The sequence below is a fragment of the Cajanus cajan genome, chromosome 4 (genome assembly GCF_000230855.2).
Source record: "Cajanus cajan strain Asha chromosome 4, NIPB_CcT2T_4, whole genome shotgun sequence".
Classification (NCBI taxonomy): Eukaryota; Viridiplantae; Streptophyta; class Magnoliopsida; order Fabales; family Fabaceae; genus Cajanus; species Cajanus cajan.
This window is the reverse complement of record NC_138520.1, coordinates 4,732,548-4,804,636: the sequence shown is the minus strand read 5'-3', so window position 1 is coordinate 4,804,636 and position 72,089 is coordinate 4,732,548. Positions and strand designations below refer to the sequence as shown.

The 72,089-nt window shown below is 28.7% G+C and overlaps 5 protein-coding genes and 1 non-coding gene across 9 annotated transcripts; 3 read left to right on the top strand and 3 right to left on the bottom strand.

Moving 5' to 3' along the window:
- Positions 1 to 22,841: 22,841 nt before the first annotated feature.
- On the bottom strand, positions 22,842 to 22,914 carry TRNAA-AGC (transfer RNA alanine (anticodon AGC)). The gene has a single exon. It is a non-coding gene; the product is annotated as a tRNA-Ala (tRNA).
- Positions 22,915 to 30,712: 7,798 nt separating this feature from the next.
- Positions 30,713 to 35,915, top strand: LOC109802351 (beta-galactosidase 5-like). Its single transcript, XM_083073962.1, is given in 19 exon segments — positions 30,713 to 31,181; positions 31,272 to 31,367; positions 31,439 to 31,551; positions 31,631 to 31,697; positions 31,771 to 31,863; positions 31,977 to 32,120; positions 32,215 to 32,303; positions 32,389 to 32,494; positions 32,641 to 32,728; positions 33,067 to 33,185; positions 33,304 to 33,468; positions 33,613 to 33,791; positions 34,042 to 34,151; positions 34,249 to 34,358; positions 34,527 to 34,637; positions 34,737 to 34,850; positions 34,932 to 35,134; positions 35,434 to 35,544; positions 35,546 to 35,915. Coding segments are annotated over 19 exon segments (2,265 nt in total). The 5' UTR covers positions 30,713 to 31,004; the 3' UTR covers positions 35,616 to 35,915.
- A 5,786-nt stretch (positions 35,916 to 41,701) lies between these two features.
- Positions 41,702 to 43,409, bottom strand: LOC109802060 (thioredoxin H-type 1). Its single transcript, XM_020363266.3, has 3 exons — positions 43,249 to 43,409; positions 42,206 to 42,328; positions 41,702 to 42,089 (listed from the first exon to the last, which is right to left on the bottom strand). Exons 1-3 carry the CDS (start codon positions 43,333 to 43,335, stop codon positions 41,943 to 41,945), a joined length of 357 nt encoding a protein of 118 aa, XP_020218855.2. The 5' UTR covers positions 43,336 to 43,409; the 3' UTR covers positions 41,702 to 41,942.
- A 475-nt stretch (positions 43,410 to 43,884) lies between these two features.
- Positions 43,885 to 51,780, top strand: LOC109802089 (uncharacterized). Of its 3 annotated transcripts, none has more exons than XM_020363302.3 (2): positions 43,885 to 44,898; positions 51,387 to 51,780. In XM_020363302.3, exon 1 carries the CDS (start codon positions 44,009 to 44,011, stop codon positions 44,882 to 44,884), a length of 876 nt encoding a protein of 291 aa, XP_020218891.1. In that variant the 5' UTR covers positions 43,885 to 44,008; the 3' UTR covers positions 44,885 to 44,898; positions 51,387 to 51,780. The 3 variants fall into 3 exon arrangements, with proteins under 3 accessions (XP_020218891.1, XP_029128058.1, XP_020218890.1); XM_029272225.2 differs by lacking the exon at positions 51,387 to 51,780 and adding an exon at positions 45,228 to 46,600; XM_020363301.3 differs by lacking the exon at positions 51,387 to 51,780 and adding an exon at positions 47,854 to 48,037 and having other exon boundaries at positions 43,886 to 44,898.
- XBCP3 (xylem bark cysteine peptidase 3) lies at positions 50,771 to 53,907 on the bottom strand. The gene is made up of 5 exons (XM_020363300.3): positions 53,307 to 53,907; positions 52,457 to 52,692; positions 51,966 to 52,103; positions 51,408 to 51,839; positions 50,771 to 51,104 (listed from the first exon to the last, which is right to left on the bottom strand). Exons 1-5 carry the CDS (start codon positions 53,710 to 53,712, stop codon positions 51,024 to 51,026), a joined length of 1,293 nt encoding a protein of 430 aa, XP_020218889.1. The 5' UTR covers positions 53,713 to 53,907; the 3' UTR covers positions 50,771 to 51,023.
- Positions 53,908 to 62,967: 9,060 nt separating this feature from the next.
- Positions 62,968 to 66,147, top strand: LOC109802151 (LisH and RanBPM domains containing protein). 2 transcript variants are annotated; one of them, XM_020363383.3, is made up of 7 exons: positions 62,968 to 63,141; positions 63,720 to 63,861; positions 64,588 to 64,735; positions 64,814 to 64,889; positions 64,964 to 65,090; positions 65,217 to 65,308; positions 65,468 to 66,147. In XM_020363383.3, exons 1-7 carry the CDS (start codon positions 63,109 to 63,111, stop codon positions 65,510 to 65,512), a joined length of 663 nt encoding a protein of 220 aa, XP_020218972.1. In that variant the 5' UTR covers positions 62,968 to 63,108; the 3' UTR covers positions 65,513 to 66,147. The 2 variants fall into 2 exon arrangements, with proteins under 2 accessions (XP_020218972.1, XP_020218973.1); XM_020363384.3 differs by having other exon boundaries at positions 62,971 to 63,141; positions 64,979 to 65,090.
- Positions 66,148 to 72,089: the final 5,942 nt, after the last annotated feature.

Genomic DNA, 72,089 nt, shown 5'->3' with positions numbered 1-72,089 from the left:
AATATTCCATGTAAATTTCTTTTGAGAAACGTCTGCTTTAATTACTAAGATATTCTTTTAGTGTATTCAATTTCTTTTTCATATCATATATCTTATATATAAGTATATATTCCAAAACTAACTTCTTAATTTATTTTATTTTTTATTCCTCAATTTAAACAATTTATTTTGTTTATTTATCAATATGAATTAATGTTATATATATATATATATATATAATTTTAAATATTTGTTCTATATTTAAAACTAAAAATATTCATATAATTTACAGGATACTTACCGGGATGCATACGAATGATTAGTTTGTCCATAGATCCTCCAATTGATTCCCGCTTATAGTTCATGGTTATAATTTTGCCTTCACCTGTACGTCAATATAATGCTTAATCAGATTTGATTTAATTAATGATCATGTGTGACATGTTCAAATGGAAAAAAAAAAAAAACGTAGAGTTGATCAAATATGAAAAATAAATAACGGAATAAAAAAAATCATAACATAACTAGAAATTTTTACGGAAATAATATTTTTTAAAAGAAAAATTACAAAAATGACACATGTGCAACTTTATTTACAGGAATAGACATGTTTACTGTTCATACTCGGAATTCGGTTCTCGGGAACCGAATTCTGAGCTTCAAGCTTTTTTTTTTTCTCATAATTCGGTTCCCAGGGAACCGAATTCCGAGTTATTTTAATTTTTTTTTTTTTTTTTTTTTGTGTTTCTAGCCCATTTTGGGCAAATGTTGGAAGTGGAACGGCCCGTTCCGAAAGCAGAACGGGCCGTTCTGCTTAAAGACACAGAGTCTTTTTTTTTTAAAATTAAACGGGCCAAGAATAGCCCGTTCCAGAATAGAAATTTTGACATTTTTTTGAATTTGGAACGGCCCGTTCCGGAAGATGTTTCAGGAAGTAGAACGTGTTTTGGAACGAGCCGTTCTGATTTTGGAACGGCTCGTTCTGGGCAAACAGTGAAAGAAGTATTTTACCTTTTTTTTTTATACAAATTCTATTCATAATAATTATCTTGTATATTTCACGAATCCTGATTAATTGATATTATTATAATTTTTATGTTAACAATACACTAAAAATTAAAATTTACTATCAGAATTCAAAACTATAACTCCATCCCAAATTTAATCCTTTAAGGTTAAATCACTTGGATCAAGAAATATCCAATGAATGTGAGTGAGGACTAAAAATTTATTGCTTAATATCCCATTATTTTAACTTTATTATCTTTTTTTTTTGTAAAAAAACGTGAATAGTTGATGAACAGAATACTTATTAGATAGGAGTATAATTGAGTAAAAAGATATTAATTAGACTGTAAAATTCTAATGATATTTCTTTATAAATAAAAGAATGTTAAAATGGCCAAAAGTTTAAGATGAGTGAAATAATATTTAATATTAATACTTAGAAGTTAAGAAACATTTAATATCAATTATAAATAATATTTAGACAACCACTTAAGATAATATCTTACGCTTAAAACGTACAATTATCCCTGAACTATAAGGAATATATGCTCTCCAACAATATAATTATCGGATAAAATTTTAACTATTCAATCAATTTTATTAAAATAATATATTTTGTTATAAATTAAATTTAAAAAATTAAGAGTCAAATTATTACACTTCACCGTCCAAGTATTCTCTCTGATAGGAAAATTTCTCATCCGTCAAGCATAGTTTAAAATAATCTCAATTAATATTTATACTATATTTTGCGACTTGAAATTATTGAGATTTGAAATTTATAAAACATTAGTTACTTTGGAATAAAAATTAAAGACTAAAACACTAAAAGTTTTGAAAAGGAAGAAATAAGAGTAATTATAGGATTAAATTGTAGCATTTTAACTGTTTGCCCAGAACGGTCCGTTCCAAAACCAGAACGGCCCGTTCCAAACCACGTTCTACTTCCTGAAAACGTCTTCCGGAATGGGTCATTCCAAGGCCGTTCCAGATTCAAAAAAATGTTAAAATTTCTATTCTGGAACGGGTCGTTCTTGGCCCGTTTTAATTTTAAAAAAAAAAGACTCTGTCTTTAAGTAGAACGGTCCATTCTGCTTCCAGAACGGGTCGTTCCACTTCCAACATTTGCCCAAAATGGGCTAGAAATACGAAAAAAAGAAAGAAAAAAAAATAACTCGGAATTCGGTTCCTCGGGAACTGAATTCTGAGAAGAAGAAAAAAAGTTTGAAGCTCAGAATTCGGTTCCCGGATAACCGAATTCCAAACATGAACAGTAAACAGGTCTATTCCTGTAAATAAAGTTGCACAGGTGTCATTTTTGTAATTTTTCTTTTAAAAAATATTATTTACGTAAAAATTTCAACATAACTATACATATGATTTTATGCAATCCAAAGTTGGGGAAAAATTGTCAGTTGTAGTGAGGGACGAAAATTTGATCATCTTGTTTTGTAAGAAGGGATATGTTTGTAATATATGTGTCCGGATTCATCTTGTACTGATTTTGAATACTCCCAGACCCCAGTACTCAAATCTCAATAATATTTTTTTTTCCTTTCCAAGAAAAATCGGCAAAACTTTATAGAAGTAAATTAAAATATGCTATTTTAAAATATATTAAATTAAATTATTTTATTTTTTAATTTAAAATTATACAATTCCTCCCTAATAACTTATGAATATGTATTGTTTTAATCTAGCTATTTAAATATGTTACAACTTTTTTAGGCATGTATCATTTTCTTGCATGATTTTCATCATTATTATCAACGGTTAAATCTGAACTTTTATCATTAATTAATTTTGAGAATTGAGAAAATGCAACAAATGTTTTTATAGAATCTCAATAAAGTCAATAAAAATACAAGATTTTAATTAGGGGTTCATTTTTTTCTTTTAAAATATTAAAATTCATAATATGGTGTTCAAAACTAATTGTTACGAACACTCAATAAAACTGTAGAATAAATATTTTTACTATTAAGAATTTGTTTACAATAAATACGGACCAACAATTATAATATATTTCATCTCTTTAGAGTTAAAAATAAATATTTAAAATTAAAATATTGAACAGTTACGTACGTACGTCTAACTGCGTGCATGTACTGAAGGAGGCAATGATTCATTCATTTATCTATTACATATATATAATGTATATATTTTTAAAATAATTTTATCTTTAAAATTTTAAATAATAAAAAATAATTATTTATCTAATTTGATATACATTTATAGATAGATAATTTTATTTTTAAATCTTTAAATAAAAATAATATAAAAAATTATTTATTCTTACAAAAACATAAGATCTTAGAGTTTAAAAATTAGATATAGAATCAAGTTAATAAATTTTAAATACTTTTATTAAATAAAATATAAAAAAATATGAAATCTTCCCCATTCCTAAATTATTATGTTTGGATGAGGGAACTAAAATTTAAAATAATATTTTGAAATTATCAACAATTACTATTTTATTACTATTCATTAATTAAAAGAAAAACACAATTAGATAATTAAAATTAAAATTTGAATAATTTTGATTATTCACTCATCAATTTATTTATTTATAGTTATTCTAATTAAATACCAAACAAACATACAACAATATATAAATCAAGGAATTGGCCTTTTAACTTACTTGACTAATTTAAAAAAAATTCTTCTCTCTCATCCATAAAGTTGAGACTTTATCATTATCACAATTTTACTTTACTTACTCATTCATCAGAGCTTTAATAATAATAATATTTGACAAATTAGAAAGAAAAAAAAAACTATGTGAATAAGATGAAATAACAAAGTGTATAGGAAACAGTATATTTTCTACAGCTGGGACAATTTTAAGTTTTCTGCATTGGATGAATTGTAGGAAATGACTGATATAAATTAAAAAATGACCGAATATAGCAAAGAAAAATAAAGAAGATGATCATGAAACGTGTATTACTCACAGGAATTGCTCAATAAGTGAAGGTAAATTAATTAAGACTCACTATTACAAATAGGATGGATAAAGAGGTTGATGTACCTACAAACTCTATTATGTGTTCTCCCTTCTCACCTTCATCCTTTTTATGCATGCATACCCTCTCTTCAAATATTTGTCTCAGCTCAAGACATTTATAGACCACACCTATCAATTATTTTTTAGGTCGTCATTGTTTGTCGATCAATATTAGATTATTCTATTATATAAATTATATACATTCTAAGTTATACATCTTAAGTTGTTCTAGAACTGTCTATACAAATTTACCACCATCATGTAATCAACAAAATATCCTCCAGTTCCTATGCTACTAGGTGACCTCCATAGCAACACTCTAATCCTATCTCTATCCTATTTTTATATCACGTATGATCATTATAGTCTACATCACATGAAAATATGCATGGGTAAGTTAAAGTAAAAAAGAAACAATATATATACAACATAAGAACATCACATCATCATCTCATATTTAACAACACAACAACAGGGCATTAAAATATGCAACACAAATCAACACAACAACGTAAATTCAATATAACAATACATTTCATCATGGTTTAACACATCATACGATCAACACAATTAACTCAACACATCATATGCTCAACACAATAATTATATGTGTTATCACACATTTTAACTAAAAGATCTCCTATAACGTAGAGTAAGTAGTTTAAGAGATTTTGGCTTAGCCACACTAGGTGTCAAATTAAAAACATAAAACAATAAGAGATAATATAACATTATCACAACTTACAGTGTTACACTCGTGTAATGCACAATTTATTTTAGTAAGTTTGGTGAAATGATATTTAATTAATTTTATAAATAAAAATCAACAACAAAAATACACGCACGCATGCACAAAGTAAATTTTATAATTATTTTTGCTTTGAAATTACAATAATTTAAAATTAATGTAATTAATGAATTTTTAGAAAAATATTTGTGAAAGAAGTTATTTCTTTTATATATACTAATTTTATATTTTATATGTAAATTTTTATATAAATTTATTTTAGAACTAAAATAATTAATAATTAATGTAATTAATATATTAATTAAGATGTTGTCACAATTTACAATATTAATGCATTCTTATTAGCTACATTTCTTATATTAACATAATACTAATGTGTTAATTTTTTTTTGCTAATATTTATTATTTTTAGTATATAATTTAATTATTTTTTATTAATTATTTCTTATATAAATTTTATAATTATTTTTACTTTAAAATATAATAATTTAAAATTAATGTAATTAATGAATTTTTGAGAAAAATAATTGTGAAAGAAGTTATTTCTTTTATATATACTAATTTTATATTTTATATGTAATTTTTTATTTAAATATATTTTAAATCTGAAATAATTAAAATTTATGTAATTAATATATTAAGATGTCGTTGTAGTTTACAATATCAATGTATTATGTTTATTTTATAAGAATATTATTTTAATTTAGATGAAAATCTTCTAGATTAGAAATTTTAAATATTTTACTTTAAAAATATTTACATAAAAATATTAATACTTTTTATGTAAATTTATGTTTAAGTACATTTCTTATATTAACATAATAAATAATAACTTTTATAATTATTATTTATATTTTTTTAAGAAAAAAATTGTTGCAAAAACTGCTCATTACATTAATGTTTTTTTTTTTACTAATATTCATTATTTTTTTACATATAATCATAATTATTTTGATGCAAATTTTATTATTACCTTTTCTTAAAATTATAACAATTTAAAATTAATGTGATTAATATTTTAAGATACCGTTACAATTTCTTATATTGGATTATTCTATTATATAATTATATAAATAATAAAGTTCTAAGTTTATTTTATAAAATTTTTATATAAAATTTTGAAGGAAAATTATTTTTATATTATTAATAGATTTGATTTGATTTGACTGTATCAAATTATCAGCACGCGTATTTACCTTTAAAATTGCTTTTTTTTATATATAATAATTATAAGCTATAACCTTATTAATTCTATCTGATTTCTTATTTTTACTTTTTTATTGACCAGCCTTTTGGAGAAGAGAAAATTTAAAATTTAACTATAATATATTGACAGTATAATTTTTTTTATTAGTTAAAATTTGTTAATAACTATAAAATCATAAATAAAATTTATTAAATAAGAAGTGTAACATACAAAATTTTATAATTTCTAAAAAATTCTGGTAAACAATAAATTTGAAAGATGTTATTAGCATTTCTCATCCCATACATTTTGTTTTGTGTTTTTCCAAAAGGAAAAAAAGCATGAGTATAAACTTTTTATAATTATTAAAAGTTGAAAAGTAGATGCTGGGACAACGTGCTGCATGAGGTTAATTATTGAGGAGATATGTATGCATATAATAGACTCCTCAGGAGCAGTGTTTGTCCAGAAAATAGCAAACACAAAATTGGCATTTTCCTTCACTTTCTCTTCTTAAAACATACAACGAGTCTTGTCATGTCCGTAGGAAATATATCCAACGATCTTTCATACGATACAAATACAATATGTTGCTGCATTTGGTCCTCTGGTCAATGCAGCAACAACATTTCCTTAGTATACAGTTTTATGACAAAGATACAAGAAACCAATCCCATCAGAGATGTGGATCAATAATTGAATCATGTTTCACAATTGGAATTTGTATATCAGATGGGTGATTCAGTTGATTTTTCTGATATCATATCTCTTCAAATGCTCACTTATATATACCGCTACTGCTGCTAGTTATTACTATATGTTTACCAAAGGGCAACATGTTTCCCATCCAATTTCATCTTAACCATTGGTCACAAATAAACAACGGTAAAATCTATCCCCAAATCTTTCTTAAAGATCTTGTGACCTTTTAGCCTTGAAAGGAACAACCAGATCTTGTTATACACTTTATGCAAGTGGCAAGTTTGCAGGTTTTATGTCTCCATAATTGTTTTCCTTTCCTAACTAAACATAACATGTGTTAAGCTAAATAATTAGATTAATATCTTTTCACTAAGCTTTGAAATTTTTTTTAATAACTATTATTATTATTAAGTATTCACTAATTTGGTTATAATTAATCTTTGTTAATAAAACTATTTAGTCGTTTTTTGTAAAAATGAAATTCTCCTCTTTTTTTTCATTTATATACAAGACTTATTTATATAGAAGACTTGAGCTTTTTATTTAAATTCTTATATTTCATAATATGAACACTAATGTTATAAGTTTGATGATGAAATTTCATAAATTTTATCGATGAAAAATATTATGATAAACTGAAAAACTATTTTTATGGATTCAAATCAACTATATTATAATTTCTTCTAAATGGCTCGTTAGTTTATAAATAAAAATCATTTTAAAAGTTAAGTTGTAAGGAGAAAGTAAATGAATGTGTTTTAATTTATACAAAAATTTATATATAATTCTTATACCATACTTAAACACGATTCTTTCTATATTAATTTTCAAGGATAAAAATTATTTTTGTCCCTGTTTTTTTTTAAAGGTTTTCTCAATTAATTAAATATTTAATTATTGAAGTATAAATAAAGTCTTATATTATTAAATTATGAAAAAAAATATTCCAACGCCAAAAAAAAAAAACCACCAAAAAAAATTATGAAAAAAATATTTACAAAATATATGTGGTTTTTATTGGTTAAAGACATTTGAATGATGTTCAAAAATAAAATCGAAATTAAGTCTAAAATGAACAATTTTTCATATCATGTTATATTAATATACTTATTAATTTATATTTTTCACTATTTATTTTTTTCTCTTTCTAGGTGTTGTATATAATTTTTTTTGCTATTTCATTTTCTTTTTAATTAGAGAAATGGATAGGAACATAGAAAGACAAGAGTTGAGTCATATGCTCCACAAGCCCAAAGAAAATACACAAAATGTTATAGTTTTCCAAAACTATTATTTATTTATTTTACGTCTTCGGTTTATTTTAAATATGATTATGGGTTCACGTATTTTCATATCAAATTCAAACTGAAGAGAATAACAAAGATAGTTCATATATTTGTGTAAATCAATTAAATTGTATAAAATCCACTGTATATATTAATAATCAATTAAATTTAAAAAGTTTTCTTTAACAAAAGTTATTTTTAGGAAATTTTTTCGACCTCTTATTTCTTTCAATTTATTATTTTTATTTTATTTTTACATTAAATTTTAATATATTTTAAAAATCATCAATGATTTAAAATATTTTATATGAAGTATTTATTATAAATTTAAAACATAATTAGTATTTAAAAATATAATTTATTGCAATTTTTAATTATATTATAATATATATTAAAAAAATTATTATAAATTCTTTAATTATATAGAATTGATAATTATCATGTTAAAATGCTATTATTCAGTAAATGTGGATCGTTACATCTACTTAACTACTGGTAGAATGACACAAATCATACAATAATGAAAAATAGCTATAGGTCAGCTAATTAAATTATTACAGGTAAATAAATGCTCTATTATTTCGTTGGTACTTTTGGAATATGATATTATTAATTTCTAGGTAAAGTAATCAACAGTATCCTATATAGTCTTCATTCGAAGTAGAAAATACTATGATATATCAACAATATTAAAAAAAAAAATAGTGAAGATCTAAATCAAAATCGACTTTATTTTATTTATTTCGTATAGTTGAATCATTCGACTACAGAGAAGTAGAACACTGTTGTCTATTTGCGATCTGAAAGCTCAGAATTGCAATTCATACTGTTTATTAATTGTGCAATCTAAAATATATTTATGGCTCTATAATATATTTTTATAATAAAAAAATATTGCGATTTTTTTTTGCCATTAAGTAAAAAACAACAATTATTTTTTCAATTTCCTTTTATTCTATAAATCATTCTCATTTTTTAAACATATTTCATGGACTAAACTAATTAAACTATTTTAATTTCTCTACCACACAGAGTCCAACGAGTTAAAACATAATATTTTTCCTAAAATTAAAAAAATCTCCTTTTGTTTTTTCTCTATTTCAAAACCTAGTGCTCAAGTTTCGTTAATTTTTTTTTTTTACTATCAAATCAGCTCTCATACTTTTTTTTCTTAAACCCTCAATTATTTAAGTGTAAAATAAGGATCTGAGAAATAAAAATATTGAAGAAAACTATAACATTTAACATTTTTAGTAATGTTTGTCTATTTATATTTATTAAAATATTAAAAAAATATTACAATAGATAGAGTAATATTTTTTTATCTTAATATTGTTATTTTTAATTGTTTTCCCAAATTAAGTTTTATATTGAGTAAAAAAAATGAGACTTCTTCAATATTTAATTATTTATCAAAATTAAAGTTTCACACCGAGTAAAATAATGAGACATAAAGAGTATATATATATATATAATATATAGAGCGAAACATAAAATTAAGTGGTATATAATTAATATTAAGACTAATTATCATTTTATAAAATTTACAAAAAATTTAACACCACATAAAGAGTATATATATATATATAATATATAGAGCGAAACATAAAATTAAGTGGTATATAATTAATATTAAGACTAATTATCATTTTATAAAATTTACAAAAAATTTAACACCATTATTATTAGAATGTTACAAAATATCACTTTGGTAACATTTTTAAAATATTATCATTAATATGTAAAAATATTGTTAAAAGTCTTTAAAAATATGGTCTTTATCTTACATTTAATAAAATGTGGCAAAAATATATTAATAAAATTTACTCGTAATTTAATAACACTTTCTAAAATCGCTAAAAAATATTGTTGGAGTGTGTGTGTATGTGAGTGTGTGTGTGAGAGAGAGTAGGGTTCAAACAACACCAATATAACTTTTACTAAGTATTATACCGCTCAATAACTTTATATTAAATGTGAGTTTTTTATAAATCCAACCATTGAATTATAACTTCATATCACTTTATATGTTTACATTAAATTTTGTTAAAATTGAACACCAACTTGAAGGTAATCAAAGTGTTCATATTTTCATATTTTGAAATGTATATATTATGTCAACTTTGGTCTATAAGAATGAAGTATCAAATCATTTTGGATTAATATAAATTTTTTTATCTATGATCTAAGAATAAATAACTTTCAATCTAACAGTTAAATTTATAAAATTCATATTTAATATAAATTTATTGAACGGTATAATACTTATTAAAAGTTACACCGATGTCGTTTGAATCGTCATATATATATATATATATATATATATATATATATATATATATATATATATATATATATATATATATATATGAGGTGGGTTATATAATAACACTGATGTAATTTTTACTAAGTATTACATTGTTCAATAACTTTATATTAAATGTGAATTTTGAAAATTTAATCGTTAGATTAAAAGTTCATATCTCTTATATCATATATAAAACCTTTTATATTAATCCAAGATGATTTGATACTTCATTCTTATAAAACAAAATTGACGTAATATATTCATTTCAAAATATAGTAAAATATGAATACTTTGATTATCTTCAAGTTGTTGTTCAATTTTAACAAAATTTGATATAGACATATAAAGTGATATGAACTTTCAATCTAACAATTAGGTTTACAAAATTCATAATTAATATAAAGTTATGAAACGGTGTAATACTTAGTAAAAGTTACATCGGTATTATTATAACCCTCCTCTATATATATGTGTGTGGGGAAAAGAAATAAAGAGTGAAGAAAGGGAAAGTGATATATATTTATGTGAAGAAAAAGAAAGAAAAATGGAGAAATAGGTAAAAGAAAAAATGGGAACCACCAAATTGGTAGGAGTGGAAACAGATGTCTTCCATTATTAAAGTCTCAAATTTGAGTTTTATAGATAAAAAAAATGTGATTGAAAGAAAAAAAAAACTTCATTAAAGATGGTGAATTAAATTTTCTAACAAAAATTAATTATCAATAAATCCAATAAATTATTTGCACTAATATTATGAAGAAGAAAAAATGGGAACATGAAAAATTCACAATTGTTTCCTTTATTAACTACTGGCGTATAAAAAATACTTTATATCTTTATGTATTTTGTTTTCAAAAATGATAAGAAAAATAATTAAAGTTAAATGCCGGAGGATGGTTAATAGTGAGCTTAAGTAGTTTTGGATAGTTAATTAGAAGATGTGATAAAAGTTAAATAAAAAAATGTTTTGAAAGTTATAAAAGTAAAATGGTCAACAAAAATATACACTAAAAAGACATTATTTTTATTAATAGTATAGATGTAATAGTAAGTTGTAACTTATAAGTGTGTGTTTGAATATGTGCTCATATAATTGATTTAAAATCAATGTGATTTTACAAATTTAATTTTGAGTAAGCATGAACATTACGTAATATGGTTTTTGTTTGAATAATATGGATATAGACTTTATTTTCATGTTAAATATTGTTTAAATATTTATTATTAAAATTAACTTTATTGTATAATTATAATATTAGATAGATAAAACTTTAAAATTAATTTTACTTGATGGAAAAACTACTATAATATTTATAAGTAGATGAAAATTTAAACATCTTAAAATCAATTTTAATAATAATAAAAATACAATAAATCGCAACAAAATTGATTCTAAACATTATGCCCGAGTTAAATCAATCGATTTTTCCATGATACTTGTTAATTAGAATGTCTTTGCTTTTAGTGATATATATATATGACTGTACTCTCTCTGTCATTCTTGAGTTAAAGCATTTGCCCTCACTCTATGGGAAAATGCCCCTCAAAGCAAGAAAGGCCATGCAACAACTTATTAACGTGCGCCCAAAGTACAAAGAAGAATCAGCTTTTTTTCTTCCCTTAACGCCAATTATTATTCCTCACTGAGTTAGGTTATTCCACTTTTTACATTTTACTTTTTATTTGTTTATTAAGGTAGGCCTGCTTTCTCTAAAGTCTCGGTGAATTGTGAGTCAAGAGATCTGGCCACATATAAGCTTTGGAAAGTTTTGAAAAAGAAAGCTCTAATGCAGACGGAATATAAAGAGAAAGCTAAGAAATAATAGTTTTATATATGCTTTCATAACTTTTACAGCTCATCAGTTCCAAATACCTAAGAAGAATCCTTTTGTGTGTGATTTGTGTCCACATTTATATGTAAAATTCATTATACATCCTCCACACATTATCACTATGTCCACCGTATGTGTTGTTATGTTTGGTGTTACCTTTTTCTCGGGGAAAAAAAATTATCGTTACTTTTTTCTTACTTTAACATTTGTATAAAGATTCATTTTTGTGTACAAGATCAATATGAATATACGAAATCATCCTAACTATTTTTTTAATCTTTACTTATTAATTTTCTTTACAGAATTACTTACTGAATTAATTTTAAAAAGTATTAGCTTTTAGATTTAACATAATGGATTGGCTAAAAGGAGGAATAAAATTCTATTTGAAATGGAAAGGTGTATGTCGAAAGGAAAGAGAATGGCTTATTGCTATTGGAGAGAGGCAATATCTTTTGTAGCATATGTGTTGAGCATGTCCTACAAGGAGAATGAGGACACTGACTCCCGAGGAAGCATGGAGTGAGCATAAATCAAATGTTAATTATTTGAGAAATTTTGGTTCCTTATGTTACAAGCACATTCTGGATTAGAAAAGGGGAAAATTGGATGACAGAAGTGAAACACGTATGTTAATTAGCTATCACTTAACAGAAGCGTACAAGTTGTACAATCCAAGTTAGAATAAGGTTGTTATTAGCCGAGATGCTACTGTGAATAAGACAACATCATAGAGTTGGGAGAATAAATTAGATTCAGGCACCAATGTTCAACTTGAACTTAAAGGGGATGAACAAGTTGAATCCAATACTTCAATTCCTATTGTGCAACAGCAAGAGAGAAGATCATAGAGGTTGAGATTTCCATCAAGTAGACTTGTAGATCATGAAGTATTTCCAAACGATGTTGTTTTGTTTGATGGTGAGCTAGAGCATTTGGATTTCATGGCAGACTCAAAACCAATAAATTAAGAGAAAACTCTTAAATAATTGGGGTGGAAGGATGTTATGAAATAAGAAATTAATGTTATAGAAAGGAATTATACATGGGAGCTTATAGATCCTCTAACTACAAAGCAACCAATTGATATGAAGTGGGTGTTTAAGTTGAAGTTGAAAATAGATGGTTCAATTGAAAAGCATAAGGAAAGACTAGTTGCTAAAGGCTTTTGTCAACAGGTTGGAGTGGATTAAACTAAGATATTTGCTCCAGTTGCAAGAATTGAAACTATTAGGCTAGTAATTACTATTGCTAGTTCTAAAGGTTGTCCTTTGTTTCAATTAGATGTGAAATATGCATTTCTCAATGTTTCACTGGAGGAAGAGGTGTATATGTTGTAGCCACAAGGATTTGAGATAAAGGGAAGAGAACATGCAATATGCAAGTTGAGGAAAGCTTTGTATGGTTTGAAATAAGCCCCTTAAGCTTGGAACAAGAGATTAGATACTTTCTTGCACCAACATGGGTTCTCGAAATGTTCAGTGAAGATGAATAATGATGTTGATTTGATTATGGTATGTTTATATGCAGATGATCTTCTTGCTACATGTTATAATAGTTTTGAAATTGAGGAATTCAAGGGGAGAATGAAGTCAAAATTTGATATGACTGACTTAGGAATTCTTAATTACTTCCTTGGTCTAGAGGTTGTTGATACCAATAAGGGTGTTTTTCTACATTAGAAAAAATATATTCAGGAGGTGTTGAAGAGATTTCAAATGAAGAATTGCAATGAAGTTGTGACCCTAGTTAAGACAAATGTGAAGTTGGTAAAAGGAGAAACAAAGAAGTGTGTTGATGGCACATTGCACAAGTAAATTGCGGGATTAATGAGATTTATGTGTAATAACAAATTTAACATCAATTTTGCAATTGGGTTGATTAGAAGGTTTATGAGTGATCCAAGAGTCTCACACATGGCTGCTACCAAACGTATTCTGAGATACCTAAACGGAACACAGGAGTATGGGCTGTTATTTTTTAAGAGAAAGGAGTAGTGTGTGGCAAAAATTAAAGCATTTTCAAATTCTAATTGGTGTAAAGATAAGGTGGACAAAAATAGTACTTCTAGTTACTTGTTTCCTTTTCTGAATGCACCAATTTCTTGATGTTTGAAGAAGTTAATTGTGGCTACTTTATCTTTTTGTGAGGTAGAGTATATAACTTCTTCACAAGAAGTGAGTCAAATTAATTTTATGGTTGGAATCACTACTTGAAGAGTTGAAGGTGTCAAATTAATTTTATGGTTGGAATCACTACTTGAAGAGTTGAAGGTTGAGTACAAGAAACTAGTACAATTGTTTATTGACAAGTCATCTATAAGCTTGGTCAAGAATCCAATTGCATATGGAAGAAGTAAGCATATAGAGACTAAGTTTCATTTCTTAAGAGACCAAGTGAGCAAAGGAAATTTGGAGTTGGTCTATTGTTGTATTGAGTTATAGGTTACAGATGTTTTTACTAAGCCATTGAAGTCAGATAGATTCAAGGAGTTAAGAAAGATGCTAGGAGTTGTGTCCTTAAAACATTTGAGTTAAAGGGGAGTGTTGAGTATTGTAATTCAAATGTATAGTATACATGTATCGTCTGTAGGTATAGTATGTGTGTTTAGTTTGTACATATATTTTGAAGGTTTAGTCTGTACATGTACCATCTGATGATATATTCTGATGGCATCATCTAATAGTATAGTTTGTAAGTATACCTTAGTATCTTAGTGTTATATATTTGTATCATCTGTCAATGTACTCTATAAATACATGTTTGTATTATTATTCATTGAGAAGAGAGATGAGTAGTCATGTATAAGACACAAGTAGAGTTGTCAAAGTAGGTAACCTGGCCCGACCTGACTCACCAAGGGTTGAGCTATAAGTGGGTCAACCCGGCTTGACTCACCACAAGTTGGTGGGTTAAACAGTTTAACTCACTTAAATTAAAAAATTTTTAAAAAAATTATGGAACTTTATAAAAAAAATATTATTATAATCTTATATTTTAAAATTACAACTATGTTAACAAATAAAACAAATAAAATGTCAAAAAAGAATTAGATATCATTCAAAATCAACTTATAAAATCAAAGTTGTTACATAAAATATTGACAAATAATATCAAATTGACAATAATTTTCATAATTCACAACTAGTATGTACAAAATTTAGTCAATGGTATAAATACATAATCACATAAATTAACATTTGGAAACATAAAAAGTAAAATAAAAAAATATATATTAGGTGAGTCAACCCGTGAATCAATCCGGCTCACCTTGGCTTGACTCGTTTAAAAAAAATATATTAGGTGAGTCGAGTTATAAGTGAGTTACGCCAAATTTTCCTTATAACTGAAACGGGCCAAAAAAAATTTGTCCCAACCCAGTTCAAACTTGTGGTGGGCCGAGTTGGCTCATGGGTTTTAACCTACTTTGACAACTCTATATACAAGTGTGCAAATAAAGTTTTTCTCTACTCAATTTTCACTTTCTATTCTCTATTATGAGTGTATCCATTTCTGTACTTGTCATTGCCAACACATAACATATCAAATGAGCAATTATTTATCTAATAATAATAAGAAGAAAATAATGATAATAATAATAATAATGCACATTAATCTAAAAATTTAAAATCATAAAATATTTTTTTTATTTTTTAAATATAAATAAATATAGTTATTTAACCTGTCTAAAAGATATATATTTTAAGTTTATAATTTATGAAAACATATTATTGCTCTATGTAATTAATATGCATTAAACTATGTTGAAAAAAGAGTGTCTATTTTGTACGTGCTACAGGCCCCAGTAGAAAATGACCATAGATACTTTATAGTTTATATTAATATTATGATTATGTAAATAAAATTTTTAAAAAGATATGCATTAATAGTTTGATAATTAACGTGAGAGAGGTGAAACTTTTACCCGAATGTAGCACGTGATAGTTAAGTGAAATAATACGAGTAAGTAGATATAACATAAATGTGTTTTTAAAGTACTTTTCTATTAAAAAAAATTATAACTATTTTTGTCGAAATTTTGTTAAAAATTCTCCTGACTTAAATTGAAACCGACTTTAACTCATTTTTAAAGTGTCATTCATATCTATTAATATTAATATGACAATTTGACCAAAAAAAAAACTTACTAATAATATTTTTCTAAAATTTTTTGGTAAATTATATTTTTTTAAAAATATTTGTTTGCTTAAATGGCGGTGGGTGGATATCACAATCCTTAAATAAGTGTTCACATGGGACAGACACCATAATAAGCGACAAACAAAACATGGGTAATGGGTTCCTTGGCAATGAATGAATTACATTTCATGTACATGTCATTCAAGTGAAAAAAGAAATCCATGTCATAATTATGAGAGTTTAATGGTAAACATTGTTAATATAAAACAGTTTCGTTTGGTTATTTAATATAAAATTATTATATACTAATATATTTCCAATAATTAATATATAACTATTGGTGTCACTAACAAAATCACGACCCCAGCTGAATTATATAGCACTAATTATTTGTCTATATATAACCGAATAAAAACTAGTTAGAGTCTCACAGAAGAGTGCATCGTGCTTTCTCTGTTTGTTCATTTGTTTTCACTGCCGGTGTCAAAAAAGAAAATATTAAATGTCATTTTTTTATTATAATTTTATCTTTCAGGAATTAAAATATTAATGTAAATATTTTAATTTTAGATTAATAAATTAATGTGTATTATGCTAATATTATATATATATATATATATATATATATATATATATATATATATATATATATATCAACAAGTTATCTATTAATGCATTGTATGATGTTGTTAAAATAAATGCTAATGATTTAATTTCCACGATAAGAAGTCTATATCGATCACTAAAATTAATTCAATATGAAACTGTTATAATATACATACTAGTAGTTTTTTTTTCCCTTTTACTGAGTAAAGCCATGAGAAAGATCTAACCCGAATTATGGCTCCAGTAAGAACCAAAAGAAAATTGAATTCGTTCGAATCCTTCAGCTGCAAATAGATATGAGAACAATAGAAACACATATAGTGACATATATATAATAATAACAACATCACACATAATTATAATAGTGAGACTTTATTGTTACATGATATAATAATGATATCTAACATTTTTTTTATATCTTATATTTATATTTATATTATTAATAAAGGAGGTTACCTATTCTGTTGTACATATTTTTAGATCATCATTTTATTTTTATATCTATCTCTTAAACTACTCTTTCTCTTTATACTTTTCTTAAAAAACTATCCTTACTATTATACTTACTCAAAAACTTATTATTAATTACTTATTTTTATATATATTTTTAAAATATATAAAGACACAAAGTGTGCTAATAATATGATAAAGATATTCACCAATCTTTTTTACGACACCTTATGTATAATGCTTTATTCTTAAAATATGATAATAGTGATATATACATTACAACAAAAAGGATTTTTAATAGCATTCTATATATTTTTAGTAGCAGTAAAAATAATTATAAAATGTTTTATCAACATTTTCACATTAGTCATTGTATGACGTGCAAATAAAATATTTATCGATAATTATTTTGTATGTTGGTAAAAACTCTTATAATGATAAAAAAAAATATACAATTTTTTATGAAATTTTTTTATTGCTATTTATAATGGTCACTAATATTAGTTTTTAAATATTTAACCTATTTACTGACTTTTTTACTAATGTCATTAAAAATTTAAGAAAGGGTTCATAGTTTTTATACCATTCACTTATATTCTTTTTAATTATCTTATCTCTTGTTGATGAGAGACTTAGATTATTTTTTCCAATATATCATTTCATATCAACTCTTTTTAGACTAGATTTAGAATAATTATAATATTATATTAGAATAATAGATTATGAACCTAACTCAATCCTACACACGAGTTTTTTCTAATAAAATGAATTAAAAATTACCCTTACTTTTTATTGATTATTTTCAATAACTACTATTATAAATTATTTTTAGTGACTATTATATATTAACAATTAATATTTTTATTAGATAATAAAATAGAGATAATTACTTTATTGATGTTAAATAATTGTTGTTAATAGTAAGTTTTAGTATAATGATAACAATAACTTCTGCCTAACATTATCTACACTCCATAATAACAAATTTAATACTTGAGATTTCTGCCTGTTGTAAAGACATAATTGTTACTTTAGTTTGATCTATATTTTTTTTCAACATATTTATTTTAATTGATTAAAATTTAGTCAATTTATTAAAAATTAGAAAACCATAAGAAAAAAGTTATTAAATAGATGTGTTAGGTTGACTAAATTTTATATATATTTTTTTATAAATTTTAACTAATTAAAACATATAAAGAGTGGGTTAAAACTCAATGTATTGATAACATTTCTCATTGATACTGTAGCTCTCTCAAATTAAAGAATGGCATAATTATACTCAGCAAATGTAATGTCATTTGTGATATGGAATTCAACGCCTACTATATTCACTATCATCTAGGTTAGGCTTACCAAATTATGTTATAGGAGCTTTATCTGTTTCTTTGTTCTTGAACGTTTCATCAACTTGCTCTCTTAAAGTACAATTATCCATGTGACTACATAAGGATTACTAATGAATTCCAAAACATAGTGGGCAACTCTGCCTAATTTTGATGAGAACAACAAAGTGATTGATCAGACTAGTGTTTGTCTTTATAAAGAAAAGAAAGAAACACTTATTCAAATCGTGCAAACTTATTTATTATTTCCACCAAAAAATTGTGACCTAATTAATTCATGAACATGTACTTGCAGTTGGCAAACCCTTTTGAACTTGTGTTCTGGTTTATTTGGACTCATTCGCTCCACTAATACTCTCCACACAAAAATAAATATTGCTAATGCTTGGAACTGCTTCTGTGCCAATAATTTTGGACTTATGTGCTCCACTAATAATACTCTCAACAAAAAATTAAAGAAATATTGCTAATGCTCGGAACTTTTCAGTGTTCTCACTGTTGAAGGTCCTTGAGTTACAAGTTTCTTTAAACAAATCGCGTAACAATAAAGGGGGCAATTTGTCTTTGGCTATCTTGTCATCATATAAGCCTCTAAGACTTGTAATTTTTATTGAATTAACATGTAGTGTGTCACTCGACAAACCACATCATCTTCATGTCAATCAGATAATTGATTTATTTACTCTAATAATACTCTTGGTTTACCTCATATGTGAACATGACAAAAGAGTAAGGCTTAAGGAAATCAATGCAATTGCAATCACTATCCTCAATTCGTTGTCCTGTATATGTCATTTTTATATATATATAATTAAGAGATATGGATATTTTAAAAATAAAGTAATATTTTTAGTTGAGACTTTATATTAAGGATATATTTAGTTGAGATTTTATAAATTAGTCACGAATGCAGCATGACATAACCTTTTACTTTATGTGCGATACACTTCGGAACATAATTTACGCATGCAAGCTAAGATAAAGTTATAATTATGAAACGAATTATCTTATTTAGAAAATTTTAATATATTCATTACATCACCCATTTTGTTGTCCATGCAATATATTTTTCTCATGTTCGTGCCAAGAATGATAGAACAATAGCAAGTTGGCCCATATAGCCAATGTTATAAGTAAAAACAATAAAACCCTCAATTCTTCGTTTAACATCAGTTGATTCCATCACAAAGTGTTTGTGTTCTAATGTTAAGTAGAATTGATTTTAAATTATTGAATATTATTAAGATGTGTGTTGAAATAAACCTTATGCATAATATGAAAAATTGATTCCTGATGTGCAGGCCCAAAGTCAGCATGTCCAATGTAAGCCTACTTTGATTTAGTTATCCATTGCTAAGCCTTTTTTGTTTATCGTCAATTTTTTGTCGTGGCCCAGATAACATTATCCATATACATTTGTAGTATATGATTTTTGTTGAATAGTATCTTATACTGGCCTCATCTTCCTTAGCAATTAACTTTGTAGGTTATGGGCTCTGCCTCTAGGTAACGTTGTGCTATATACAGAAAATCATACTGCTCATGATGATATACCTCTTTTTTTTTCTTTTTTTTTTCTTCTAATAATACACCTTTTTTCTTTCCTTTTTTTTTAGAAAATAAATTCTTGAAATATTGTGGAAGAAAATATGCATAAAGTTTTGATGATGCCAAAGCATTGAAGAAAATAAAAGTCAAGTTAAAACAAGTTGATCAAGAAGCAAGATCTCAAGTAATAACTAGATAAGTCTTGACTGCTTAGCTTAGTATGTAAAATGAACTTTTAGAATTTGCAAATTTGACTTGGCCATTAAAATAAGAATTTCAAGAAAACCTAAACTTAATACTTTTGAATATAAGAATAAGTTGTTTGAAAAGAAAGCAAAAAGAGTATTCAAAAGATTAAATAAAAATATTTTTAACTGGAAAATAGAAGCTCTTTATATCTTAGGTTTTCATAAGCCAAAACAAGTGACATGTTTCTGGTAATCGATTACCAGAGAAAGAAAACCTTTCAAAATGTTAAAATGCTCTCTAGTAATCGATTACCACTGACTGTAATCGATTACCAGAAGAGAAATTTCAAAATTCAAATTTGAACTATACAACGTTTCAAACATTTTGAACTTAAACCGTTGTAATCGATTACCAAGAATTGTAATCGATTACCAGAGCCTATTTTCTGAAAAATTATAGAGAATTACAACTCTTCATGAAAAGACATAACTCAAGATACAATTGTCTATAAATACCTATAATTTTTCAGAGAAAGGTGACGAACTCAATTGTGAAAAATTATCTTTACAAATCACTTGGCCAAAATCATTTGCAAAATCTCTAAAGAGTTCATCAAAGATCATGAAAGTGTAATATCCACTCTTCAAGAGAGTCATTCTGTATTACTTAATAGATCATTGGATCTGTAAAGGAGAAAGGGTTTTTCTCCTTGTTGGTGTTTGAATCTCAACACAAGGAAAGGGAGTTCCGAGGTGTTGGAGGATTCATTTTCTTGTAAGGTTTACAAGAGTAGTGGAATTCTCAAGTGGGAGACTTGAGGACTGGATGTAGGCAGGATTGGCCGAACCAGTATAAAATCAAGTTTGCAATTCTTCTTCCCTACACTTTTATTTATTTGTTATTTAATTGTGTTTGAGTTGTTCTTCATCATCATTCTTTAAATGTAATTTGTCTAAGGAAATAAAGTGATAAGAAAGTAATTGGAAAAGTTTTTATAAGAGGAAAATTTAGAAAACTTAATTCACCCCCCCTCTTAAGTTATACGAGGCTAAGGGACTAACAAATATATTTAATTATTTTTTTTATTCTCTAAATTTTTAATTACATATTCAATGTTCAATTTAACGTTTTTTTTTCACACACCATCTTCCTCTCTTTCAATTTTCACATGCACTTTTTTGCCTCCTCTCTCTCCCTACCTATTTTAATAGGTATTTTTAATTATTTCGGTTTTCAAGTTTTTCTCTTCTTCCTTTTTCTTCTAGTTTTTACATTGTTACCTCCTCCCTCTACTATTTCAATTTGCACACATGATGAAGAACTCATGTGCGACAATGTTGTAGGTGTGTACAACTTATTTGACAATTGAGTTAATCGTGCATTTTTGTTTTGGGCACTTTCTCCCCTTTCACACTTCCAAAAAGTGCAAGATTGAATTTAGTGTTTCTGAAAATAATTTTTGAAAACATTAATTTTAGTGTTTTGAAAAATTACTTTTCAAAGTAGTAAAATTAGCGATCTAGAAAATATTTTACAAAATTATGGTTTTTTATATACTTCAAAAAGGTACTTTTGGAAACCTTAAAATTACTATTTCATAAAGTTTTTTTGAAATAGTAAATTTAGGGTTTCAGAAAGTACTTTTCAAAAATATATAAAAAAACATAATTTTAGCAAATACTTTCTGGAACACTAATTTCACTATTTTAAAAAGTTTTTTCCGAAATACTAAATTAATGTTTCCTTTCCTAAAGTATTTTTTAGAAGACTAAATTTAATGTTAAAGTTTCTAAAAGAGCCAAAAAGGAAAAAGTGTTGCAAGAAAAAATACATGTATGCCTTGGCACTTCCGACATTGTCGAAGAAGTCTTTGTGTCTACTACGTCGTTGCATACTAGTTCCATGACTCAGATGCATGTGAAAATTTAAAAAGGGGAGAAAGAGAATAATGTAAAAATTGGAAGAATTAAAACTAGTTACTAAAATATGTGAGAAAGCGAAAAAAAATATAAACAAGTAGATGTGAAAATTGAAAGAAAAAAAAAGTATATAAAAAAAAGTTAAATTGCTAGTTGAAAATATAAAATATAAAATAGGGAAAAAATTAAAGATATTTTAGAATATATATATATATATATATATATATATATATATTAAAAAGAAGATGTACTTATTAAAAAAAAAAAAGTATATGTGTGGAATCATAATATGAAATTTAAAAAATAAAATGGAGATTTAAAAAGGGGGAGGAAGAGAATAATGTAAAAAATAGAAGAATTAAAACTAGTTACAAAGCAAAAAAAATATAAGCGAATACATGTAAAAATTTTAAAAAAAAAAATTATGTAAAAAAATGTTAAATTGCAAGTTAAAAATATAAAATATAAAATTAGAAGAAAAAAAATTTAAAGATATTTTAGAATATATATTAAAAAAAAGATGTACTTATTAAGAAAAAAGGAAGTATATGTGTGGAATCATAATATAAAATTTAAAAATAAAATGGAGATGCGGGGTATCGATCCCCGTACCTCTCGCATGCTAAGCGAGCGCTCTACCATCTGAGCTACATCCCCAAGCGATTTTATTTGTAATATGTAGGTATAAATTTTGTATAATATTTTGCCGCAGTTAAAGCCACCTCAATTTAACAAGTTAATTGACCAAATTGAGTCTATTTTAAAAGTTATTTACCAAATTGAGACTTTTTTCAAAAGTATTTATGAATGGATGTGATTTAGCTAACATTAAAAAGCGCTAATCAAATTATCATATTATAATAGACATTAATGTTTTGTTTTATTAAAGTCAATTGCCTCCACGTTTACAACATATAAAGGTTGAATTGCAACTTACATTTTCTAAAAATTGTTAATAATGCATATAAATTTTTTCCTTTAACAAAGTCAATACATAAATAAGTTGTTCTAGACTAGAAAACGCTAGTATTGACAAATTATATAGGTAAATACTTTCAAAACAATGTCATTTAGATAAAAAAAAATTTTAAATATCATTGAAAAACAACAATAATAATAATAATTAACAAACTCATAATTTAAAATATAATTAAATATACTGAAAAAAAGTTAATTGAATATATATATATATATATATATATATAATATAAGTATTAAATATTTTGTAACGATCTATTGTGATTACTACATTTATAACGAAAAAGACAACTATCAAAAGCTAAACATATAACATTTAGACAAAACATATAAAAATATAAACTAATCTTGCATAACAGAATATGTCAGAGGTAAACAACTTAAAAGAAAATCTGAACATAAATTTTACACAACTCAAGTCCAAAGACTAGAAGTAAGACTAGACTTTTGGTCAAAGTCTAACAAAAAAAAATATGCCCTCTAACGGGGTCAACAAAAACATACTACCTCCAACAACTCAACAAAGCTCTAAACAACATATCTAATCTTGTTTTATTCCAACCATAAGGAAAAAGAAGGGTAAGCTTACGAAAGAAAATACATATAAATATCAATAATAGATAATCAACATACAACTTAAAAGTATAATTCATAACTTAACCATCAAACAACTTTCAACAATAACAACTTAGCAGTGTGTCCAACATTCAACATAGCAATATAGTTCTCTTAATCAACTAAAATAGCTAAACAACTTAACAATAGAGTTAACATCAATCTCAACTTTCAACAACTAGTACAACTTACAACATGTATGACAATATGAACATAATGACTTCAACTGCAACATAACAACTTTAAATAACTAATGCATCGTCGTGCATATCAACTACGAAGATCTCTTGCAATTGAGATGAACAGTTTAAGTAGTTTGACCCTACCAAATTATAGCAATTGGTATAAAACCAGAAACAACAGTCCACACTAAGGCCAAAAATAACGGCTAACACTATGGTCAGAAATAGTGGTTGACATTGGCCATAAACAACGACTAGCATAAAGATATAAACAATGACTAACATAAGGTAGATTGATTTCTTAAGTTTTGTCACTTAAACTAGGAAGTATGGTACTATGTCAAGGTAGAACAATTTGGGTATGAGTTTACCAAGACATTAACTAGCTTAACTAAGTCACCCATGGAATTAGTCCACCGAATATCCTCTAAATACCACAATTCTCTAATACTAGGTTAGGAATTTTAACCCCTGACTTCGTACTTTACTTGATTAATCATTCAACTAAGATATGGTTCAATTATTTCCATACCAAAATCACAATGACCCTCAAGGGAAGCAACTTTTAAAATAACTTAATTCACCTCTAGCATCCATGTATCTTAACTTAGACATGTATCTCAACCATATGTCCACAACTTTACCACTTTATACAACATACAACTTTACAACTTTCAACTTTCATCAAATTAATAAAAAATATACAATTCAACATCAACAATACTCATCAGGAACAATGCATTATATTCAACATTTAATATCTCAACACATCATATATTATCATATGTTATAAGAGAAGTAACATTTAACATTTTCAACATATAATCATCAACTAGCATACAACAACACTTTTGCATAACACAATACAACTAAAGTCCTACCAACCAAAACAAACTCATTTTTATCTCATACGAAAGACAAAAAGATTATTTAAAACTCTTATGAAGATTTCAAGCTCTAATTCTATCATCTATTATGCTAAAAACCTATAAAAAAAAGAGAGTCATATATTGAGTTCTAAACCTTCATTTTTGTTGAATTTTGTGTCATTGGAAAGTTGAAATTCAAGGCTACAACTTTCATGAAGACCACAAAAATTTCTTCCAACTTCATCGTGCCTAACACGACATTTTTCAACCGACACAGGTGTAGGGTCTACACTTCGTGAAACTCATAAATTTTGAATTTTCCAAACCACCAAAATCCATCCTTAACTCATCTATTAACTCCAAACTCAATTCTAAACCAACAAAACTCATATAATCATCATTACATGATATCAACCATAAAAATAACATGTAAACAAGAAAATTCTAGAAATCAACCAACTCATCAAGCCACAACCATGCTCAACAAAAATGCAATAAAATCCATTCCACTTCATCTAACTCAACCAAGCATTCAACATGAATTTTAACAATCAATATAGTGTATTTCAGACCCCATTTCAACATGCAAAATACATAGAAGACAAAGTAAGCCACCCTTATCTCTCTTAAGTTTAAACAACCAAGAAACATAGAAGACTAAAGACTCCATACAAACACACTCTCTACTCAAAAACCCTTAGCCATTCAACTAGCCACACAACCAACAACCAAATAAGATAATCAACTTCAAGAGCACCCAAGGATTTTAGGAGCTAGGGCCAGCTTCACGAGTAAGGAAAAAATGGGGAGAGGAAGGTTCAATCAAGGCAAGGGAATTCTGTTACATAAGCTCTTTCTCTCTTTTGTTTCCTCTTCAAAAAATAAGTTATGAGTTCCTAAGATGAGAACTCCCTCTTGACTCCTTATAACAATTCAGCCAACCCCTCTTTTCTCTAAAACCAACCCAAAAGACTCAACTCACACTAAGTAATCCCAAAAGAACAAAAACCACTAAAAACAATTCAACAATGACAATAGATAAATTACCACAATAAAATAAATTCATTTGAAACCAAATAACAATAACTAATTAAATTAAAACACAATAACACCAATAATTTAATTAACAAACCATCAATAAATTAAATTCAACTTAGCAAACAATTTACATTAAACACGAACATCACACATCTAATTTACATACTTTAACCACTATAGTTTATATTTATATCATATGTTTTTTATTAACTTTCTTATAGGATATTAGAGCTGTCAAAACGGGTCAGCCGGCCTATGTGGGCCGGTCCACCTTGACCCACTTTAAAAACGAGCCAATCCAACCCGACCCACTTTTAATTTTTTTAAAAAAATTTGGCCCAGCCTGGCCCACCACGGGTTGGTAGATTATACGGGCCAGCCCACCAGCCCACCAAAAATTAAAAAAAAAATATCAACAAAATTCAAAAATTTAAATTAATTATAAATTAATATAATAGTCATAAAATTAGCATCATTAATAGTCATAAGTCATAGCTCGTTATACAAAATTAAATAAAAATCATGATAAAAGTCCAAAATAAATTTTTTTAATATCCCATCATACAAAATTAACTACGAATCATACTTAAATTTTTATTGCAAAAAAAAATTGGTGAGTTGGTGAGCTACCCGGCCCACCACGGGTTCAGCTCGAGTGGGCCGGGTCAAAGTGGACCAGGTTGAGATATACCCATCTACTATAAAATTTTAATTTTTTTTGGCCCAGCCCGACCCATTTTCAAGTTTGGGCCGGGTTGGCCCACGGGCCCCAGCCCACTTTAACGACTAGGGATATATATATTAATCTAATATATGATCCAAAAAATAAATGTTACTTGAAGTCTTTTCATAACAAACAAGTGATAGTGTATTTACACTCTAACTTGTTTTTTATTTTTTTAATTTTATAAAAAGATAAAAATAATATCATATTTAATATATTTATATATACTAAAGTACAATTATTTTACATATAAGTATATTAATAATATTATTAATATAGCAATAATATTGTTAATATTGATATTTTTCAATAATAAAATAATAATATTTTATCTTGTATATTACATAGACAAAATATTTATTATATATAACTAAAATTTATAATAAATTATATATACAAATAAATATCATGTTTAAATATATAAATCATATTTAAAATTTATATAAATAGATATTTATAAACATATAAATTATATTTTAAATTTATAATAAATATTTTATATTATAGCATAATATTCTTTATTTGTTGATAATTTATTTAAAAATATTAAAATTTAATTCATAAAGAATTATGATAAATAAAAGATGAATTAGATAAGAAGTTAAAAAATTCTTAAAAACTCTTTCACTGAATAAAAACACTATCATTTAAGATAAAAATTTGTGTTTAATATATAAGAGTTGATATATTTAATTTTGGTCCTATTTATGTTAAAATTAGAAATTGTAAATATATATTCTTTAATGTATGAATAAAATTGTTATATATATATATACAATAATTTATAATTTTAAAATATTGTAAAAATAATACTATTTTAACATATTAATATACTAATAATAATAATATTAATTTATTAATAATGTTATCAATACAAATAATATAAACTATAATATAATATACAACCTTTTTATTTAGTATTGACAAATATGTGCAATTTTGGTTTCTGCTATATATATATATTATTAATTTTATTTTGTATATTAAAAAAAATTATTAATTTTGTAGTTAAGTGTTATTATTAGAGTTAAGACAACAAAATTTAAATATCACTTTTAATATAGTATTTTGATAATTTTTATTTTATTTTACATGTCACATAATTTTGTCACATTTTTAAGTATATCATTGTTATGTTATCTTTAAATACTGCGTTAGTAAAATTGGTTAAATTTGTAGTGAAAAATAGACATAAAAAAATACTTATTCAATTGAGATGATTAAGATGCTTAAATCGTAATGCTGTAATACTTAGCAAGTTAAAAATGAATTTAAACTTAAAAATCCTTTAAATTAATTTACATCATAACTAATATTTTTTAATATATATAACTAGAAGAATATTAGAAAAATGCTATCTATATTGAACTCATTCTTCTTTATGGATTAAATTCTATTGAAAATTATAAAATTATACTAATCTCATATTTTATTTAATAATTTTAGTTCTTAATATTTGTATTTTGAATAAATTATAAGTAACGCTCATTTTTTTAATTTAAAAATAAAAAGAAAACATTTGCTTAATATCTTCGCTGTAATCATTTATTATTAAAAGTTGAAAGACCTAACCTAACGGTAGTGTCGTCCACAAGACAGGTGTAGTTGGCGGCTTCGAGCACAAGGCGTACCAGTGGCAGTCCATAATCACTCCGACATAAATATGTTACCACTTTTTCGCTGAAAGAGAGAGAAACGAAACACTTTTCACATTCGTACGAAAAAAGAATAGAGACATAATTATTATTTCATCCATTATATATTTAGTGTTGAATAAAAAATTATAAAATATATATCATTTTAGTTTTCAATATGATATTAATTACTTTTTTTAATAAATTAATAAATAATTTTTTTTCTTATTTCTCATCAAATAATTTTGATATTTTTTATTACACCATATTTTATTTTTATCCAATAATAAATTTATATTAGATATCAATGTATGAATTAATTAAAAATTATGTGAAATATATAAGTATAATTGACAAAGAAGCACTCTCTCCTTTCATTTTTAATTGTGGATTTTCTAGTGAAATTTTATTTTTATTTATCTGTCATTTTCAAAGTTTAAAATTAAATTAATTATTATTTTGTCACTTATTTCTTGCATAACTTTAAATTAATGTATACTTACAATTAATATATATTTAATATGAAACAAATATGAAAAATGATATAATAAAAAACATCAAAATCATTATGTAGAAAAAAGAAAATTTTATTATCTTTTATTATTTGTATATAACAACTTTAAACAATTATTAAAAAATAGAAACAGTAATTTAATATTATCTTTAACTTTGAAAATGAAATATGAATAAAAGCAAAACTTCCACTAAAATACTGTTAATTAAAAAGAAACATACAGAGTAATTTTTTTTTCTAATGGTTAAATTATAGTTTTAATTTTTATTTATTTTTAAATTAATTATTATCTTTTATCTTTGGAAATGTTTATTTTAGTTAGTTTCTAAAATTCAAGTCATTTTTATTCTTACAAAACAATGATTATTTTCAAGTTTAGGATATGATTTTGAGTCTTTTTAGATTGAAAAAGATGTGAAATTTGTCTTACTAAATTTAGCTACATAACAATAATGAAATAAAATTAATATTCTAATACAAGAGTTATAAATAATTAAATATTAAAAAAATAATACGAATAATAAATCTCACAAACAACAAAAAATTAATATAATATTAGAATTTTTTTTCTACCCCTTGTTAGAATTTTTTTTTAATAATTTAATGATTTGTATATTCAAACATCATTTGAACTCAATAGTTTTAATGTAAATAAATCTAATGAGATAAATTTTACATTTTGAATAAGTTAAAATTGTGTCTCAAAATTAAAAATAATTCTTGTTTTTATATTAACCAAAATTTAAAAAGATAAATAATCAAAGTGAACATTTTGAAAGATAAATGACCAAATGATTTATAAAACTAAGATAAAAGGTTAAAACTATATTTTGACCTAGTTAATAATACTTTATATTTAAAAAAATGTTATTATATTGCATTATTACCGCAAAAGAAGATTATTAACAAGGTTATTTTTATAAAATTATTATTATTTGTTTATTAACTTCTTTTTTACGTGTGTAAGAAAATTTAAAATGCCACCTGTTATAAGAGCGGACAAGTAATATATTTTTATTATCAGAAAATACCTTTTATATATATATAATATCCTTAACATATTAAATAATTTAAAAACTTTCTTAAAATCAGCACTAAGTTGACTTCCATCGAAGTAAATCAATTTTATTCATAATATATTTCTTTTTCTCTTAAATGATTCTTAGAGTGAAAAAAAAATACTCTAGTAATCTTAAAAGTATTAAAATTCATGTTATATAATTATTTGAATATTATTTCTTAAATTAGTATTTAAATTTTATTAAAATATATCAACTTAAAAATCAAAGCTATGAATATTCAATTGTTTAAGAATTACTTAAATAATTTTGAGGAAAATGATGTATACTCTGACATAGTTTTAGTTAAAATATTGGAAATAACTTTTATATTATCATCTAACCATGATTCTATATATAAAATAAATTTATTGATTTTTATATTAATTATCTTAAAAATTATATAAACCATACTTTTTAAATGGTTTACGATGTAATTTTTTATTTATATTATGATAATATACTGGAAGATGAAATTAATGCTTAATTCTTAAACTATTTTGATAATAATTTATTCTTAATCTTGTTAAATGTGAGTTTGTCTTTGTCAAAAAAATAAATAAATAAAAAATTGATTGCAATTGTTTAGATTCTCTAAATAAATTAAATAATATTTGAAAGATTTAGGAAAAAGAAAATGAGTGTTGAACTAAAAGAAAGTGTATTCAAGTTAATCAGTGATATAAAAGACACGAACTTGTTCTAACTTGATGATTGATATCGAGTTATAAATAAAAACGACTCTTGTGTATTATTGTATTAAATATTGAAGGGAGAGTTTTACTATTAATAGTGATGCTATTAGCTCAAACAATATTATGCTTAGTGTAAGGTACTCGTATTCTATAATAAGAAATCAAAAGAAAAGTGTAATGTGAAGGGGATTGGTATCGTAGTGATCGATGTAAATTAGTAGCAATGTCAATGAGAAACAAGAACAGATAAAAAAAGCATTTTGAAAAAGAATACAGTTCCCGAAACTGACACAGATAATTAATATACTAGCAGAGAGCAAAAGGGGTCAAGTGTTGAAGTGGAACCTGTTACCAGTAGCAGCATAATGGTCGCTGCTGGTGGAGAGTTCTTGAGATCATAGTTCATAGACAACACAACACCGAAGAGAACCTTTTGAAACATGGCAACCATTACCAATTCAGTTTCCAAGCTACTAACATTGTTTTTCACGGTCTTGTTTGTGGGTTCTAAGCTGATACACTGCAATGTCACATACGACAGAAAGGCTCTTCTCATCAATGGCCAAAGGAGAGTACTCATCTCTGGCTCCATTCACTATCCCAGAAGCACCCCTGATGTATATCTCGAATTTTCTTCACTCTTTACTCTCTCTCTCTCTCTTACCGTGTGTTGTTTGCTTCAATTAACTTCAAATGTGTGGTTTCAGATGTGGGAGGATCTAATGCAGAAGGCCAAACACGGGGGTCTTGATGTCATAGACACTTATGTGTTTTGGGATGTCCATGAACCATCTCCTGGCAATGTACTACTCTCGATCTTCCTTTAAAAAAAAAAAATTTGGTTCTTTGTAATTTTTGTGATGTTGGGTTGCAGTACAATTTTGAAGGAAGGTATGATCTAGTCCGGTTCATTAAGACGGTGCAGAAGGTGGGGCTTTATGCCAATCTTCGGATTGGACCTTATGTATGCGCTGAGTGGAACTTTGGGTACATTTTCCTTCCACAATCCATGTTTCTTTCTGAAATTTGTTGTTGTGATTCATAATTGTATTCTTTAATGGTGTAGAGGAATTCCTGTATGGTTGAAGTATGTTCCTGGCATAAGCTTCAGAACGGATAATGGGCCTTTCAAGGTTGGACTTACATTCAATTGACACGGTTTGTTTCTCTCTGTTTATAATCTGACATTGCTGTTTTCATTCTCAGGCGGCAATGCAAGGTTTCACGCAGAAAATTGTTAGGATGATGCAGAGTGAGAAGTTGTTTCAATCTCAGGGTGGTCCAATCATTCTCTCTCAGGTATTGTATGGCAAAACTTAAAAAATACTCAAAAACCAAGGAATGAATGACTACTTTAAGAGGAAATCTTAAGCTTTATTTTTTTCCTCCACTTCTCTTGTGTTGTTTTCTAGATTGAGAATGAGTACGGACCAGAGAGCAGGGCAATGGGAGGTGCTGGTCGTGCATATGTAAACTGGGCTGCAAGAATCGCTGTGGGGTTGGGTACAGGAGTTCCCTGGGTGATGTGTAAGGAAAATGATGCCCCAGATCCTGTGGTCAGCCCTATCATTCTCTTGCTTCTCTCATTTGCTTCCTTGTATTTTTATTTAAGGTTGAAATGAATATGATCTATCCAATTCTCCATTACAGATAAATTCATGTAATGGTTTTTACTGTGATGATTTCTCACCAAATAAACCATACAAGCCTAGCATGTGGACCGAGTCTTGGAGTGGCTGGTATTATATTTGAAATTGGTTTTGTAACTTTCAGATATATTTGTTCTTTATTTGATCTATTTTTCCTATTCCCCATGATCTCAAGGTTTACAGAATTTGGTGGCCCAATTCACCAGCGACCAGTTCAGGATCTAGCATTTGCAGTTGCTCGTTTCATACAAAAGGGTGGCTCTTATGTGAATTATTACATGGTTGGTCACCTTCTATGGTTTATTTCATGATGTTACAAAAAATGAAGCAACTCAATTACTAGGATAAGGCTTCTTGTTAAGAAACATATTTTGCCTTGCTTTAAAATCTGAATTTCACCTGTGTTGCTTAATGAAAAAAATGATAGTACCATGGAGGAACAAACTTTGGACGATCAGCAGGAGGCCCATTCATAACTACAAGCTATGACTATGATGCTCCAATTGATGAATATGGTGAGAAAACCATGCTTCTTTGATTATTTTGTTTGCTCCACGATTCACTGCCATCTATATATATTGTCTACTGGGCTGTGAATTCATGTTTTTGCTGACAACATAGCCTAGGAAATAATGTATCATAATTCTTCAGTTAAAGTATTGATACATATGACCTTAAAGTAAAATTAACTGTTGTACTACTTTAGTATTTCCTTCTCTCGTAGACATATAATATGCACCATCGGCACTGGATTATGTTTCCATCAATTGCGGCCTTAAAGATAGTTTAATATATATTGTTCCATTCTCACCCAATATTATCCTTTTGTAATTGAGGACCTTGTTGTGTTTAGGTTTGATCAGGCAACCAAAATATAGTCATTTGAAGGAGCTTCATAAAGCTATCAAGCGATGTGAACATGCTTTAGTTTCTTCGGATCCTACTGTTGCCTCATTAGGAACTCTACAGCAGGTAAGTTGTGTCTGAGATGAGGCAATTCCCCTCCTCACGTCATGTGATTGTTTATGATAAATTGATCTTTATGGAAACTATTATTACCCTTATCTCTCTGTTCTTGGCGATTTTCCAGGCTCATGTATTCTCTTCAGGGGCTGGAGCATGTGCAGCTTTTCTAGCAAACTATAATGCACAGTCTGCTGCTAGGGTGACATTCAATAATAAGCATTTTGATTTACCTCCTTGGTCTATAAGCATCCTTCCTGATTGCAAAACTGATGTATTTAATACAGCAAAAGTAAGAATGCTTCACGAGACCTTTTAATGCTATTGCTATGCCTATTAAGTGTGATGGAAACTTTTGTTGCCCTTCAGTATTTATTTCTTGTCAGCCTTGCCCTTTGCATCAAGTAATTGAGTGGATTGTTTTGTCTTCATGAAGGTGAGAGTTCAAACATCACAGGTGAAAATGCTTCCTGTCAATACTAAGATGTTCTCATGGACGAGCTATGATGAAGATCTATCTTCCCTGGCTGAAAGTTCAAGGATTACATCTCCTGGACTTCTAGAACAGCTGAACGTTACTAGAGACACCAGCGACTATCTATGGTACATAACCAGGTAAGTTTCTTGATGCCTTTTGATTTTAATATAGCTATCAAATGAATTGAATTTTTTGTAGTTTGCATGATGAAAAAAAATAAATTCTGCTTGCATCAGTATGCAGATTCAAGCAGAAGAAATGTGCTTGTTTTAGTTTTCGAAAAGTTCCTGAACTTTTCCAAATTTCAGTTCTTTTCTTGGATAGGTTTTATCTTACATTGTCAGTTCTCAGCATTTGATCTTTTGTTTTCTGGTTGGCATGCTGCAGTGTTGACATAAGTTCATCAGAATCATTTCTTCGAGGAGGACAAAAGCCCAGCATTAATGTGCAGTCTGCAGGACATGCTGTTCATGTGTTTGTTAATGGGAAATTTTCAGGTTGGCAGAATCGCAGTTAAACATGTAGTTCTTTTGTTTGCAACCTTGCACATGATTGAGTCTGAGTTAAACCAAAGATGAATTATTTGTTTTACAGGGTCGGCTTTTGGGACAAGGGAACGGAGAAGTTGCACATTTAATGGACCAGTCAACCTCCACCCTGGAACAAATAAAATTGCACTTCTCAGTGTAACTGTTGGATTACCGGTTAGTATTTAGCACCTTGCTTGTAGTAAATCCAACTTTAACCGGACCATTATGCTTCTATTAGCCAGTTAGTATTTAGTACCTTGCTTTGCTTTTTTTGACATTTATGTTGCTAGTCATTGATTGATTTTCCTTTTTTTTTTTTTTTTTTTTTTTTTTCATTGGAAGAATGTTGGTCGGCATTATGAAACATGGGACACAGGGATCACTGGTCCAGTTTTGCTCCATGGTCTTGACCACGGACAGAAAGATTTGACGTGGAACAAGTGGTCATACAAGGTATGATTGATACGCACACTAATCTAACATATGTATTCATGCTAGTTCGAATTAATGGGGCCATTAAGTGTTTTCTAATTACAATATGATCTCCAATAGGTTGGTCTAAGAGGAGAGGCTATAAATTTGGTGTCTCCCAATGGGGTCTCGTCTGTTGATTGGGTCCAAGAGTCACTAGCTTCTCAAAGCCGGTCGCAATTGAAATGGTACAAGGTGAGAGAGAAGAAACATTATATAATAAGATATACTTTTAGTTTTCAACTAGAAAGATTGCTAATAACTTGGAACGTGCAGGCTTATTTTGACGCACCCGGGGGAAACGAACCACTGGCTTTGGACTTGGAAAGCATGGGTAAGGGTCAAGTATGGATCAATGAACAGAGCATAGGAAGATATTGGATGGCTTATGCAAAGGGTGACTGTAACTCTTGCCCTTACTCTGGGACCTTCCGTCCTGTAAAGTGCCAACTTGGTTGTGGACAACCCACTCAACGATGGTACTGCTTTTAGTTTTAACTTACTTTATCATGTCTTTAGGAAACATGTTACTACTATTTAGAGCCGTTGAACATGTGGAGTCTGACATTGATATGTCACGTGCTGAGTGAGTCAAAGAATAGTGCGCGGAGGGACATCTGGCTTTATCATTACAATCTATATATGAGTAATGATAATGCCACGACCTTCTTTTGTGTAGTGTTCCCGATCCGATGCTACTAAATATTAGTATTTTATATAAGAAGCCAAAGATGGAAAAATAGACATATTAACCCGTTATGTGTTTGGAATTTCGCAGGTATCACATTCCAAGGTCATGGCTAAAGCCAACAAAGAACTTGATAGTAGTGTTTGAAGAATTAGGCGGAAATCCTTGGAAAATATCATTGGTAAAGAGAATGGTACATACTCGTGGGTAGTGAACCCAATTTAGAGAACCGAGAAACGAAGAAGCTGAATAAGAATGTGCCCACTTTGTGAATGTCTCTGGCTTGCGTTGGGGTTTGGCTAAAATGAAGGTAGCTTTGCAATAAATCAGCTTCAGTTGGTAGTTGCTTGGTTCAACGCTTCATGGTTAAATATGTTTATCGCTAGTTTTATGGTTCCTTACACTGATCTTGCATTGAAACGGACCACCGTGATTAATACAAAATGTAGATTTGTAATTTTTATATTTCGACATGTCAGCCTAGCAATTGTGACCCAAGTGATTGTATTTCACAAGCCCCCAACCCCTATTTCAATAACAAAAAATTAAAACGCAAAAACTTTGGATTACAACTGCGCCATATATTAACATGTAATATATAACTATCATCGTATTACAGTACTATCGCTTAGCTCCATAATTTGCGTCGAACTACTTGCTTTTCTGCTATAATATAATGCCAACGTGCTGCCTAGCATCGATTGCGAAGGCATTTTCATTTCTGTTTTGCTAACCCTCTGATCATATCGTATATCCGTCGTGACCATCAAATTTCGTTAAGCTCTGTTAAGTATCCACTCAATAGGCGAATAAAAATTCGAGGGCCCTATGTTGGTATCAATTATTAAATACTTAGAGACATTATTGTTATGCAAAATATTTTTATTTCTATAAAAATCTTTAAGAAATTCTTGTTTTTTTATATTTGATAGTTATTTAAAAAAATTCAATAAAAATGAAAATTTACTTCCTCAAATTATAAGGAAAGTTATATATATATATATATATATATATATATATATATATATATATATATATATATATATATATATATATATATATATATATATATGAGGAGGGTTCAAACGATACTGGTGTAACTTTTACTAAGTGTTACACCGTTTAATAATTTTATATTAAATGTGAATTTTAAAAATCCAACCGTTAGATTGAAAGTTCATATCTCTTAGATCATATATATCAAATTTTATATTAATCTAAAATGATTTGATACTTCATTCTCATAAAACAAAATTGACGTAATATATACATTTCAAAATATACTAAAATATGAACATTTTGATTACCTTCAAGTTGTTCAATTTTAACAAAATTTGACATATATGATCTAAGAGATATGAACTTTCAATCTAACGGTTGGATTTTCAAAATTCACATTTGATATAAAGTTATTAAGCGATGTAACACTTAGTAAAAGTTACACCAGTGTCGTTTGAACCCTCCTATATATATATATATATATATATATATATATATATATATATATATATATATATATAATCATAATCTCTCTATTTAAAACAATAAATATCTTTCTCTTTTTCTCTCTTTCACTCTCACTCTCCCTCTCTTTCTCTTTCTCTCACTCCCTCTCTCTCTCCCACTCTCACTCCCTTCCTCTTCCTCTCCCTTTCTCTCTCTCTCATATTTCTATTTCTCTCTTTTTTATATTTTATTAATTCTTCTTATCAATTATAATAGTATTATTAATTTTTTTATAACTTAATAATATTTATTAACCCTTAATTTATTTATTTATTTGAATAAAATAACTTAATATACTTTTATATTTTTTAATTATAATATAACATTTTTTTTTACTTTTTTAAAATTCTATATAATTAAATTTTAACTATAAATTTTTAACCTTTTAAAATATATTATTGTCATAATAAGATTCAAGTAAATAAATATATTTAATAAATTTATTTTAATAAAAGAATTTTATAAAAAAATATTTATATATCAAAATATATATTATTATAATTAAATATAAAAACCTTTAATACCCAACATACTATATAAATATTATCAGGACCTTTATAAATAATCAATTATATTTTAATTATTATAATTTTCAAGATTTGTAATTTCAAAAAAAATTCGGATAGATTTCTAGGAGGGACGATGGGTTCTTTTCCATCATATAATTCTAAAGTATGTTTGGTTTACACGAGCAAAAGATTCAAATTTCAAATAATTGTACGGAAATCATATTTAATAACCGATCACCAATATTAAAAAACCAAAATGGTACTAGGCTACGATTTTTTTTAATATATTGTTTTTTTAAAATATTTAAATAACATGTGTCCATTTTTATTTATCAAAATAACTCATTTTTAGGCACAGGTGTGGGTAACCGATTTCTTAAAAGAATTTTTAATTTTTTTCTTCAAAATCTCTTTAAGAAATTGGTTACTTCTCACTTGGTTTTTTTTTTTCGTTATTTATTTTTTGATTTTTAGATTTAAAAAATTCATTTTTTTATTTTGAGATTTTAAAAAATTATAATTTAATTTAATTTTTAAATTTATGTATAATATTTTAAATTTATGTTTAAAATAAAGACAATGTTAAAACTTATTTATTTAATTAAAAAAGAAATTTATTTAAAAAAATATAGATAATTTAATTTAAAATTCACAACTTTAAATAAGAACAATTTTAATTGAGATCAACAACTTTAAATAAGAACAAAATAACAACAATAAAATAGGAGATCGAATAAATAAGAATAACAACACAATTACAATCCACCAAATTACAATCCAACTTTAATGATGCCTATGCCCACTAGTTTCAACTTGTTCCTCATCATGTTCTATATGAACAGTATCAGTGGCTGGATTCGACGAAGCACTTCCACTGACCGCAGAGCGATAAGAAGAAAATGAAGGAAAATTCATTTTTTGCATGTAATCATATGCACTTTGTGGCGTGTGTACGTCGACGCCGAAAAGATTGCTCATGAAGTCCCCTATTGGAGTTGTTGATGGTGGGATGTACATGAATTGTTCATGGTGCATATGAAATGGTGGATTCATTGAAAGAGACTGGGGATGTTACTCCACACTATAAGGTGGGTGGTTATCTCCAACTACTAGGGTTTGTGATGGTGTTGGAAAATGTTGTTGAAATCCTATAATTGTTGAGAGTTGTATACTAGAAGTGGATGCACGAGATGAAGAATATTGACTACAAAGAAATAATTTTGAATTAGCACGAAACCATTGCAAATACTTAGGAGTGTATTGGAGAGGCCCTTGAAGTGGTTCCCAAAAAATAACATGTTTGCATCTTTCTTTCTAAATGGAAATCCAGTCTGCATGTTGTTCAACCTAGTGGTGTCGTTATGTCCTCTCATGTCTATTTTGTGCATTTTATCAAGATTATGAGCTTCATTAGGGATTGGTTACCACAAGCCAAATTACAATTAGACTCTGTCACTTTGATGCCAGACTACAACTGCAAATGAAGTTAAAGCAGTATAATAAGTCCATATTATAGAATCCTTATAAGCACGTGTTGGCAGTGAGGACTAAAATTCCCTATATGGCATCCATAGAAATTGAAAAAGAAAAAGGTTTAGGATATACATTAATTGAATAAAAGAGAGTATGTGTGGGAGAATTTGACATCGTATTACCTCGTTATGATTCATGTTGTCATATCTTAATCTATAGCCAAGTAAGTCTCCATGGGACGTGCCTGTAAATCTTAGCCCTCTTCCTAACCACCTAAATAATTTGTACATTGATAAAATTTTAAGAAGGTTTTAGTTGTTTGATGTATTAAAGTGGTATAAAAATTAATTCATACCTTGATGCTAGCGGAAATGTAATATCCCGTTGGACTCTTGGTTGGATAAAAGGGCATGTGATACCAAGCCCAAGACTACAAAAGCAAAGAACATCCACCATTTTCTTTGACGATGGATAGATTGCCCTACACATTTCTCTGTACAAATGTGCCAAACAAGCAAAACCACAACTATATCGTCCTGCATGTTCCAAGTCAGCCAACAGTGGTAAATACATGAAGTGAAGTCTGTTGCCTGACTTGTCTAGCATAATGACACCACCAATCAACCCTAAGATATATGCCCTACAATGTTGGTGCAATTATTGTTTAGTGGGTTCATCTAGTAGTGCAATTGTATGGTCTCTTAATCATTTTAGTTTTATGATTGAGCCAACTAGAGCTTCCCCTTTTGGAGGTACAAAACCTAACAACTCATAACACAATTCATCCCAGTCAAAGAAACTTGGTCCTGTGACTGGTTTGCCGTTGATCCTCAAACCAGTTGTAGTGCCACATCTTCCAAAGTAACCGTGCTCTCACCAACTGGGAGGTGAAAAGTATGTGTTTCAGGTCTCCACCTCTTCATCAAAGACGTTATGCAATATATATTAACTTACTATAAGATGAGTTTCATTTGACCTATGGAGGTGTTATTTCCATAACATAGTTGAAGATGAAGAAGACATTCTTGAAAAACAATAGCAACGAAATTGAAGAGTGCAATAGCCGAAGAGAATTGATCTTTTGTTGTGTGTTTGGGGTTGGAACGTATGTAGTGTATATATATTGCAAAAAATTTGAATTAGTTTGTCTCATTGCATCTGGAATCTAAAGACTTTGTGGAGAGTGTCATCAATTGCTTTGTCCCAGAGAGTCATAAATTTAATGCTTTACGCAGAGTATCATTGCCTTGGTCCCAGAGCGTTAAGAATCCAATGACTTTGTGCAATGTCATCAATTGCTTTGTCCTAGAGTGTCAAAATTAATGTTTTACGCAAAGTGTCATTACCTTGGTCTGAGAGCGTCAGGAATCCAATGACTTTGTGTAGTGTCATCAATTGCTATGTCCTAGAGCGTCAGAAAATTAATGCTTTACGCAGAGTCTCATTACCTTGGTCCCATAGTGTCAGAAATCCAATTACTTTGCGTTTGTCCACATTAGCTTGCAAGCATGTTGCTTTAGTTCTATATAATGTTCTGTAACAAAGGCTAAAATGCATCAAATTGAAACATCTAATCAATAGAGCCATTAATTGATCCGGCCACTATTTATTATGATGGACAAATTGTCTCCATTGATCATGGAGATACGTTTGTTAGCAACGAGGTTAGAACCCTATTGGTAAGCAACATGATGACTTATCAACAACTTAAGCAAGTTATTAATAACAACCTTAATCTTCTTCGTTACAAAGTTGTCATAGATATCCACTATCGATATCCAATTTCATGTATCGTTGGTGTATATAAATATACATGTTGTCTTAAGGATAATGAAGATGTAAATGGTATGTTTTCATTGTTCATAGAACTCCACGGCCTAACAAGTCTCGAATTATATGCTACGACAATGTATATTGGATTATTGCATAGGATAGAAGCAATCGAAAGATACCTTGATTAAACAATGAAATTAAACAACTAATGTTATATGATTTAGGGTTTATATTATTCATCTACTATATTTAAAATTTGTCTAAATTATTTTTTTAATTTATTTTCATTTTAATATGTAATCGTTATAATTATTATATTTAATATATAATAACATTAATATTTAATAAAATAGTATTATCATTTATTTAATAATAAATTTAATTAACTATAATTATTAATATAAAATTAATATATTTATTATTATATTATATTATTCAATTTTCTATATTTAATAAATTTAATTTAATTAATAAAATCAAATTTAAAATTCTAAAATTTATTAAAATAAATAAGTTTTAACATTATCTTTATTTTTCACATAAATTTAAAATATTATACACAATTTTCAAATTTTATATATAATTTTGAAAATTAAAATTAATTATAATTTTTAAAAAAATTCAAAATCAGAAATATTATAATTTAAAAATAAATATAATAATAATTTTATTATTAAATATTATTCTTTAGAAATTATTTAATTTAAATATTAAATATATTTTTAATTTCTGAAAATTTAATTAAATTATTTTTTTAATTTTTTAAAAACAAAAAATAAAAAACAAAAAAAATTACTAGATATCCGATTTCTTAAGAGACTTCTTAAAATAGATTATTTTGATAAATAAAAATGAATCCATGTTATTAAAATAATTATAAAAAAAACAATATATTAAAAAAAAAGTCACGAGGCTACCATTTTGTGTAAAGAAAAGAAGAATGTGTTCTGTAACAAGATTTGCAGCTTAAATAACAAACTTCAAAATTTGTTTGACCAATATCAAACTGTTTAATAGTAAAATGAGTTTATTTTTAAGAGTTTTCAACAGTTTTCCTTGTCCGCGAAAAACATTCTAGTTTACGGCAATGATAAACATATCGCACTAAGCAAAATATTTTCATAAATACCATTAACTTGATAGTTTGTAGATTGCTCATCCTCATTAGCAAGAATGACTTTATGCACCACATAGCAACAATTTCTTTACACGTACCACAAACCATGTTTTACAAACTCCAAAGTCATGAAGAAACCATGCAAACAGAGTAAAGAAAAGCAAAAGCAAACTGACTCGAAGAAAAATAGTTTATTGTTCTCCACATTTTAACATAGCACATCAAGCAGCAGCGGTAATGGTAGCATGTTTGGTTATTGCATTTTGCAGATCCTCTTTCTTGGCACCGACAACCCTGTCCACTTCCCTGCCCCCTTTCAAGAACAGGAAGGTTGGCATAGCCTCAACACGCCACTCCTCGGAAATAGGCTGAAGAAACCAAAGTGATTGCCAGATTCTTAGTTAAGGAAATAATCTTCATAGCGCTTTAGGAATGAAAATAAAAAAATAAAATAATGTGATGTAATAGATTCAGATAAACTCACATTCAATTCATCCACATCCACCTTGAGGAAGGTGACTTCAGGCATCTTTTTAGCAATCTCAGCCAGAATTGGAGCAATGAAACGGCATGGGCCGCACCAAGAAGCAGTAAAATCCACCACAATCTATGAATGTAACTTTTTTTCAGTATATTATAATTTTTGTTTAAAATCAACTGATGAAAAGTTAAGCAATTTTAAAGAATGATAAATCATGCTAACAACATATTAAGCAAGAGACTAAATCACAAAAGGAACCAAAATATTTCAACAACAAAAAAGTAACTCGGACCAACATGCTCTGCAATTACAATTTTAATAGCAAGCATCCCGGGTACCCAGTCTCACAGAATATTTTCTTTCTGTATTGAATTTGAAGATATCAAAACGGCATTACTAAATAGAACACTTCAAATGTCAAATTAAATTCTGTAACTTGAGGTCAAATAGCCAAAAAACACAGTCTGTTCAAAGGTTGCAATTAGGTTTGAAACTAGTATGTAGCAAAATGTGATCATATTTCAAAATTCAAAAAAGCAAACACAAATAAATATCAAAGGGGCTGTTTTGCAGAAGGGGAACAATGTAACAGAGGGTAATGATCTCTAACCAACCAACAGCAATATCTCAGGAATAGATAATCCAGGGATTATATTATCCACGAAGGAACATAGTCACCATACCATTAGAGAAGTCCTACTCTTTCACCTAGAAAGAATTCGAAGGGACTACAGCCCCATCCAAACTACCAAAAGAAAATAGTACGAAGCAATCCAGCACTTGTCCACAATTTATACAAGGCAATAACATTTTTTTTATACAATGTATAATTTCAAGTTCATCCATTCCAGAGATGCAAAATCAACAAATATGTGTTATAAAAGAATCTAGAGTTGACATTGATCACAAAAAAACCTCTTTCTGGAAGGCAATAAACAATGAAGGAATTTCCGAATTAGAAAACCCTAGGGCGGTTATACTTGTGCAAATCAAGACGCAACAAAGCAAAAAGAAATGAAAGAGCAAGTTTTAGGGCAATAAATAACCAGTTTGCCGGTTTGAACTCCCTTCTCGAGTTGTTCCTTCCACGCATCGATGCTGTGGATACCGATCACTTGTCCCTCTTCCGCCATTCTTCTCTTTCTTTCTCTCTTCAAAGCTAGCTTAACTATTACGCGTTCCCTGTCTTCGCTGTTAACCCCCCCGCCTCTTTTATAATAAGGTGTCACGTGATCTGTCATCATAAACAAAAATTGTGCCACACGCTTCCACATTTGTATATTATTTAATTTAATACAGTGACAAAGCATCACGCATGACGTGACACGACAAGGTCAGGCGCGTCATGTCATGTGTCAACACCAAACACTCACGTGTCCAATTCTTATTTCCTAATTACTAGTATTATTTTATTGAAAGGTCGGTGAGATTTTCAATCCAAAGATTGGGCCGTTAGGCCCAAGAGGATAGTATGAGGCCTGATCCAGCATTCTCACGTGGACAAACCAAAACTTCTCCTTAATCCTCTTTTATAATTATCTCATCCACATAAACCTGCCTTTATTCTAAACCACCAAATGTAAGAAAATTTAAATCCATCCACGTCTGTCGGATATTTTACATATTTGATTTGGGCAGTGTGAAGTTCGCAAATCAAAGCTGAAAAATAATAATAATAATAATAATAATAGCGCGGGAGGTAGTAAGTGAGAACTAGGAACCAATAGTAACCACACAACAAAACCTTGTCTCTCGGATTCACTACTTGTATTATCTTTCTTTCTTTTCTAAAATTCGTATTGGGAAATGGAAATGGCATTCGCGCAGCTCATCCCTACGCCTTCTTCCTCGTCTTCCTTGCCACACAACCCCTCCTTAAACCCTATTTCACTCTCTCTAAACCCTAAATTCCCAACCTCGCCGCCGCAGCACCATCTTAATCTCCGGCACCGGCGCCGTAGGCCGAACTCCACTCTGCGGTGCTCCGCCTCCTCATTCTCGGAGAAGCACCACACGAACTCGTCGAACTCGGACGACGTGGTGGAGCTCCCTCTGTTCCCTCTCCCGCTGGTCCTCTTCCCCGGCGCCATCCTCCCGCTGCAGATCTTCGAGTTCCGGTACCGCATCATGATGCACACGCTCCTCCACACGGACCTCCGGTTCGGCGTGATCTACACCGACGCCGTTTCGGGGAGCGCCGACGTGGGGTGCGTGGGCGAAGTGATAAAGCACGAGCGTCTGGTGGACGACCGATTCTTCCTGATCTGCAAGGGCCAGGAGCGGTTCCGCGTGACGAGCGTGGTCCGCACGAAGCCGTACCTGGTCGCGCAGGTGACGTGGCTGGAGGACCGGCCTGCTCCCTCGGCCGACCTGGACCTGGAGGGGCTGGCCGGCGAGGTCGAGACCTACATGAAGGACGTTATCCGGCTGTCGAACCGGTTGGGAGGGAAACCGGAGAAGGAGGTTGGGGATTTGAGGAGAAACTTGTTCCCTACGCCGTTTTCCTTCTTCGTAGGGAGCACCTTCGAGGGCGCGCCTAGGGAGCAACAAGCGCTGCTTGAATTGGAGGACACTGCCGCCAGATTGCAGAGGGAGAAGGAAACCTTGAAGAACACGCTTAATTACCTCACTGCTGCCTCTGCTGTCAAAGACGTCTTTCCCTCTTCTTCCAATTCTTCTTGATTCCATTTCCCAAGGTATTCTTGCTTCTAAGTGTAACTTTATCCCTCCAACATATTCAGAATATAGTTGTAAATTCTTTTCCTGTTCTCTTTGCTTTCTCCTGATGCCTTTTATATATTTATATATATACTCTGCTGCTCTACTTCATAGATAAATACGGTATATATGATTTGCGGTTAGTAGCAGCATATATTCTGTTTGAATAAATGCATACATCAGACACATGCTTTTGATTCCCTTGTAGAACCTGTTTCACATCGCTGCCTCATGATTTCCATTTTCACATTTCATGTCGCCAATGTGAATTGTTATGAATGCTAAATTGGCTTTCCCTTCGGAACAGAACACGGCTGGAGAGGATTTTAATAGAGAACAGAGAGGGTTTAGAAATCTTGTTTGCTTCAAACTAGGGGAAGAATTTTAATAGATAGGATGGGAGAGATGATAGCTCTTTTTGGTCTAGCTGATAAAGAGAGAGGAGAGATTTTAATATTTTTAATTATATAATTTTAAAATTAAAAATATATGTAAGGATATTTTAAAAATTATATTAAAAATATTTTAAAATTCCTCTTTCTCTCTAAACCTTAAACTCAATATGGGAGTGAATTTAAAATTAGATGAGGAGGGATTTTATCCCATCTATTTCCCTCATTTATCAAAAACTGAACTCTATAAAAAAATATATATATCCTCTTTTTCTTTCCAACCAATCACATCTTAACTTGTGCCAATTTTATTTGGATTGATGTGTTTGCTGTTATTAGACAATTTTTAGTTCAAGGATTTAATGGGAAAATAATTTGGTTCACAGTTTGAGGAATATAATCATGTACTTTTTTTTTTCTTCAAAAGTTGAGGTACACCAAATCATTCAGGATGAGAACAAAAATAAATTTTGTTTCGGTTTGCTGGCTGAATAGAGCAAGTGTTTATTTAACTATGGGATCAATTACCATTGAGACCATCAGATAACATACCAATGTGGCTATGTGGCTTTCTGGTTGCCTTCACCACATTTTAGTAGTCTCCTATCTCTGATACCCGCTAGCCAGTTATTATATAAGGATTTAGATTGTTTCTATAATTTTTGTGACAACTGAGGCAAGTTTGTAAAAGCTAGTATCAATTTTAGGCAAACATAGGCAGATAGTTTCTGTAAGTATTGACATCATCAAAAAGGCAAAAAAGTTTTTTTTTTTTTTTTTTTTATAGTTTAATTATCCTTTTGACAAAAAAAAAAATGATTGGGGTAAAAACTCATCATCGGAGATCAGATAAGTTTCTAAACAAAATTGGTAATATATCACACAAATAATTTTTATATAAAAAAACACAACCACTACTTGAGACCAAGTCAAAAGACAGGGAAGACAGAAGTTAAAAAACAAAATAAATCAAATCAAGGCTAAGTAAAATATGTTTAATATTTGTCTACATTAATTAATCATATACATTAACCTTTTAAAATATCGATCAGAATAAGTATTTCCGTGAAAAACATATTCAAGAAAGCTCTTAGTCCAACATGTTTCTCCTCATTTACAATGAGTAAACAAATTATATTTACAGGACCAGGAGAGTTCGGAAAAGAGAATTATTCTTGGCCTTTTGTAGGATATAAACCTAATGTGTTGATTTTACACATTTCCTTTTGGATTTGTTTATATTTAGTATCAATTGTTTGTATCTATTCATTCTCCAGTCTTTTCTCCATGAGTTCTTTACAATCCAATAATTACATTTGTTGAACCAATACTTCATGATTTAAAAAAAATGTACATGGACAACAAGAGCCTTTGATTTTTGTATTGAGAACAATGTTATCCATTCCGAAAATAGATGGCACGAATCACATGAACTTAAATAAGAACCAATGATCTTCTTTCAAATAAATATTGATTAAAAATTAACAAAATATATAAATAGATTTTGACTAAAATTTATACATTTGTGATATACTTTGAGTATGAAAACCGATTTTGTCAAAAAGAAAAATAATAGAATGAAAATGTTTTTTTTACTAAATATATTTTCTTTTTTATTTAAGACAAAGGGATAATATTATTTTCCCTTTCCTTATTTTTTTTATACATATTTTCTCTTTTCTAATTTATTTACTAAAGGAGGATTAGAGATACACTTACATAATTACATTTGATCATTATTTATTTATTTATTTTATCGAAACTAAAACCAAATGTTTGTGCATCTGACATCTGGTACTCTTTTCATAAAAATAGAAAATATATTTAGTTCAAATATTATTTATGTTCTACCTGTTAGCCTTGATTGATTTCATAGAAGAAGAAAAAATAATGATATGTAGTTCAAATATTATTTAATGAATCCATGGAAAGTAAACTGACATAATAAAATAATAAAATAAAATAGAAATGAAAATCTCAGTCAGTGAGGAAATGGAACGGAACATTTTGCAAAGAAAAGGTTTTATACTTCCAATAAGAATATTCGTGCAAAATTCTCTATTTGACTTCGTTACAGGAGGTGAAATAAAAAGTACTGTTCATAGAAATATTATTGTAACATTAATTTATTAGCATGTTTTATTCATGCAAATTATAGTTTAATTGTTAAAATTGAACCAATAACAGATCATACATGCAGTTTAAAAGGCCATGAAACAGAAATTTATAATTCCAGACTTGAGTCAATAAAACTTGTGTTCTTAATCATAGATACAGAAAAACCTGTTGTTCACAGTTATAACCCATCATGTAAGCTAATTTTTTAATTGTGCAATAGTTTACTTGCACGCCTTAATCTATTTTATGTGTGACTCAATAATAGAAAGAAGTTATTCAATAATTTACTTTAAAATTGTAGTACAGATCAATTGTACTTGTTACATATCCAATGTGGACCTCAAACACTTCTAGTTTATAAAAAAGCGTTCACTTTTCAAAAGTTACCGATATGGGATTTCATCAATTTATTGTATAATGCAGCAATTCAGTATCTGAGGCCTTCAAATGCAATTCTATCTGATGTGGGCTTTAACAAGATATGGTGACAAGCGCTTTTTTATTTTATAACTCAGGAAGAGTTTGTTGCAAGGATTTAAAATGACGTTCGAATACGAGAATGTAATATTTTTATGTTTCTTACAAGTTTTTAAAAATTATTCTTAAATGTTGTGTATCATTGAAAATGTTTTCCTATCGTTTTTTTTTCCTTCTTATTTCTATGCTGAAGGCATGAGAATGTGGTATTCTCATGACAATCCTAACACACTTATAACTATTTTTCTAATTACTTTATTTAAAATTTAAAAAATATTTTAAAAAATATTAAAATATAACTAAACATGTTTTCTAAAGATACTCAAAAATAGCATATCAGTCAAAATATTTATGAGAATATGATTTTTGAGGGTGTCTTATAATATCTTAAAATAAGCGTTGTCTTACCAATTCATTTACACTCGATTAATCAATGTGGTACTTTATCAATAAAAAATAGGTTGACAGCTCATGGAGGGAAAAGTTTTCTTTTATGCTTTGTTTGGTAGATAGAGATTAGAGAGAAAAGAGGAGAGAGAATAGAATGGAGAAATTGTTTATTAAGACAGAAGTAGAAAAGAAGTGAAAAAAAAGATTTAAAGAATTATTTCATATAAAAATAATAAATAAAATTAATTATCACTATTAATATTTTATCTTAATATCCCTTGTATTATTGTTTATTAATTATTTTTTATAATTGATTATGTTGCATTTGTAACCTTATTTTTTTGGGAAAAAAAAATCCATAAAAATAACACAATTTTTTTTGGGAGGCTATGATATTCTTTCGAGTTTTTTTTGTTTGATGTTTAAGGTTATGCATAAAAATTAAAAAAATGATTGATATTATAATTTTTTAAAATATTTATTACTTATTTTTCTGTTATACTTTTTAGGTGGTTAGAGAAAAAATATATACATTAAAAAAATAAATAAATATATTATTTAATAAACACATATTAATTATTAAAAAAAATGAAAAAAAAATAATAAGTTATTAATTTTAGAAAAGTGACAATAAAAAAATAATATCAAAATAATTATAAATAAAAAACGGATGGAATACTTTTTTTGCTCGATTCTTCACTTCTACGGTCCTTAATTATGTATCTATAATAAGGATTTACACATTTTGTTTCTCTTTTGGGTGCTGTCAAACAAGTAAAAGTGTAATGAATGAATACTATTATATTTATTTTATGCATCCAATAATTCCATTATAATAAATTATTTTGTTGAATATAGTAACATACGGTGGATGAAAAAAGAATTTTGCATGTATGAAGAAAAAAAATACCTTATGTTTAGTGTTAAAAATGCAAAAAAAAAAAAAAAAGAGTAAAATTTAGAAATATAAATTGATAAAATTAATTTAATTTAATATTTTTTTATCTTTTATAACTTTCTATTTTCATTTTTTTTTTAAATTGTCTTAAGGGGCTACACCTATTTTTTATGGGGACAAAAAGATCATTTAAGTAAAAGAAAAATATTGTGGAGGGAAAATTACCCGTATCTATCTACCTGCTTCCACCATTCAGCATGACCAAAATTTAGCTAATATTGTTTAATATATATACCAATCTCTTGAAAAATATTATTTAATTATTATTAATTCAATCACCATTAAACCTTCTTGAATAAGTATTTTTACTGGTTCAATAACCAAGTCAGTTTTCAAAGTACTGGTATGATTTTTTTTAAAAATAATTTTTTTAATATTTTTTATCAATTTTTTTTATGGTTTGAGAGACAAAATCATTTTCTAACAAAATAAATAATAAACCTCAAAATTCACCCTTATTTTGTCTGTCCAACATCCACCTTAAAATGTGAGAAGTCCATCTTAACATGTGAAAAATTATATGTATAAATATGATTAATTTTATCTCATAAATAGTTTAAAAAAAATGTAATTATATATTGTTATTGACATAGAATTAATATTAATCAACTTGACTACTTCAAATACAAAGTTAATTATCACTAAACATTTCAATAATTGTATGATATTATTAACATATATGAAAAATTGTATACTCACTTTTAATCAATTGAGAGGCCAAATAATTACATTTACACATGCAAAATTAATCACTATAGAACATTTCAATAACTCATTGAAACTATTAATCAGTATTTATAATTATATATAATTACATTCATTTACTTTTAATCACTTATGAATTAAAATTATAATTTCTTTTATAATTCTATTATTGGTGCTAAGTACTACCAACTTTATTGATAACAAATTTCAACTAAGAAACCTAATTATCTTTTGTGAGATCTTTCTTCTCAACTACATTTTTTCATTTACAAGACTTAAATTCAGAACCTTATTTAAGAAGATAGAGTCTAATTTCACTTGAATTAACAACTTATTGATAATGTAAGTGTAATTTTGTTAAAAAACATTTAATGAAAATTTCAAGTTACTATATGCAAACAGAGGTTTGAGATGTGCAAACTAATATCCAAGCATGTCATTAATAATCCAAATGAATTTAGCTGTATCATCCCATTTTCACCTGTCATGTTAACCAAAACAGACATCTACATGGACAGAACAGGCTCTAATGGAAGGATTGAGGGTTGTTTCCTTTGGCAATATCTGTGACCTTGTCTTAACACCTTTCGTTTTGGCGTTAAAAAAACAATTCTTCCATTTTTAAAAGAAAAAAGATGTTTTAATGTAACTTTATGACTGAATTTAACACATTTCAACTATGTTATGGTTCATAATCAAGCATTGGAAAATCAATTTCATTGAGCCTTTTAAAATAGATAATCCCTTAATTTTAGTTCCACAAACTTAAAAAACAAATGATTATGGTATATATGCTAATAGGGGACTACATAACAAAAAAAGAAACTAACATCTTTACTCTATAGTATATATATTGGTATTACATTCGGGTAGTACATTCATTCCCTATTGGCTTATCCTATCAATACCCCCTACCATAACAAATATAATCCATTTTGCCAAAACTTGAATCCTTTTGAACCCTAATCAGCTATTAGTAATGAAATACCTCAGTAATACAATAGGATAGCAACGCAACTAGAATGACTCGATCATACAAATGGATGGCGTTGAACATAAATCCTTAATGAGATGTCCAACCTCTTGGCTGGTGGGAAAAATCCTGGTTCTCAGATGCGATTGTTGTTGTCCCATTTGCAATCATCTGCAAGTGTATAGACAGTCAGTAAGCATATTTTTTTTACTAAAAATGCAATGCTAACTACACGTATTTTTTCAATATATGAAATATTATTAGGATGAATTAAGTACGTTGCTAGTATTTCTTAGTGAAAATTTGCAGCCAGCAGCATGGTTATCAACTTAAAATCGTTGAAGTGAAGTGAAAATTCATGCATAATGAAATATATTTTATTAGAACATATATGTTGAAAAATTCATCACCCAATTTGTGGGCACCAATTGATCATTTACGTGATAAGCACAGGTCGGAAGCAGTCATACAAACCTTTAAACATTGGCCCTTTCCTGTATCACAAATTGGATAATCTTGGGGGCAACAGTGGCGCTTGTCTTTACAACAGACTGCAGAAGTTAATCCACAGCATTTCCAAGAAAAGCATATTCCAAGAAAGCTCCTAGCACAGCAACATGTTTCTCCTTGTGAACAATGAGTAAACAGATTACATCTTACAGGACCTGGGGGAGGAGGGATAGGGGGATTAGGCTTGGTCTTGATAGGATATGAAGCTAATGTGTTGATTCCACATATCCCTTTGGAATCTCCACTGTTTCGTATCATGTGTATGTAACCATTCATTCCCCAATATTTTCCCCATGAGTTCTTTACGATCCAATAATCAACTCCATTTTCTGAACCATATCCTACTATCAATACTGCATGATCCAAAGCAGTTGAACATGGACCGGTGAAGATACCCTAATACAGAAATAAGATCAACGTTTTATTGCATTGTTAATTGAATGGAAGATAGATAATAAAAATATGAGTTTATACTAATACAGAAATAAGTTAGGACTAATATTGACAACTGGGACCACCAACCTCTGAGTACAACTGGAATGCTCTTTCACTCCCACATATCCCTACACTTACAGGCTGTGTTGCAACAGCCTTTAGTAACTCTTCCTCATTCAGAGGCACATCAACATAGTCATCAATTGTAACAACACGCCTTCTTAACTGTATATTAGATGCAAGAAAAAGGGGTGAATACATATAAACATACTAATATCAACAAAACAAGTAAACACTAGAGAAAAGGAAAAACAAGATATTTCGCAGGTCTTTTTTTTTTGCTTAGACCCTTGGTCAAAAGTCACATTAAAACTTGATTAATTTGAGTCAAACTAGGTGAACTGATTAACAACTTTTTCTTTTCTTTTCTTTTTACTTGAACTCAAGACCTAGTTTAAGAGAAACCATGCTCTTTGGTGCTTGGACTAACACGTGTAGGTAATTTACAAGCTTTTTCATAGACTCCAAAACTTAACAATTCAACATTTTGGAGGGAAAGTAACAAGTGAAGCACATACCTTGTCCTTATTGCAAGTCCGTTCCCGAACTTGATATGGATAATCATCCTCGGTGTCAATCCCACCGTTGTCAATGATAAATTGGTAAGCATAATCCATGAGTCCACCTTCACAACCGCTGTTGTAGGATCTATCACAATCTATCAGCTCTTGTTCAGAAAGGCTTTCAAGAGACCCTGTGACAATCTTATTTATACCTTCAATAGCACCGGTAGCTGAGAACGCCCAACAGGCACCTAGATAACACACATCTCATGCTGTCACTGAACTACATCATGTAAACACATATATTTACTCTCTACCACTACAGATTAAAACGATAACTTAAGTGGAAGAAATCCAAATTCAAAATCAACCAAGAAACTTTTTGCATAAACCATCCAGTACCAACCTTTAGTAACTTTTTATATCAAAAGTTTTCGTACTAAACCAGCTTTTCCTTTAAAGCGTAATCCACCAATTGGAAAAATCGTAAAATAGCAGACCAGACTATAGTTGTTGGTCACATTAGAGGCCAACTAAACGCTCCCTCTGTCTCCCATTAACATATAACATTTGTCTATTTATGCACAATCAATTTCAAAAAAAGACATTAGTTTCTCAAGAACTCTCTTGAGAAGTGTTGTAGGTCCCGCATTGACAAGTGATGCAAAATAATACATATAATTGAAGCTAAAAAGACAATCTTCACCTCATAAACTGTTTCAGTTAAGCTTAAATTCAAATTTTAACATAATACCAAAATGATTATGATTAAGCTGGTCACTATTTTATCTATAAATATTAAGGAAGTAGAATTATTTTATTTGTAAAAAAAAAAGGAGTAAACAGAAGAAAAGTAGTAGCATACCACAGCTTCCTTGGTCCTTGACGGGTGTAACTGCCCCACTCTTTCTCCAATCGATCTCGGAAGGAACTTGAAGAAGGTGAGGGGGTTGTTGATTCCGGGGACGTTTGAATCGCAGCAAGGAAGGGGGAAGGGCGAGACCAAGACGAGAGGTTTTGAATTCATGGTGAGTGAGATCGGCGAAAGCGTTGAGGGAGAGGGTGTAGGTGGAAGTATTGGCGTTTCGGTTGTGTTCGGCGACAAAGGCATAGTTGTCCTCGAACACTTTGAGCCTGTACCGTTTCTGTTCCTCGGAAGAGTAGGTTTTGCCGTGTTCCTTGCACCACCTTTCGAAGACTTGGGAGGCAGTGGCCAGAGACAAAAGTGCGAAAAGGAGAATCAGAGAGAGGAATTGTAAAGGACGAGTCATGGTCGTGGCTTTGTTGTTTGTTCGGATTCCTATTCCTATAAAATAGGAACGAGTGAGGTTTCAGAACTCAGATACCTGCCCTTTTCTAGATGGATCTGGATTCTGGACAATTAACCTTAATACTCCCACAAGGCCACACTCATTATGGTTTCAATAACCGTATCCACTCTAAATTACTAGGAATAAATAAATGAGTTTGTCTCTGAATTGAACAATGAACACCTATACTCCTCTTATCATTTGCATTAAAGACACTCTATACTGATATTTTAATATGTGGCAATATTTAATAATCTTGTTAAAAATATTTCATAACTAATATATATATAGGAGAGTTTAAATACTAGTGTAACTTTTGACGATTATTAATCATTTAATAATTTTTAATTAAATATGAATATTATCGATTTAATTATTAAATTATAATTTTATATTATCTTATATGTTTATGTTAAATTTTATTAAAATTGAATAATAATTTAAAAATAATTAAAATATTTATAATATAGTGTGTGTAAAAGTAAATACTTAGACATGCTCTATTTTGTAACTCGTATTTTATATCAAATTTTAGGGATGGCAAAACGGGCCAGCCCGGCCCGTTTTGGCCCGGCCCGCCATTGGCCCACCAAAAACGGGGCGGGCTAGCCCGGCCCGCCAATGTAAAATGGGCTGGAGATGCTGGCCCGCCCCGCCTAAGGGCTGGCTGGCGGGCTGGCGGGCCAGCCCGCTTATAAAAATAAAAAATAAAAAAAAATGGAAAAAAAATATTTTATGGTCAAATAAAAAAAAAAATTGCTACAAATAAATAAATATAATCATATGAAATTAAAAATGCATACATATTGTACTTAATATATGTTCAACAAAAACAAATTACAAACTTAAAACAAAATCAAATAGAAATTAATCCATTTACACCAAAATCAAAACCAAATTATAAACTTACAAATTATTTATAAACTAAATTTTTTGATAGTCCACAAAACAAATTTAAATACAATTAATTAACTTTAAATTTTTATTTTAAGAATATTAGAAGCTCTCTTGAAAGAAGTTATCTCTACTTTTTTTCTTAATCATCTTCATCCTCATCTTCTACATCAAAATAAAATAAACATAAAAATAATTAAATTAAAAAAAAAAATATGCGGGCTGGTGGGTTGTGGCGGGCCGACCCGCTATTTGGCCCGGCGGGTTGGCGGGCTTGGCAGGTTGAAATGATTGGCCCGGCCCGCCAATTTTTGGCGGGCCAACGGGCCGGCCCGCGGGCCATGGCCCACTTTGCCATCCCTATCAAATTTTAATGATTAAATTATTGAATTAAAAATTCTTAATACATAAATTAATTTTACAAATTTTTTAAAAAAAATATATAAAAACTATTTAATATTTTATTATATAAATTTAAATCAATGTATAAAATATTCTTATGATTATCCATCAATTTGAATTAATGAAATAAAATACCAAATAATTTTCAAAAATTTTAAAGATTTGTATATTTGATCTATGTATTAAAATATTTTAATTTAACAGTTCAATCGTAAAAATTTAACATAAAATATAAGTTATTGAATGGAGTAAGTCTAGATAGATTTACTCTTGAAAATAATGAATCCATCCTTTCTCTTTCTCTCTCTATATAATAATAAGTATATTGTGTGATAATGTTCTTAAGAATTTATCTTTGACAAGAATTTTTATACACTTTTCTTCAATGAGAGTTTTTAGATATTTTTAAACTTTTTATCCATTTCAATTTTTTTTCCTATCATATTTATATATTATTAATACAAATGTAATATTTCTAAAACAAATTATGAATAATTAAAAATAATTTTGTATCATTATATAATTTATCTACCATAAATTTCAAATATAATTATATGTTCAAAATTTTTATTTATACAATTTTTAAGCATAATATAATTTATATATCTAAACATAATATTTATTTTTATATAATTTATTATAAAATTTAATTATATATATATATAAATATTTTGTTCAATACACAAATTAAAATACTAATAACATTACAAATTAAAAAACTTTACCTAAATTAAATTGTCATTAATGTTTATAAATTTAAACAAAAGTATTTTTAAAGATATTTGTTTACAAGAGCACTAGTTTTTCTTTATAAGAACACTTGAAGAATTTTTTTTACCATTTTTTTTTAATTTATCATTGTAACGATCTACTTGATCGCTGTATTTACTACAATCCAACAACAACTAAGTGAAAATACAAGTATCAAATATTTGCTTAGGATATCATGTAACAAGTAGGTAAATCTCATATAAATAGTCATATATATGTAAGAAATAAAATAATTGTTCCTAAACATATATACACACTTCATACGAAGTAAATAACTACTATATATAAATAAACTTAGTCATTGGTCAAACATTTGTACAATATCTAGTTACCTCGGGGTAGCAACATCCAAAAGACAACTACCTCTTGCGTGACTCGCCACAAAACAACATAACTTAGCCTGTTATCATGTCCTACTTTCATATCAAGTATGATCATAACAAAATCTCAAACCATAAGAAAAAACATAGGATAAACTTGTGAAACAGGAATAACGTCAAAGCAACAACAATTCAACATACAACTTATCATCGTACATTATTACAACTTAAACATCATTCAACTTACATCTTAACCACCCAACAACATAACATTATGTTAGCTTACATCTTTACAACTTAACCATTTATCAATATGTATACAAACTTTCAACTTAACAACAATAATAAACATAATATCCAGCATATACATCATCACATACAACATCAAATTACACCTATCTATATTGTTAACCTATCATTTCATCACACATTTCCAGCAACTTAGCATCATAAAATTCTTATAACTTACACGTCAACCAACTTACACCATTCAACTTTTAACACTTTATAATATATGCAACATATTCATAAAACTTTCTTTCACGATGACAATATAACTATTATCATACATCATCCATCATATAGTTCATATATCTTTATTTGAACTATAAGACAACTTAAAACATCATACAATATGTATCAGCATACAACTTATCAAAATCAACTATCATATAATGACAACCTTCACATAACATAACACAATTGAGGTTTTAATAATCCAATCAAACTCACCATTATCTCATATGAAAGCTAAAAATGTTATTTATAACTCTTTTGATGACTTCAAATTCTAGACCTCCTTTTGCCTAAATTTTGATAGCTTGACCTTTACTCACTAAAAAGGTCATAACTAAAGTTCTATAACTCTTTTTAGGTGATTTTGTAACACCCCGAATTTTTCTACTAATACAATGAATAATTATTATTTATTTTTGTATTTATGAAGATTATTTTCTTATAATTATTTTGATTAATTAAATGGGTTTGATTGAAGTTTTAAAGGATTTTAATAATAATCATTTATGAAAATTATTTTGTATAATATTATTAATTATGATATTTTGTTATAATTATTATTTGAAGAAAATCATGTTTTAAATTGTTTTGATATTTTATTTTAATTTGACATATATATATATATATATATATGTTATTTATTTATTTATTAATTAACAATCCTGGATTTTTGTAGCTCTGGAACGGGCCGTTCCACTTTGGGAACGGGCCGTTCCAAATCAAGCATGCATGGGTAAAATTTTAACCCAGAACGGGCCGTTCCACTTTGGGAACGGGCCGTGCCGGATGTGTTTTTAAAGGACAAAGTCTTGATTCAGAACAGGCCGTTCTGGTTTAGAACGGGCCGTTCTGGGAGAGATTTTTGTACATGTTCTATGTGCTCAGAACGGGCCGTTCCACCTTGAAACGGGCCGTTCTGGTTTTGGAACGGGCCGTTCTTGAAGAGGTTTTTAGACATGTTTTATTTGTCCAGAACGGGCCGTTCTAGGTTCGGAACAGGCCGTTCTGGCCGCGACCTGATGCTTATAAATAGAACGTTTTTCACTCTCTAAAACTCATTTTTCATTTTCTAATCTTCTTCCTCCTTTCTCTCTGAAGACGAAGGGGAACCTAGAGGGGGCGTCCAACAAGATTCGGCTCCTGCTTATCGAGGTAAGGGGGGAGTGAGAAACCTCGTTCTGGGTGTGGGATTGTATGCTGGGTAGTGGGATTGACCCCCAATCCTGTGTTTGTTGCATTTTTTGTATGCTTATGTATGAGGAGTTTTTTCCAATTGTATCTGTTTTGCCTATTGTTTTCTTATATGTAATTAATCGTATGAATTGAGATTTCTATGGGTTCTTATGGGAAACCCTAAGGGAATGCATTGATAATTGTAAGAGGCAAATTTTAAATGTTTTCTGTTTTACCTTCTGAGTTTTCTGTTGTGTTTCTTGATATTTGTTGAGTGTAAATATGTATATAATCTTGAAAATAAACAAGTTTTGATATGAATTAGAGTGCTCTGTGGGTTCCTGTGGGAACCCTATGAGAAACAGACAAAATATGAATGTTTTCTGTTTTGCTTTCTGATTGTTCTGATGTATTCCTTGTTGAATGAGATGTATAAATATGTGTTTATTTTTGAAAATAGATCAGTTTTGATATGATTTTGAGTGCTCTGTAGACACTATGTGAATATGATGAGATGATGTGAAAAATGATGATTATGTGAATATGATGAGATGATGTGAAAAGTGATGACTATGTGAATATGATGAGATGATGTGAAAAGTGATGATGAGACATGATAATGTGATATGGGAATGAGAAATGATAATGAGATATGAGAATGCATAGAGTCTTGAATGACATGCATCATTTGCATAAGTGTTTTAAGGGTACGATATGGAATACACCGCCAGAGAAGGCCCCCTAGTGTAAAAGCTTTGAGGATTAGTCCTTGGGGATAGCTCGGTTTGGAAGTCCCAGTCTCACCCATTGTGTGCATGGGATGTATCTTGCGCGACTTAGCTATCCCGACGAGACTCTGGTAGTATATCCTTCTAGTGAGAGTGCGCAGAGGGTGTGACCCCGCATGTACTCCTAGACTACTCTTCGTGTATTGCTAGCGGCAATATGCCATGTGATGTTTTACTGGTGCCACATGCATGATAATATGTAGTCCGTGTCCATGCATATGCATTCTTAATGTTATATGATAAAGTGATGGTTTATTTCTTGGATGAGTGTGATGTTATTATTAATTTATCTATGTTATACTTATTTTGTTTGTGTTTGGCTATTCGACATATATTTCTACACTGTGAGCCAGAGTGAGATGTTTCTCACTCCCTTTTCTCGTGTTGTTCTGTTTTGACTGTTATACAGGTGATCATCAGCGTGAGGCTGAGGATGTTGGTGATGAAGCTTAGGCTTCTATGTTGGGTTTTTCTCTGATAGGACATGTGACATCGGGACATAGATAGAATTAGTTTAAAGATGTTCTTATTAAATTATTTTACAAAATTCAGTTTTATTTCTTTGTAATTTTACCGGCATGTTATTTGGATTAAGTTTATGAATGTGAACTCTTTACCCTTACGTAGCTGGAAATTTGATTTTTAATGATGAAAATTTTTATATTTTTTATAATTACGGTATATGTATGTTGGGGTAGAGGGTGTCACAGATTTTGAAGCCATTGACAAGCTAACATCTAGGGTTACAACTTTCATGAAAATCACAAAAGCAAATTTGGCCATCTACTTACTTAAACGAGTCAATCTTTTGATTAAGCGAGGTCAGCTTAATTACTAAAAGCAATCAACAACTCACTTTGAGTGATCAAAATTCGCTCAAAGCACTTAAAACTTGCTTGGAGAGACCCAAGTTAAAAAGCATCTCTAACTAACTACCTAGGCTCGCTTGGAGCAACCCCACGGGCGTTCTAAGCGACTTAAACTCAAAAAACAAGCACGATTTTGAGAAAAACCAGCAATCTCAAGAACAACTTCAAACTATCTCAACCCAAACCCAAAACATGCATGCAACTCTGAGTCTTACAGTTATAACAACATGCAACTCATAAAATTAAAGAAACTGAGACATGCATCAACAATACATCAATTTGTCATCATCAAACCTCCTATTCTTCACCAAGAACACAACACCCACCCCAAGAAAAATCAAGCATACCGACAACACAATTTCACCATTAAAAACAACGTGCATTTCAATCAAGACAATCACAAAGCTTCCCTTACCTCTTGCTTATCCACACGAAAAGAAGAGTGGAGAAGTTGCGAGCTCCAACCGACTTTACATCACTTCTCACTTGGGATTATTGGCTTTGGGCCTTGAATCATAAGTCCCACAAGATGAATCAATTGTTAGAAGTAGAGAAAGAAAAATTTCAAGAGGATAGGGAAAGAAGAATCTAACTTCCCCTTCTAAAAACTTTTCTCAAGATATAAGTCTCCCCTCAAGAAATCTTAGAAAAATAATTCTTCTAAGACTAAACTCACTTGTCCACATAGAACTTCAACATACATCTAAACTAGTACTTGAAAACATGAGTATTACAATTATCAATTATTTGTCATCAAAGATTTTTCTCATCGTGCTTTTGTTTTAGCGCATTTGATCCGATTTTTATTTTTGTTGTATCGGACAACATCTAGTTACTCTTCTATTTACTTGGGCTAAACGACCATTTTAGAGCACTTTTACAAACTATTTATCAAAATGGGGTTGTTTTGAAACATATTACACCTTTGGGGCTGTTTTCTACGGTGTCGCTATGGCCCATAGCGACACCTATGACACGTGGCAATTTTGTAACTCCAGCGAAGCCATGAAAGCCATATTGATAATGTCGCTATAGCCTATAGCGACACAAAACAGCTCCACTAAAGTCGCTATAGCCTACAGCGCCAAATATTTAATATAAAAAAAATAATTTTACTATAAGTAAATAATTTTTAAAAAAATAATTTGTGAAAGTGGCGCTATGGCCTATAGCGACACTGTGTCGCTATGGGCCATAGCGCCACCCAGTTAAAAATTAAAAATGATAAAAAGAGAAAAAAAAAATATAACATAAAGAAAAAAATAGAAAAGATAATTATATAAATATAGATTTATATGAAAATCAGAAAATAAATTAAAATCTGGAAAAAATTAATTAAGTTAATAATTTAAAAAAATAAAAAATAAAAAATTCAAAAGAAGTGGCAGTGTCCATAGCGACATTGTTTTTAATTTTTTTTTTAACTTTTTTTAATTACGCATTTTTCGTTTAATATTTTTTAATTAATATATAAAAAAATTATTAATACACTTAAACAATAAAAAGAAATAAAATTACCTGAATCATAAATATATAAAATAAAATTTATATTAAACAAATATATATAAATAAAAAAAGTTAAAAAAAGTGGCGTTGTGGCCTATAGCGACACTGTGTCGCTATAGGCCATAGCGCCACCCAATTAAAAATTAAAAATAATAAAAAGAGAAAAAAAATATATATATATATATAACATAAAGAAAAAAATAGAAAAGATAATTATATAAATATAAATTTATATGAAAATCAGAAAATAAATTAAAATCTAGAAAAAATTAATTAAGTTAATAATTTAAAAAAATAAAAAATAAAAAATAAAAAATTCAAAAGAAGTGGCAGTGTCCATAGCGACACTACTTTTAATTTTTTTTTCATTTTTTTTAATTACGCATTTTTCGTTTAATATTTTTTAATTAACATATAAAGAAATTATTAAATATTTAAATATATATTTAATTCGTAATATAAATATTTAAAGGAAAAAAAAATATAAAATAAACAAATTATAGAAAAAATAAGTTTATAAATAGAAATTAATATTAATTGATTATATAAAAGAAATTATTTTTAAAATTAATTTAGTTAATATTTAAAAAAATAAAAAAATAAAAAACCTACAAACATAGTGGTGTGGTTGCCCATAGCGACACCACTTTTTGATTTTTTTTAATTTTTTTTAATTACGTTTTTTAAAGGAAAAAATATATATTACGTTTAATTACGTTTTTGTAGCCCAGTTTATTTTAAAATTTAATTATATTATATTAAACGAATTATATATAAATACTGAAAATGCAAGGCGCTATGGCCCATAGCGACACAGTGTCGCTATGGGCCGTAGCGCCTCTCTTAAAAATTACATAAAAATTTATTTTATAATTACATTTTTAAAAAACTTAATTTTATTTTTATAAATATATAATAAATAACTCAGTTTATTATTTTTATTTTACATTTCTATTATTTTCATTTTTTTTTCTTAGAGGGTGTCGCTATGGGCTACATCATTTTTGTTAGTCCATCAACTGTGTTGGCCCAGCCTATAGCGACACTGATGTGGCTCATTCCAGCCCACCCTAGACCAAAAAAAAATTTGTCACGTGTCATAGGTGTCGCTATGGGTCATAGCGACACCGTAGAAAACAGCCCCAAATGTGTAATATGTTTCAAAACAACCCTATTTTGATAAATAATTTGTAAAAATGCTCTAAAATGGTCGTTTAGCCATTTACTTGCATATTCTTCTACCTTGTCTTACACTTATTTTGTTTAACTTTGTTACTCCCATTTTGTTTAACTTTGTTACTCCTATGGGAGTAAGAAATAAGAATATTTATGTTGGTTTGTTTGTTTTGTGCTATTTCTTACCTGAAAAAGTCGTGGTTGTGAATTTTTCATCAATTTTGGCAAAAACACAATGGTGTATAAATGCAATGGAACGTATATAAGGTCATTTGAGTTCAATTTTTATGCATATATTTGTTCGCTCATGGTAAACCAATTCATGATTTTATTCCTAATCAATTCCACATACATGATATTACTAATATTGTAACTAAATCTTTCCGACATCATTTTTTTTTATGTTAGCAATATGAAGCACGAAAAAAATATATAAGAAGGAGGATTGATTGATGTTTAAAATAAAAAAACCAAAAAAATATGAAGATTTATGGGACCAAAAGTAAATGTGAATTATATATTATAATAAAAACTAAAAGATTATTTGAACCTTTTATTTAATTTATATTCATTATAAAAGAGATAAATTTCAGTAGTCACTTTTTTTAGTTTCTATTTTTTATTAGATAATTATATTTTTAAAATTTCAAATTATTCTATATAATTATTTATTTTCAAAATTTAATTTTTTATAACTATTTTAATATATAAAAATAATAAATATAAAGAGTCATGAAATATTTATTTTTTTTACTGGTTAAAAATTAGACTAGTTTTCTCTGCATAATGGTATTTGTTTGTTGACTCACGGGAATAGGCAATAGCGAAGACGAGCACGTGACGTGGTTCAGTTGAGAAAACATCACGGTGGTGTGTGAATTCGAATTGGATCCACCGCAGCGCAACCTCATAACTTCTGCTTATCGCATCTTCCACTAAACCATGGACCTCGATCCTCGTCAATACGAAAACGTTGTATGTCTCCATTTCTCTTCTTACTGTTACCACCCCACTGTCTGCTTTTATATTTTTGTGTTTTCATGAATTTCTTTTCTGCCATGTTTATAGATAGTGCTATTGCGTTGTCAATTTTTCGTATCCTCATCCTATCTTAGGCCACTAATATCTCTGCTCCTTTCCTTTCTTAACTAATTTTCGTCATAGTGTTATTTCCCTCTCGAACACGTAGCTCTTCTTGATTGAGGACTTGACTAGAATGGAGACCCTAATTGGCCACTGGATATTAACAATATTGTTGTTGCGATTAAAAATTTCTTACTCTTAGCCAAACCCTTGAACCGTGTTGCAAATATTTCAATTATTTCTTTTCTGAAAGATATTTCCCACCCAACCCTAATTTCCGATGCCAAAATATTGAACAGAATTACAATTTCCCCCCTTCATTTTTATTTTTGAAAGAGTACATAATTGAGTTGATAATCGAGATTGAACCCTTGTTAGTACACTCTGTTTGGTTTCTTCTAATTGTATTGATTATCTTGCCATAATTAATGAGGTTAACAATATTTTTTTTTGGCCACTTGAATTTACAGGCTATAAATGATAATGACATCCACAATATTGTTCTGTCATATCTTATACATAATTGCTATAAAGAATCAGTGGAATCATTCATTGCTTGCACTGGGACGAAGCAGCCCGTGGATTATTTGGAGGACATGGACAAAAGGAAAAGTAGGTTTGTGGTTATTTTTAGGTGTACAAGATGAACTCAATTCCTTTTGTTGCTTCCTAATTCTTAGATAAGCGAATTTGGACCTAATTCAATCCTAGAAAACTAGCTTGTAAGGTGAAGATTGCTTTCACCACTTGTATACTCTATTTTAGTCATATCTCACTAGTCAATATGAGATTTAGGTTTTTTCTAGGAGTTCTGATACCGTCTTAGATAAGTGAGTTTGAGTCTAATTCAATCTTATAAAGTTAATTTTGTAAGGTTGAGTTAGGACAAAACTCACGTACTAAGATTGGTTGTATTTTATTTGCTTGCTTAGTCTAGGAAGTTTAGCATACACCTAATGATTGTTCATAACCATTCTTGAAAATTACATACTCTAAAAATGCACGTTGGAATACTCAACCCTGACTTGAAGGATGCTGAACCATTGCTTGCTTTAATAGTACTTGAAATATCTGCTGCTCTTTGAAATGACAGCAGACTTTTCTCTTAAAACACATTTCAGTTGTGGTTATACTTTTTTCTTTCGAATCATTTTTACTTTGTTAAGAATCAACTGGGCTTCTCTTGATATTTTAATATTTCCTCCCCCACAGTCTGTGGGGCAGAGCTGCCGAGGGTGTTGGGAAATGCTCCGGACACCTATGAAGTTAATATCCTTTTTATTGATCCTATTATAATTAGTGAAGACCTTCTTGATGGTAAGTATCATTTGTCTGTAGGAATCTTTCACTTTGCACTAGAGGGTAATGCACTCAAGGCAATTGAGCTTACTGAACAGCTGGCACAGGATATTCTAGAGAACAATAAGGATTTGCAGTTTGATCTACTAAGCCTTCATTTTGTTGAACTTGTCTGCTCTAGGAAATGGTGAGCTGATATTATTTTTTTCTCTGAGAGAAAATGTTGTAAACTTCCTGCTTTCATAGAATCTCGTTTTATTGGCAGCACAGAAGCTTTGGAGTTTGCTCAGACCAAGTTGAGCCCTTTCGGAAAGGAGCACAAATATATGGAAAAGCTTGAAGTATGTATTTTTGCATAGGTTTTTTATGATGTGTTTGTTTGTTTGTGCATGCTTAAGATTGAATAAATATGAAGCTGCCAATGTTGCAGGACTTTATGGCCCTTCTTGCTTATAAGGAGCCAGAAAAATCCCCAATGTTTCATCTCCTTAGCTTAGAGTATCGGCAACAGGTTGCAGATAGTTTGAATCGAGCTATTCTTGGTTGGTTAACTTGATATCTTCATGTTTCTTTTTAAGTTCAATATATTGGTTGCAAATCATTATGCTTTTTCCTATCCAAGTTAAATATATAATTTTTTTCCCCTGTGGATGATGGGTAATTGCCAGCACACTTGAGTCTTCCCAGTTACACAGCAATGGAGAAGCTAATACAGCAGGCTACGGTTGTAAGACAATGCTTAAGTCAAGAAGCTGGCAAGGTATTGGGTGTAGCTTATGTAATTTAAGATTTGATGCAAATTTCTGTCTAACTTAGACAACATTGGACTTAAGCATTTTAGCACAGGTGTAGAAGGAGATGTAGTTACTATATTAAGAAATTATAGTGTTCAAGCTGATTCTTTCATTACTCTTTGTAGGATGGGCCTCCGCCATTTTCCTTAAAGGATTTTCTCAAAAGTTGATGGAAACAGTAAAAGATCGAAAGCCAAGTGGGGAATGAAGCACATTTACCTTAAGCCTTTCTTGTCACATTGGATTGGTGTATGGTTTTGACATAGGAGTAAAGTTTTTCTGAATGCCTTTTCATCTCTAAATTCTTCGTTGCCAAGCTATCTTGATCATTTTGGTCTTGCTGCACTTTTGTGAGGCATGAGTAATCCATGAGTGACCATGGCGAAAAATGCAATTACCGGATTGAGATGATCCTTCATGTCCAAGGCAATTGACCTCATTTGTGGCCTGATGTCAACTGCCCTAATTTCCCTAACTTAGGACATTTTCAATCTATTACAAGGTTGGGCAGACAAAATTAAGCATCATAATTTCTCTTAATTTTGATTATTTTCAATCCATTGTGAGGTTGAGCAGCCAAAACCAAGGATATATATTATATTGTTTTAATATTTGATGTAAAATTCATCTGGCATCTTTTGGTTACATGTATGTGGATATGATAGGTAGATTGAAGACTATTTTAGTCTGTGTGACTTCTATTTCTTTTGTCAGTTTGGAAGTATCAGCGTTTTGGTATATATCAAAACGTTGGGTGTGTAGAAAACGCATATCTGAATTAAATTTGTAGTTGTTTTTTTATGAATTTTTAATTTTATTTTAGTATCATTCTTATTATTTTGGTGGGGGAGCCTATCAATGTTAAATCACTTGATGCTGATAACTATTCCACTCATGCCAAAAAGACGCAAATTTTCTCAAAACACCACAGGCAGTTCAAATGCCTCCCAGTAAAGCAACCTCAAACCCTCTGCTCACTGTTTTAAGTATGTCGCTCAGACCATTAATTAAATTACGATTATAGGGTGGTGGCAATGTTGATGCATGCAATGAGAACTTTGGTCTCGCAATATCATTATAGAATATTGACGCAACTTTGCACGTCGTGTCAGACTTGGCCTTATAATTATTGTTTTTATTTTTATTTTATTTACGCGTAAGAAAATATAAAGAACAGAATAAAAAAGGGAACTAAAGCTTAACAAACAAAGTGCATATAGCATCAGCTAAAATAAAAGGAAGGAGAGCTGATGGATGTAGTTATAAGACTAATTTGAGAAGCAAATTTAGCTCTTTCTTTTGCTGATCAATTTGTTACAAAGTTGCATTGTCTTAGAGTATCTTTGAAGGAGAGGTCTTAAGAGAGGTTCACAAGAGATTGTATAGTAGTAGTAAAGATGCTATCATGTGAATGATAAAACATCAATACCACTGGAGATGAAGGTAAGTAAAAGTGTTGAGTTTATCTCGCATATGATTTGGTTTCTTTAGATACTTTGACCAAAATATATGACATAAAACTTAGTGGTGGTAATAGTTGAGAAACTACAACTACCTAAATAGTCATAAATCCAATTTTCTAATGAATCACAAAGAATACCTCCAAATTCAGTTGACCTGGGTTTCCAAAGGAGTTTTCAGTTAACTCTCTCATCTCTCATAATAAATTTCCTCTCACTTGATATGCTCCCATATATATATATATATATATATATATATATATATATATATATATGTATTAATCTTAATAACTTCATTGAGAGGTGACACCCATTGAATAATAGTTGGAGTCTTCAATTGAAATCAAGTTTGGAATGCCTCATGTGATGAATGAATTGATGACATGATCTAATTGTAAATGTATCAAAATGACCAAGTGTTTCCATTGAAAACAACTTCATTAAGAGCATGACAAATCATCTAGTAAGTTATGCAAAAAGGAATGTGATATTTTCTTTGCATGTGGTGCTAGAGTCAATACATTGATCCTTCGTGGGAGAATTCACGAAAGAGATATAATACATTGAATACTACACTTAATGTGGATAAGGACAATAACTTTAGTGGTCAATAAGAAAATTAACGAATAATATTTTAGTATATTAGTTGAATTATTATATTTTTTTTTATATCAATAGAAAGGATTATAATAGTAATAATGATATCAAATTTAAGTTCTTATTCATCTATTTCACCCTTATCATGGGTTGATTTTGGTATTTTAATGAATTGTTATATATGTATATATAGTATTTATCATTATTTCTAATACTTACTTTATTCACTCCAAAGAAGATTTTGTATATTATATTGAAGAGGCCTTTTCTAGTGTTCTCTCTAGGAGTTGGAAATCAATTTCCTTTGGATAATTAAAAGAGGAAAAAAATTGTAAATTAAAAAATATAAAAATGGATTTTATTCTTTAAATATAATACAAAGCAAAAATGAAGAAATCGCAAAAAAAGGTAAAAGAAAAATAAGATGGAATAAAATAATAATGAGATATATGAATACTTTTATTCAATTAAATAACTTAAAATAAAAAAGAAAAAGAGAAATCTTTGAAAAACAGTTTTATGTTGAACACACAAGAAGTTTATAATGTCATATAACTACAATTATTAGTTTGAGGTGTTTTTTTCATCATTGAAGGTTTGATAAATAATCTACAACTGTTATCTCTAAAATATAAATCAAAATCAGCTTTATCTTGATGAAAATGAGCTTTAGAATAAACTATTTGATCATGAAAGAAAAATGTTTTTCTTGAGTTAAGCATTGTGAAAAAAAAATATATATTGGGGTGGCTCTTGTGTGAAATAGAGGGAAAATCAATTTTCTAGTTGAGATTGATTTCTTGAATGTTGTTACTTTACTTTGAAAAGATTGCACCCCACATTGTTTGTGCTTTAGTTTTGTTTGGAGTATTCCTTGTGTATGCAGCCGCGTTAAATCTTGGGGCTAGCTATCCCACCTTTTGAGGTGTCTCCAACGTAGCGAGGAGATTAGTCACTGCTATCGGCGGTGGATACTTCAGGAACGAACCAAAAAAAAAAATACTGCTGGTAGGAATTTGCAGTGATATTGTGCAATGAGGAAATTTAATCAAGTAACTAATAAGTTAGCCAGTTTTAAAATGTCTTTTAGTGAGAATTTGAGAATTTTTAATGTTGTTTTGTCTTTTCCTGTATTAATTGCTAATATTGATGTAATTTCTATTTGATACCCTCATGATTTTAATTGATAGGCTGATTTACCTCTTCAATTCACAAAAAGAGTTATTATTATCTATTTGAGTATTCTTTATAACGTTGAAAAACTTGATGAAAAATTACGATTTATAGCTACATCCCAAAAACTAAATTAAAACTCACTCATGATGAAAATAACCTCTAATCATAAAAAAAACAAAATCAACTCCAACATTCTTTGTTTCTTTTTTATCTTTACTTAAAAAAGTTCCATATTGCATAACACAATTTCATACATCCCCTCCTTCTTGTATATAAGGAGGAAACCCAAAGCTAAAAAAAGAAAAAAAAAATACAAATAATATGGTCCTAGTAAAAAAATGTTGAACTTCTAATAATTTTTTCTCTTTGAGGCCCGGTGAAAATATTGGGCCTAGATAGGGCCTACAAACTATAATCATAATTTTTTTACCACGAGGAACCTTTACAACAAACTATTGTTTGGAGGTGAGTTTGTTCATCTGTTCATTTCTTTGTTTTATTATTGTTATTGTTACTCTTTTGCATCATTTAAAAAAAAAGGATTATTTTTATATCTTTATTAATTTTGCATATTCACATGTAACTGTCTTATGAAAAATGTTGAAGAATGCTACTAACTTATGTACTTGATGAACTCTCGAACCTTAATTTCTTTTAAAAAGATTTTTTTTAATATTTTTCTTAATAAAGCTTGATAATAACTTCTACATGTATTTTCTTAATAAACCTTGTGGTAGGTAACAACTTCCATGTGTATTTATTATGTATGAAAAGTTAATTGATATATATATTTTTATATAATTAATTATTATTAAATGTATTTTTTTTATTTAATACTAGTTATTTTATTAATAATTATAGGAGTTAATTAAAAAATATAATAGGAGGATACAACTTATTCAAGAAAAAAGATGATACCCTTAACAACATATGTAATTATTAGTTAAACAAAGATGTAAGGTAGTTTTTTTATATTTATTTTTATTTAGCTACACTAGTATTCCTGTGTTGTCTTTCTTGTTAAGCAAGTGTGATTTTGTATTTATGGGTTATAAGTATATTTTTACCTAGTTTAGATAATTTTTTAATAAACACTTATAAAAAAAATCTACAGGAAATTGAATCAATTTTTTTACTCAAAAGTTATTATACTTCTTCAGTTATGAACAATTTAAATTCAGCTTATAATAAAAATTGATTCATTCAATCTCTGTTTCGGCTAAAAGGATGACTAGGGATTTTCTCCTAGGTCAATTCCTCTAAACCAGAACATTCAAGAGTGTAATTTGATCTTTTAACTCTAAGGTTTGAAGTTTTATACTTACTTGTTAATGGGTCTTGTGAGCCTTGTGAATACTGAAATTTTTCGTGATAATTTTATGTTAGAGATATCTCATTATTAATGATGATATTTTATTCCTGATATGACCACCACTATTAGAGGTCTCTCCATGCAACTCTTAGTGGACTCTCTCTCCTTAGTAAAAGTATTTCGGCATTTTTTTGATCCATGCTAGGGGTATCAGCTATCCTCCTAGCGAATTCATCTCGAAATGGACCCGAGATGATACAATCTCTTTAATTCTTTTGTATTTGTTTTCTTGTATTTAGTGAAAACTTCATACAAATTACATTTATTATTATATAAATTATATTTCTCTAGTTTAAGAGGAGTTATATATGTAAAGATGAGTTATATATGTAAAGATATATTTAGTGACCTTCGTAGTTATAATTATAAAAATTAACTTGTATCAACAAAATTTGATTATGATTAGTTAAAATTTGAAATACTCTTGTATTTTTTAAGATTTTGACCGATTGGATATAGCTTATAATAAAAAATTAATTCAATATAGTCAGTTTTAACCCTAATCATTAAGTCAATTATATGTCTATTTTGTCAATGAACTTAGTAGCTTATATTAACAGATTTGTGAGTGTTTAGACTAAAACAGAGAACATGACTAAGAAATTTTTAGAAATTATCTTTGAATCACACACACATTAACATTTGAAATATATACAAATGTTGATCACACACATATATTAGCATTTGAAATATATACAAATGTACACATATACAAAATCTGATAAATCCAAAATTTGAAATACTATTGTATCCTTTTAAGATTAAGACTAATCTAATATGGATTATATTAAAAAAAAATATTCGATATCATCAATTTTAATACTAATCATTAGATTAATTATAAGTTAATTTTATCAAAACATGGACCTCATGAGTTAAATCGAAAGATGTGCAAATATTTGAAAAAAAACAGAATATCATTCTAAAATTTTTTGAAATTTTAAGATGAAACATTAATGTCCTTCTAGATTGTTGCAGACTTTATTTCTTGGTTGGAGAGGAGGTTATTCTCAATTTGAAGCTTATTGACTTTTTATCTAGAAAACCTGATTAGACTTTGAAATATATTAAGCCCTGTAATGTATAAGCCTCCATATTATGCTCTATTCTAAGTTATTTGTGTTTCGAATATTGATAATTTCGTGCAATATAATAAAGATCTATACATCTAGATGTCCTTTCTTTTTTATATCCGATTAACATTTATCATTCTTCACCTCTCTTTAATAACTTAACACTAAGGACTAGGGCACAAAAATAATTTGGGAAGAGAAAGTTTAGGACTTAAAACAGCTGAATGGAGATGTAAATCCAAGTTTGCAAATTAATAACCATTTATACCCGATATAATTTAAAACAAAGTACTAAGTTACTAGCTACAAATTAGGTGAACGATGAAACTAATCGAAATTGTGATTTTGATGAAAACCTTAAAACAAAGTACCAAGTTACTAACTAAAAATTAGGTGATGATGAAAACTAATCGGGATTGTCGTTTTAATGAAAACCTTGATTTACACAAAAAGAAAAATGTGTTGCCTTGCTAACCCTTTACCTCCCCCCTTCTTGACTTTATTGGATGTTATGTATCCTAGCTCTACTTGCTTATTGAATTTCTTTTATGGTAAGAAGTTTCTTATTGAATTTAATGAGGTGCACAATGAAGTGCGACACAAATTATGACATGCATCCTTCCTGTACATATCATGGAATCCCGCAATTCATCTAGTTGTAAATATTAAAGACTGCTGATCTATGAGTCTCATCGATTACTCCTTATCTAGTCCTTTCATCCACCGCTAGCTTTGTAGTTATTGCTTTGGCTAAGAAGGGGCTAGCTATATTCGATTCCATAAGTTAACGGTCCTCTTCTGTGATGACAACCATATCTAGTTGAGCTTTTCTCTCCCTCATATATTTATGATTCATGACGGAGTGTTACCAAACGACAAAAGAGGCAAGGGCACACTACCTTGTACCACTAGTGCTGTATATGAACATGTGTACAATTCAAGGGGGTGTGCAAGTGCAATGCTGATCAATTTCGGCAAACTCAGACCCGTGTCCCATTTGGCACGTGTAGCGTTTGAGTCCATTGGATCTGGTCTTGCCTTTCACTATTCACTGATTTCTAAGTCCTTT

What these genes read in the sequence shown, in the direction of transcription:
- LOC109802060 (XM_020363266.3), bottom strand. Translation starts at nt 43,335, where the DNA reads ATGGCGGAAGAGGGACAAGTGATCGGTATCCACAGCATCGATGCGTGG. An exon ending in GAGTTCAAACCGGCAAACTG is followed by an intron (nt 42,329 to 43,248) that starts GTTATTTATTGC and finishes TTACATTCATAG; the next exon opens with ATTGTGGTGGATTTTACTGC. An exon ending in TGGATGTGGATGAATTGAAT is followed by an intron (nt 42,090 to 42,205) that starts GTGAGTTTATCT and finishes TGGTTTCTTCAG; the next exon opens with CCTATTTCCGAGGAGTGGCG.
- LOC109802089 (XM_020363302.3), top strand. Translation starts at nt 44,009, where the DNA reads ATGGAAATGGCATTCGCGCAGCTCATCCCTACGCCTTCTTCCTCGTCT.
- XBCP3 (XM_020363300.3), bottom strand. Translation starts at nt 53,712, where the DNA reads ATGACTCGTCCTTTACAATTCCTCTCTCTGATTCTCCTTTTCGCACTT. An exon ending in CAAGGACCAAGGAAGCTGTG is followed by an intron (nt 52,693 to 53,306) that starts GTATGCTACTAC and finishes TGTGTTATCTAG; the next exon opens with GTGCCTGTTGGGCGTTCTCA. An exon ending in GAAAGGGCCAATGTTTAAAG is followed by an intron (nt 51,105 to 51,407) that starts GTTTGTATGACT and finishes ATACACTTGCAG; the next exon opens with ATGATTGCAAATGGGACAAC.
- LOC109802151 (XM_020363383.3), top strand. Translation starts at nt 63,109, where the DNA reads ATGGACCTCGATCCTCGTCAATACGAAAACGTT. An exon ending in AATATATGGAAAAGCTTGAA is followed by an intron (nt 64,890 to 64,963) that starts GTATGTATTTTT and finishes ATAAATATGAAG; the next exon opens with CTGCCAATGTTGCAGGACTT. An exon ending in TTTGAATCGAGCTATTCTTG is followed by an intron (nt 65,091 to 65,216) that starts GTTGGTTAACTT and finishes GGTAATTGCCAG; the next exon opens with CACACTTGAGTCTTCCCAGT.